Source organism: Anolis sagrei, chromosome 8, assembly GCF_037176765.1.
Source record: "Anolis sagrei isolate rAnoSag1 chromosome 8, rAnoSag1.mat, whole genome shotgun sequence".
Lineage (NCBI taxonomy): Eukaryota > Metazoa > Chordata > Lepidosauria > Squamata > Dactyloidae > Anolis > Anolis sagrei.
This window is the reverse complement of record NC_090028.1, coordinates 36522406-36578231: the sequence shown is the minus strand read 5'-3', so window position 1 is coordinate 36578231 and position 55826 is coordinate 36522406. Positions and strand designations below refer to the sequence as shown.

General features: G+C 40.1%; 1 protein-coding gene across 3 annotated transcripts; it reads right to left on the bottom strand.

The window, feature by feature from the left end:
• Positions 1 to 6013: 6013 nt before the first annotated feature.
• SIAH1 (siah E3 ubiquitin protein ligase 1) lies at positions 6014 to 27444 on the bottom strand. Of its 3 annotated transcripts, none has more exons than XM_060788098.2 (2): positions 27192 to 27444; positions 6014 to 8098 (listed from the first exon to the last, which is right to left on the bottom strand). In XM_060788098.2, the coding sequence occupies exon 2, from the start codon at positions 8094 to 8096 to the stop codon at positions 7248 to 7250; it is 849 nt and encodes a 282-aa protein (XP_060644081.1). In that variant the 5' UTR covers positions 8097 to 8098; positions 27192 to 27444; the 3' UTR covers positions 6014 to 7247. The 3 variants fall into 3 exon arrangements, with proteins under 3 accessions (XP_060644081.1, XP_060644079.1, XP_060644080.1); XM_060788096.2 differs by lacking the exon at positions 27192 to 27444 and adding an exon at positions 14082 to 14665; XM_060788097.2 differs by lacking the exon at positions 27192 to 27444 and adding an exon at positions 13914 to 14049.
• Between the last annotated feature and the right edge of the window lie 28382 nt (positions 27445 to 55826).

Genomic DNA, 55826 nt, shown 5'->3' with positions numbered 1-55826 from the left:
GCAAGTCAGATCTGAACAGCATGTTCCCTTACTTACATGAGTCTCCCTAGGAGTGAGAAAAGCGGTATATAAATACTGTAAATAAATAAATAAATAATAATAAATTTTGAAAAATCCAATTATTAACAAGTATGATAATCCTTAAAGTGTACAAAAGCAAATTGGTAAGTCAGCACAGAACTGGCAAAAAAGTCATTAAAATATAATTTCCAACACCAAGCGGCCAGCACTGAGGCTAAGGATACACTGAAAGTATTCAGTACTCCTGGTAGGCTCCAATCCACAAGATTGCTGTAAATCAAAGTCAACTTGCTGGCAAAGAAGAATAAGGCAAGGCACACAGAATGATGCTGATCATGTTGGAGACCCTGGAACTGTTTTTAAAGTTGGGTGAGGGAAACTCAACCTTGGCAACAGCTTGTTATTAACTCTGTCTACTTGCTGGTATGTTTAGAGAACACTGGAAGCATAGTTCATTGCGTAAAGCAATCCCCTTCTTCTTCCAACTGCAATTGGCAACAATCTAAATGTCACAAAATCAATAGCAAAATAATGTTCACTTAGTACAGTTTAATATAATTCCAACGGGGGTTTCAACTACATAGGAGTCTTGGTGTGCCATCTTTAGCTGATCATGGGCAACCTCTAATGGGTGGCAAAGTAAACGTTTTGAAGAGACAACAAAAACAATTTTAGACATGGCTGCATTTTGGGTCACCTAATAATTACAACAGAAAGTTCAACAGAAGGACAAGGCTGATCAGAGAATGTAAACCCAGTTCTATTTTCAAATGGAAATACACAAATACACTCCTCCTCTTTAGGCAATCTAAAAAACTTCATGGTTTCCAACCTCCCAAACCTGTTCCAACTCTTGTTTTCTGTATCACGTGGAAATGACAGGCCAAGTGGCCGGAGAATGACAATTACATTTTTCTTAACACAACGTAATTTGGTAGAGTGAAAGTCTGAAAATATGGGTTCAGAAGGAAATGGATGGAATACATTGTTTCCCACATTGACACATGCTGATCCATTCCGATTCCTTTTCCAATAGGAACTAAATGCAATGCTAAGTTAAATGAAGTTACCTGGGCCTCAGAATGAAAGCTGCCACTCCAAACTACCATCTAACACTTGTCAACAGCGAATGCCTGTATGCACGTTTCACATTCACACTTTTATTTCTGAACTAAAACCTGAAAATATAAGCAATGAAGGAGATCCAAAGTGGTATTACTTGCACATCTAAAGCACCAACAGAAGTGTAGGAACAAAGGAACGTGATGCTGAACAGTGATTTCATTTGATTGAACTCTTGCTCACACACTTCTGGAATTTGTTTACTTCTTTTTATTCTCCCACTTGTGGTAACCCTTCACATTGTCATTAGAATCATAGAGTTGGAAGAGACCTCATGGGCCATCCAGTCCAACCCCCTGCCAAGAAGCAGGAATACTGCATTCAAAGCACCCCTGACAGATGTCCATCCAGCCTCTTCTTAAAAGCTTCCAAAGAAGGAGCCTCCACCACACTCCGGGGCAGAGAGTTCCACTGCTGAATGGCTCTCACAGTCAGGAAGTTCTTCCTCATGTTCAGATGGAATCTCCTTTCTTGTAGTTTGAAGCCATTGTTCCATTGCATCCTAGTCTCCAGGGCAGCAGAAAACAAGCTTGCTCCCTCCTCTCACATATTTATACATGGCTATCATGTCTCCTCTCCACCTTCTCTTCTTCAGGCTAAACATGCCCAGCTCCTTACGCCGCTCCTCATAGGGCTTGTTCTCCAGATCCTTGATCATTTTAGTCGCCCTCCTCTGGACACATTCCAGCTTAGCGTCAACATCTCCCTTAAATTGTGGTGCCCAGAATTGGACACAATATGATTCCATGTGTGGTCTAACCAAGGCAGAATAGAGCATGGGTAGCATTACTTCCCTGGATCTAGACACTATACTCCTTTTGATGCAGGTCAAAATCCCATTGGCTTTTTTTGCCACCACATCACATTGTTGGATCATGTTTAATTTTTTATCCACGAGGACTCCAAGATCTTTTTCACACATACTGCTCTTGAGCTACGCATCCTCCATTCTGTATTTTTGCAGAGCCTGTCATGGGTTTGCCAGAGGACCACAAGTCAGAAAACTACCTGGAAGGACACAAAAACAGCAAATTCTGCCAATGACAGTTGGTCTCACTTGCACAGAAGATGACTGCACTAACTATTCTCCAATGCGGTCCATTTTCTTCATAAAGCATGGCACATGGAAGGCACCCTGACTCCGACAGCATTTCATTAAGACATTTTTCATTTAATCTACTGATATTGCTCCACTCCTTTCAATGCACTTTTTAAAAAACCAGCAAGTTATTAGAAGACAAGCTCTACAATTACATGTGGCTGAGTAGAGAATTAAAAGCAGCACTATTTCTCGAAATCAACATCATCGGTGATCCCTCGTGGCTATGATTCTTTAAATAAGCTGAGTGCCACAGCATTAAATCCAGACTATTAGCACCAGAATATTAACAATCATTTGTTTAAACCAAGTATGACCTGTCTCCAAGAGAACTAATATAGACAACTGTAAGTTAATGTGAACTATTATGATCACCACTTTATTACCAGCAAAGCGTTAACAATTGTAAGCCAGAGTGATAACTCAAGAGACAAGAGCACATTGCTCTGTATAACACCTGTGTATTTTTTATGTATCAGAACTGGAGGAGCGGGATTTCTACCTGACTCAGAAAGCTTCTGGCCATCAGAATACAACTCCAGTGAGCTAGCAGTGAAATCCATCTTGGTATGGAAAGCAACTGGATGGGAAATGACCTGAGGAACCCATGTACACTTCTTTCTACACACCTTAGGATTCCTTGAATATTGTATCACATTGAGTACTATAACAGAAAGCATGACAAAACAGTGTCTCCACATCCTATACTGATCTGGGGAGAGACAGAACTTGGAAATTGTAATTCTCAACTAAAAGTTTTTAGACGACACCTCTGCTGCTTCAGATATGCAACCATGATGGTGCATTTTACTATTATAGCCAGCCCAGCCAAAAGGTGCCAGAAATGGGCCACCACTGCAGGAATTCACACAGGTGTTAAGGGCCCAGCTTCACTGATACCCCCAAAGATCCTGCTCCCATGGTAACCACTCTGGTAAGTTCAATAAAGCCACCAAGATTTCCCTAGCTACAGATCCTTGTAACCCACTGAGCCTCCAATGGCTCAATGGGTTAAACCCTTATGCCGGTAGGACTGCTGACCAAAAGGTTGGTGGTTCAAATCCAGGGAGCGGGGTGATGTCAGATCCAGCTTCCCATGAGAGGATATGAAAGAAGTCTCCCACAGGATGGTAAAACATCTGGGTGTCCCCTGGGCAATGTCCTTGCAGATGGCCAATTCTCTCACACCAGAAGTGACTTGCAGTTTCTCAAGTCGCTCCTAACACACACATAAAAAATCATTGTGAATCGTTCAAAAGGAGCCCCCAGTGGCGCAGTGGTAAACCCCTGTGTCGACACAGGACTGAAGACTGTCAGGTCGCAGGTTCGAATCTGGGGAGAGGCGGATGAGCTCCCTCTATCAGCTCCAGCTCCTCATACAGCGACATGAGAGAAGCCTCCCACAAGGATGATAAAAACATCAAATCATCCGGGCATCCCCTGAGCAATGTCCTTGCAGACAGCCAATTCTCTCACACCAGAAGCGACTTGCAGTTTCTCAAGTCGCTCCTGCCACAACAAAAAAAAAATCAAAAGGAATTTCAAGTATGTGCAGCAGTATATAAGTTGTTGCTGTAAATCATGCTCTTTCTAAAATGGGGGGAGGGGCAACATTCAAAATTAACCTCCAGAGTTAATTAGTCAAAAGTCATTTAAGCAAACCTTCATTTAGACACATACGTTGATCAAGTTACATCTTATTAAGCAAAAGGCTTAACTGCAATCTTGCTTACCTCAGTTGCAGCTGCTGATTTCATGCCTCCTTTGAAGTCAAAACTGGTTAGCAGCATAACAAGTACTCCGTTTGGGCAAATGCAATCTTGAGTTCAGCTGATTAACAACAATGTATTTAAACAGCACAGCATCCCTCCCTTTTCTTACAAAAACAGGTGTGATCTAACCTACAGCAAAGACACGAAGTTGCGCTCCTCATCAAATGCATCTTAATTTTCCTTTGCCCTTCTGTACCTGCATCATGACAAGTACATTTTGCCATTTGTGCTTAAATCAGTGGTTCTCAACCTGTGGGTCCCCAGGTATTTGGGCCTACAACTCCCAGAAATCCCAGCCATTTACTAGCTGTTAGTATTTCTGAGAGTTGAAGGCCAAAACATCTGGGGACTCACAGGTTGAGAACCACTGACTTAGATAAAGCTCCTATTTGTCTCAATTTGTTGGCAAGTAATAACAGGAACCAACTCTTAGTGAGCAAACTCTTCAGGCAGCGCAGAGCACTGTGTCCTCCATCTCTGAAGCCAAGAAAGAACAGTGGATCAAGCTGATCACAGAGGTCGACATGGGCAGGAGCAGCCAGAAGGTGTGGAGGCTGCTAGGACGGTTGAGCAATGACCCCTCACAAACTAATACCCATGCTAACATAAAGGCAGATCAGATAGCACACCAACTCCGGAAGAATGGGAAACCCAACTTTGCCACCAAAGTAGGAAAGAAACCAATAGCCAGACAACCAGAGACTGAGAACATCAACCTTCATGAACCCTTTACATCTACTGAAATGGACATGGCTCTCAATAAATGTAAAAATGGCAAAGCAGCTGGCCTGGATGATCTACGGATGGAACAAATCAAGAACTTTGGCCCAAAACCAAGGTACTGGCTGCTGGAGCTGATGAACAACTGCACTGCATCCTGTCAGATCCCCAAAATCTGGAGGAAAGCAAGAGTCATCGCCATCTTGAAGCCAGGCAAAAGACCGTAATGATCCAAAATGCTATAGACCAATCTCCCTGTTGTGCTACCTCTACAAAGTTCTGGAGAGACTTATTTTGCATAGAATTATGGAAAAAATAGACCCATGTCTGATTCCACAGCAAGCTGGCTTCAGGAAAGGCAAAAGCTGCACATCGCAAGTGCTGAACCTGACTCAGCACATAGAAGATGACTTTGAAAGACAGCAAGGCAGCAGAACAGGAACCAAGTGCGTCACCCAATACTGCTGAACTGCAACTCTGAAATGCTCCTCACCACTGGCTATTCTCACAAAAACTTCTGGGAGCCACAATCCAACAACATCTGAAAGGCCATGATTCCTAGTTTCTTCCTAGATGTGCCATTCCTGCTCTTGAGAAGGCAAATTAAGTTTCCATCCTGCACTGACCCTCTTTGAGACATCAAATCTCAAAACAAAACACCTTGGCTGCTAAAAGAATTTTCACAGCTCACACGGCTCTTTCAAATTATTCCCCTTGCCTTAGGAAAGCTTTTGTATCTGTGTGACCTGTGTACAAATGCAGAAACAGTGAGTAGCTTGATGTATTGTTGAAGGCTTTCATGGCCAGAATCACTGGGTTGTTGTAGGTTTTTTTGGGCTATATGGTCATGTTCTAGAGGCATTCTCTCCTGACGTTTCGCCTGCATCCATGGCAAGCATCCTTGCTACCTCTGAGGATGCTTGCCATAGATGCAGGCGAAACGTCAGGAGAGAATGCCTCTAGAACCTGGCCACATAGCCCGAAAAAACCTACAACAAGTCAGTGAGTAGTTTTTCATTCAAACACAGCAAAGCGATGACTTAAAATATTGCATGCACACATGCGTATATATATTCTGAAAAGCTGTTATACCAGCTGTTGAGTGCCATCCATCCCCACCATTCCTGACAGGAAAACATTCAAAGAGCAGGCTGCAAGAGCAAGGTGAGATCCTCTCAGGTACGACAACATCAGCACCATGGATAAAAGACTAAGCAGTTCTGAGCAATATTCCATTCTAGACAGTTTCCATTCCATAAAGGGAAAAGAAAATCAAGCGTTTTCAGTTTGCCAGGAATTCTTTTAATGACAGAATTTTTAAAAAAGACCAAAAACAGCTTATTTCAACTGTCTCCTTTAAACAAATGGTCTATATTTTATAGTTACAAATACTGTATATAGACAATGCCTTCTTGTACTGCACAACCAATAGATACAAGAATGACTTCAAAATGTCCAAAGGTCTCTAAAATTCTTTGAAAACCTATCTGAACTTCCACTTGTTTTAAATTAGAACATTCTTAAAACAAATCTCCAATTTTTGAACTCAAAATGCAATGGCGTCTACAATTTATAGGAAGCCTTTTAAAAAAGGAATTTGTCCAAAAAGGGCCTCAGTTCAGAGACTGGCGTGTCCACAAAAAAGCAACTGAATGAACAAGAGCATCATCGAATGGACTATTGGAAAGAGACAAAGGGTTGCAATCCTACGCAGTTACACAGCATTAAGTTTCCACCAATGGGACTTAGCTGCATTCTAGCCAAAGACAGGGTTGCAACCCCCAAAAACATTACACATTAAACATAAAATAACTATACAATTTACCATAAGAAACTGTGTGAATCTGAAGATGACACCTGCAATTTATGTCAAAAGGTCCAAAGAGGGGAAGGGGACCTGAATTACAGAAAAGAAAAAGTCATTTATTTAATGAAAAACTTGGAAGTTAATAAAAATTAGCAAATATACAGAAAATTTACACATGAACAGCAGCAATACTATGTAGTAACTTACAGAGGAGAAGGAGGAGGGGAGAGAGAAGAAACGGCCCAATACCAGACCGCCCTTTTGCATGGCTTGTCAGTCAAAAGAAAGGAGCACAAATGAAACACAAAACAGTATCTGTTTCAAAAGTACAATTAATCTACAAACAAGTTTAGAATTATTTTACAGCGTTTTTCGTAAAATCAATTGTCAATACAAAAGGATGCCCGTTGGGGGTATATAATATAATATTATATATATATTTATATATATATATACACAAATATATATATATATTCAGTGGTTTCCTGCTGACTCACTTTAAATATATTAGTGTTATTACATGCAACTGTGGCCTCTACTTCAACTGCCTTCCCATTAATTTGCCTTCATATATGCTAGTCTCTCCCAACCAGATGGTTCACATCTGGCAGGCAAAGATGTTTACCTTGGTTTCCTTGAAACTGAATGCAACTGTGTTTTGACTTTTCTCTCTTAGACACTGGCCTGAAAAGATCAGATTGCAGCTTCAACACATTGAAATTGTCACATTAATCCCTAAATTGCCATTCTCTGCAAAAAGCTGTGCAATGCTGGTGTCAAAGACTAGACAGTCACTGTTCATAATGGCAGTTGCAATCCCCTCATGAATCGATCGAGGCGTTGCTTCCCAAGTCAATCGTCGCCTATGACCATTGAGCTCAAGGCGGTAAGCAAAATTTTCAGCTTGCTTCCGGGTTCCTATCAGCTGTACAATCGCAAAGAACTGCTGGTGACCATCATATTTCTCCTGTTTCTCCAGTACTAACATGAAGTGAAAGCCAAAGCACGACTGCATCATAACCCAGTCCACAGCCCCTGGAAGATTAATGTCTGTAGCAAGGAAAACTATATCTTCTCCTTGCAATGTTGTTATCGACTTATGCTGATGCATGAGATGGGGCATGACAGCATCCAGAGAGCCTTGCCATTTGCAAGAAGCACCAGGGCATGGACACGAATAAGGCCTAAATTCACACAGCTCTTCATGGTCTGCTTTCTCGGTGTGGGGTAAAGTTATCTCACAGCCAGAGGAGGCGTATTTGCAGGGAAACAGTACAGAGTTGGCAACTTTTTCCATAGCCAAGTTACGGATGGAACCGAGGGGGCCTCGGCAGGTTGGGCAGCATGTGAGCTTGGGGCGACAGTTGCTACAGACAAGGTGGCCACTTTGGCACTGCAGAATCGGTGGGAGCACATAGTCAAAACACACCGGACACTCAAAGAGACTGGCCAAATCATTGTTGGAAGCAGTGGTGCCAGTCAACGCAGGGACCCTCTGAGACGGCGTACACTTGGAGGTACCCGTGGGAAGTGCTGTAGCAGTCTGGCGACTCATTTCTGCAAGAGAAAGAAAAGATAATGCAATTCAATGGAGACAAATGCAAAATCCCCAGTTAGGCCACAAAAACCAAATACACAGATGATCCTTGACCCTGGGATGATTATTATTTCATCTTAAGTTGAACCCGAGCCAGCAGTGTGGGCCTCGGCCTCTTGTAAGCCGCACCGAGTCCTCGGGAGATGTTAGCGGGATACAAATAAAGGATTATTATTATTATTATTATTATTATTATTATTATACACAAAATCATAAAGTCTGAAGGGACTCCAAGGGTCATGCAGGAACAAACAAAGCACCCCCGACAGATGACCATCCAGCCTCTGCCTAAAAACGTCCAGAGAGGGAGACTCCACCAAACTCCGAGACAACATATTCCACTGGTGAACAGTTCATACCATTAGAAAGTTCTTCCTAATGTTTAGGTATAATCTCTTTTTCTGCCATTTGAATCTTTTGCTCTATATCCTAATCCTAAATATGCCTTCCCAGAATAATGATCCCATAGCACTATGTCCTCCAAAGCACTTTACATTTTTTTAAAGGTCTGCTTGTATGTTTTCCATAAATGCACCATCACTTTTTCGCCCATGTTCCAGCATTACTTTCAATTTTAATTTTACATTTGGCCTTCCCACAGTTTTAATCGTGTGGTCTTATTGTTAATGTTGCATTATTTATTGTCCATGTTTTATTTTAATTGCTTGTATTGTTGTTTTATTGCTTGTATTCTTGTATTTGGGCTCGGCCTCATGTAAGCCACACCGAGTCCCTTGGGAAGATGGTAGCGGGGTACAAATAAAGTGTTATTATTATTATTATTATTATTATTATTATTATCTCTGAAGCAGCAGAAAACAAGCTTGCAAATCTTATTTCAGCCTGCCAGCACAAAGGTTTAACACACTGTGCTATAAGATAATCTTTATGAGCACTATCAATGTGTTGATTCAACTAACTAGTTGTGGTTTCTTGTTATTTTGATACTGCTATTTGATTAACTACAGCATCATGTAGTGGAAAGGTAGAACACACATTCAACAAGTAATGTATTTTAAATGACATAGTACATGTATGTGTAAAGCTAATACTTAAGTAGTGACAATAACCATGTCTTGTAGGAGTTCCCTATGTTTACTGTTTTTAGGCTGCTGCCAATCTACATCTGCTGCCAATATCCTCCACTAAGTGAGCCAATGAAAATAAAATTGAAACTGATGGGAAACAAATCCTGACTCATGATTTGCGCTGAATCATAAAGATTGCACACATATATGTGTCTTTAGGTCCTACTGAAGTGAATGGGATTGAACTGTATTTCACTGTGCACGACAGAAGTCGAAGTTTAAACAGAATATTAAATATTATTATGGAGTAACCAGGAAAGCCACTAATAACCAACACAGAAATTGCTAAGATTCATTTTAATAAGTCTATGAGAAAAGTTTCTAAGAATGAAAAAACTCAAGAGCATTTCTTTGCATTCATCAAATCTATGCAAGTTGCTTCTCACACCAGAAGCAACTTGCAGTTTTTCATGAAAATAAATAAATAAATTTTATGATTGCCACTGCACCCTAGACCACACACACAAACATTAAACTGCAGCCATAATTCACCTGTTAGAATAAAAACCAAAAACGTACCACTTGCAAAATCAACTTGTTTAAAGTTGGCTTGTTTGACTGAATATTTTTACCCCACACAGAGAAACCCTTAGGCATTCAACAGGGTCCACTGCTAATGATCTCACAGAGAGAGGAATGTTGCTTTCCAACATCAAGGAATCAGCCTAATTAGCAAAATGCTTTAAAAATTATGCATCTACACGCACACACAGAGCTTCTTTAATTAATTTTGTGTTGCTAAAGAAATTGGCTGCTTGATCAATTTCAAAAAGGTGTATGCAGTATACTCTGGGCAGCAATTAGCTATTTTACGAAGTCATTTGCCTTACCAAAAATCACAATCACCCTTGTGACTTATCAAGTTAAACAATACTGTCATGAGAAAAATTATAACAAGTCATTTGTGACTTATCAAGGCAAGCAATATTGTCATGAGGAAGAACTACAACATCAGAGGTTGTTGGTGGTTCTAAACAAGAAAGTAAATACAGTGGGCCTTCAGTATATGATGGGGGTTGGTTCTAAGAACTCCATGGATGCAAAAATCTGTGGATACTCAAGATCCATTATATACACTGCTAACAAAGTCCCTTTTATAAAAATGGTGCACAACTTAAAAGACTGCCTGAGAGAGCCGACAAAAAGGCTATAGCAGGATATGGCTTTATAGTAGTGCAGCTTACTTTTCAGAATGTTTATACTCCCAAACCAGATTTAGCCATGGTTGGTTGCATCTGTGGATGCAGAATCCATGGACACAGAGGGCCGACTGCAACTTTTTAAAAAAAAACAGTAAGAGAAAAACATCAATCTAATGTACTTTTCACCCTTGAAACCATGTGGACTTGGTTGTTGAAATTAGTCAAAATATTTTCATAACATAGTTAATGTGCCATCTGGCTACACTATTTTGTAGTTGCAACACTATTAGGTACCTTAGAAAATACAGCTGGTGTAGACTCAAAGCTTATACTGCAGTCTTATTGTACACTTGCACTGCACAGTTTAAAGTGTTTAATGAATGGGATTAAGTCATTAATATTTTAATATCAAATGCCCAAAATTAAGTGGACTTATGATTCCTTTATGTATCCAAGAATGTAATCATAATCGCTGACTCAGAGTAAAATGTATTTGAGAAAGTGGGACTTAATGTCTGAGTGAATACAGAAAAAGGCCTTCTTATTCCACAGGTTGAATATCCACCGTTTCACTATTCATCTCCAGACAATATTGGAACTGTTTGTGAGCCTCTCTAGGTCCTCCAGTGCTATTTGATAGTATGCTTCTAACCCAAATACAGTTATCTCTCCATATTTGTGAAATCGACTTTTGCTGATCTGATTGTTTACAGATTTGATTAAAATGTTCTTTCTAGAAATCTTTGAGAATCTTCAAGGTAACTATGATCATCTTTTGCCAAAGGTTGATCATAGTTATGCTGGAGGATACCTCCAGAAGAACAAGAGATTCCTAGAGAGTCTGACCGCAGTGGATGTTTACAACAATGTCATGCTGCTAAAACTTGATATTTCTTGAAAAGTGTTCTCAGGTTCAAAAACAGACATTTTTTTACTTGTGTCTTTTCACTTTGTGGGGGCTTATGCCCAGCTAATAGAGAAGACTGCCTATGTAGTCAAAACAGGGTTTCCTGGTATCCATCGTTGTGTGTGTTTGTGTGTGTGTTTTGGAACGTATCCTCCATGAATATGGAGACCATATTATATTTTCAAACAGTACAAATTTAGAAGAACATGAGTGGATGGTGTCATCTTAGAAAAAGAATCTGATCTCTACTTAACAAAAGTAAGAATTCACTGCCTGCTACAATATGAATATGCATCTAAAATATTTTTATTTATTTAGTTAATTTTAATCCTACTTTTCTCCCGGTATGGGGTGTTCAGATTTGTTTTATTTGCATGCTAATGAACACACTACACTGTAATTCAATCAAGAAAGCCATGGGTCTCCTTTGTTTTCTAATGATCAGATATCCAACATGCAACATAAAAAATTCACCTTTCTCACTTTTGCTGGGTATACCTAAACCTAGATAGCTAACTGTTATGATATGAAAGTTCAATTTTTTTAAAAAAAAAAAACCAATAAGAAAACTAACACAACCATTCTTTAAATAAATACACAACAAGCCATTTCAAGAAGAATTGGGACTCAAATGGGGAATTTTGATAGCTAAAGTAAATAGAAAAGGATAATATAAAGAACTGAATCATACTTTCTTCACGATTGATCAATTAAAATAACACCAGAGGGTGGGGTGGGGGAGGGGGAGAAAAACTACTGAATACAAGTGAGACTTGATTGTGGAGCTGGTAAGGTTAAGATAATAGGATATATCAAATTGAGAGAAAATGCAAGTGGAATATCATTATCTATTTTTTCTGTTTAACCTTGTGGGATTGTTTTTGACATTTGTATCATTCTGCTTGTGTTTACAACAATAATAATCATTTCAGTAGTTGTGTTTACATTATTACTTTACTAGTAACAACTGATCAGCCCCATCACCATAATATCTATGTTTTGCCATAGATAATATAATATTAAATGAAACTGATTTTTAAAAATAAATGCCATTATGGAACTAGAAATAAATAAAGTTCACTTCCATTTTTAAATTACTGTGAAAATACCCTAAAAATTGTATATTTTCCTAGTGGGAAATCTGCATACCTCCTTTTCCATTAGGCGTTGATAAGTACTGTAATCATAAGATCTCTGCAAGATAAAGCAGTGAGCAACCGGACAAAAAACCAAGAGTAATTAAATTACAAGGCCACTGCAGTGTGCAGATGCTACTGAAATGGAAGAGTTAAACCTGAGAGCACCATGGGAACACAGATACTAAATGGGACAGTCATATGTTTATGGTAACCACAGTATTTTCTTTTCTTCTATCAACATGCACAGTTTATGTTTTGTTCTTGAGTAACTAACACTCTTCTTTTGTTGTGGAATCAACCTTGGACCCAACCTTTGACAAACCTGATTCCAAGCTTAGATTTTATCTTGTGGTTCACATATATATATGATTTTCACACACACACACACACACACATATATATGATTTTATCTTGTGGTTCACACACACACACACACACACACACATATATATATCAGCAACCTGAGTGAAGCTGCCTTTGCAGAACACATGCAAAATAGTGGGAGTGAGTGGTTATCTGCAAGCTGTTTCTAATGACCTGCTATATTAACTCCCAAAGAAGAAGCAATGTTAAAATGAGCAATTTACTACTTGGCAACAGCTGAAGTCAACCACCACAGTCATTTTCACTGGCAGAAATCTCAACACAAGTCTCTAGGAATGAAAAGGATCAACATCAGGAGGATATATGCAAAAAGGCCTGTGACTCTGGATGGAAAACTCATCCTCATACAACAAGGAGAACCAGGACAGCCTGTTGAGCCACTACTCTTAAGTATGCCTTATGTGCCTTCCCAAAACACAAGCTACAAAATGTGTGCTAAGTGTGGGATCCTTTCTCATCATCACAGAGCCTGTCAGGTCCTGCCCAATTCTGAAATACAGATAGAGCTTTCAGCAGCCTATAAATGCATCTGCTCTGATTAAAGCAAGACTTCTCTCAATAACGATTACACGAATCCAGTTTAGTCCATTATCATATGAGAGAAGTCCAGCTACTTTGTTCTTTACCACTACATGCTCCAAAATTCCAATGAGCAGAAATATGTTCAGGATGTTTGATGTCAGCATAAGGGAAAACAATACATGGCATCTCTTGTGTCTTGGCATTAAAAGATACTCAGATGAAAGCAAAGAAAGGCAAGTCTCTTATCTCTCCCCCCATTTTTATTTATCATGGTAACTAAAGACAAACATGTTAGGTCAGTTCAATACTTGGCAGCACTTCAGGAAGAAAACTATATTCAGATCCTGATAAGATTTCTTCGGTGTTACAGGTCACGCTAGATTCCAGGGTGGTGCCATTATTGTAGAGTGATAGAATGTAAAACAGGCCATGTGGACAATGTCAACACTGGTCTGTTTTCCCATGAAGTGTATCAGTGATTGTAGTTATTTCTGCCCCTTTTCAAACATGTATTGAATGTAAAGACAAGGAAAGGTATAAGCCACAAACCTAATTTTGCTAAATTCCTTAGATTTTACAAAAAAGGAAATTACCAGCTGGACTAAGAACTGCAGGATCAGCTCTCATACTGAAGAATTACCCAGAGGCATTTCTGATATCGAGCCAAACAATGAAGAGTGCATGCTTGTGATATCCCAGGCAACAGCGAACTTTTAACACTGAAATGCAGCACCTAACTATTCTGGTCAAACAATGGCTACCTTTTCTTTTGCTGGCTTTATTTCCTGGCAGGCATGTATCAAGGACTCCTTTCCACGCATATAAAAAACTGAAGGCGGATTTCCCCGTCATGAGGAGTAAAAGAGCTCATTGCGTTTCTCCATAGAAACTAAAACAATCCACAACAGAGGCCCCTCCTGGAAACTCCAAGGCAGGAATACAGCACCCAGAAGGGGGGCCACAGCCACAAGAGGCTCGCCACTCCTGGGACAAACCAGGGCAATGAAAGTCAGCTCCCCGCGTTGAAGTAAAGTTTTCCAAGTAATCCAAAGCAAGGTGGGAGTAGAAGAGGTGAAGCTGTAGATCTGGCAAAGCTCCAATTAGGTATATCCACTAGATCAGCAAGGCTCCCTGATAAGGATCCTGGAATTTCCAACACCACATCTTGTACGATTTCAAGTGCATCCAACCAGACGATAATGAAGCTCTAGCCCAAGAATGAAGAGTACAGCCAAAGACAAAACAAGTGAAGACGGCAGCACCAGGAGTAAAGCCACCGGCTGTGGACAGAGCCCTGATCTTGCTCTGCTTCAGCTCCTAACAAATGGGAGGGAAAGGAGGAGGAAGAGGCGGCGTCCCTCCTCAGCCCAGGGAGGGAAGGGAAGGAGGCGGGTGATGGGGCGGACCAGTCTCACATGACCGGCCGGACTCTGCTGGCAGCCAGCTAAGGCAAGCATTCCTCAGAGCCAGAGACTGCTGAGCACAGCAAAGGAGACGCTGGGAAAAGAAGGGTTGGGCTTTTTCTCTGCCACGCAAGGCCAGCCCCAGTCACAGCTCACCTCAAAGGCATCACTCTATTCTTGTGCTAAGGAGTCAGGGCAATGTCTGTACAATGTGGCTTTCGATGCTAACTTAGCAACAATTCTCCACGGTGTTTACTGGGGTCCTTTCCAACTTTACCTGGCCAGGTCAGTGACTCAATCTGGAGCTCTTTGCAAGCACAGCATCTGCACAGCCTCTGAATTTTGGACCTTCCCATAAAAGGCCGCTCTCTGAACTAAGGATCATTTTTTAAAAAAGAAACAAAAGTGAGATAACATTAGCAGTGCACTCTCCTCTGTGATCTCGCCAGAAAAGGATTCCCTTAGCAAACTGGGCTGGCAAAATTCAAGAAACTTTAGCGAACCCAAACTCTGTGGAGGACATAGTAATCCGGGGGTGGAAGTTGTTGTCGTCTCTGCAAAAAATGGGGGGAGGGATTACCATATACAAAATACTAGGCACAGCAGAGAGCAACAGTGATGACACATGGAGGAAGCAACTGCTAATTCTAGAAGTTCATGGATACACTTTTCACTGTTTAAAGCATTTAAGGAATGTATATGGATAATGTGTAAAAAAAACACGCGCACACATACACAGTTAAGGCAACAACGACAAAAAAGGAGCAAAATTATGGCTCTTTATTCTTATCTTTGTTTCACGGGCACTTCAAAATGCTTCTAAACAAAGTGATAGTCTCCTGTGCCTTCAAGTTACCTGTCGACATACAGAGACCCTAAAAACTTCATAGGGTTTTCTTAAACAAGGAATACTCAGAGATGGTTTTGTGAGTTCCTTTCACTGGAATATAGTTAGTCCTTGATTTGTTTCCAGTCTATCCCCACATACATCCCATGGATATGAAGATTCACGGATGCTTAAATCCCATTATATGCAATGGCATAGTAAAACTGTGTGTAAAATCAAAATTTGCAATATTTTCAAACCATGGACGGATGAATCTGTGGCTAATGCAAACTACATCGCTCACAGAACTTCATATCCATTGGTGGTCTCCCACTGAAATACTAACCTGGGATGAACATGCTTGGTTTCCAAGATCATACAGGATCTGGTACTTTTATTTATTTATTATTTGTTTGTTTACGACATTTATATGCCGCCCTTCTCACCCTGAAGGGGACTCAGAGCGGCTTACAAGGTATATATTACATACAATATATTATATTATTAGCATAGTACAATATCAGCATTAAACATTGCTATATTGCACCATATCACTATATCGTAATATTATTAGTAATATTACATGTAATATAAATATATAATTATAATATATTATTATATTGCATTACATTATAATATTATAAATATTTTATGTATATATATTATATTATATTATTATATTTTATATTATTAGAATAGCACTGGAGACAAGATGGAATGTCCCCTGGCCCCCTCTCTCTTCTTCTCTTTTATACATTTACTTCCTAAATATGACCCTGGTTCCACATGAGATGGAAAAGAGATATGCTAGGTACGTTGCCACAAACCAACTGTTGGGACAACTACAGGTCAGTGCTATGTTTTGAATCATGGAATCCTAATCTTTTAAAATGTAAATAAATAAATGTAAAATGTAAATAATCAGTAGATGGAAGAGGTAGTATCAATGCATACTACATTGCTGCTCTACATTACAGATGTGATGACAGTTATTATATTAATGTATTTCTAAAGGAAGTACAAAAAAACTGGAGAAAACAAAATTGCTTGCCAGAACTGTAGCAATTGGACTGTGTTTAGCTATGTTTAGCTCTAAGAAAACATAGATAACGACAATATATCACTAACATCCTGAAATTATATACTCTAGACTGTATTTGCTATTCATTTTTCTTCCAAAGCACTACTCTAATAACAAAAAAAGCATTGCACTTTATTTTATATATTTATTAAAATATTTACACCCCATCCTATGTCAAGTGATCGCAAGGAAATTTGTAACAGCAGTAGAACAGGTTAAACGGGCTAAAACAGCAACAGACTGTACATAAACTTAAATCACATCCAACAATATGTTTAAAAACCAAGTTGAAAAAGTTGTAAATAATAATATTTAGGTTGCATTAATGAGGTTCAAAGGCTTTCATGGGAGGAGCATTGGTGCCAGCTGGGCCTCCAGGAGATGAGCATTCCATAGCTGGGATGCAACAGCTGAGAAGCCTTTCTCCCATGTCCTGACATAGTCATCTCATGGTGGGACAGGGAAAACCCCTCCTCTTCTGAAGATCTTAATTCTCAGACAGGTAAACATAGGAAGAGGCATTCCTTCAAGTGTCAGAGTTATTTAGGGCTTGCGGTATCCCCATAAGCACCTTGTATTCAGACCTGAAATGTATTGGCAGCCAGTGCAATTATTTTAAAACTGGCATTAAATGTTGTGTATATGATATTTCTTCAGCAGTCAAGCTGCTGTACTTTGCACTAACTGCAGTTTCCAAACCTTCAATGGCAGCCCCATGCAGAACACAGTGCAGTAGCCTAGAAGGTTCCCAGTGCATGAATTACCTGTGGTTAGGTTATCCAGGAAAGGTCATAGGCACCAGTCAAAGCTGGCATGAAGCACTCTGGGTTACAAAGCCCACTTTAGCCTTCAGTGACACGGATGGAAACTAGGAGCATTCCCAAGCTGGATATCTGTTGCTTTATGGAGAGTCCAACCCCATCCAGAACAAACTGTTACTCAATTCCTGGATGGAATAACTTCCATTTCACAGAGCCTACGTCTACCAGGATTCAGCTTCAGTTTACTGGCCTTCATCCAGCCCATGACAGCATCCAGGCACTAGTCCAACACCTGCAAAGCCCCAGCTGACTCCAATGATACATAGAAGTTTGGTTATTTTTGAACAATCCAAACATAGATAACTTAATAGAAATGATTAATTGTTTCTAAAACTATTCCTCAATCAAATAATTCAAACTCCAGTTTTCAATCCACATTATTAGAAGTATCAGGACATGACAGAGGCTTTATCATCCCAGGACCATAGAAGACCAGACTCTCCCCACTTTTGTATCTCCTCCCTTACCCACCAACCCCCCCAAAAAAGTGTTTTAAAAAACTTCTTTCAGCAAAAGTTACAACCAGACATTTAATTCAATTTCTCAATACCTCTTTTAGCTCATATAGACTATTTTAGTGCCATATGGATTATTTCTCAAACCGCAATGACAACCACTTCCCATTTTGAAGAGAGAAAAAAGTCCAAATGGGCATAAAGCAGGCAATGGGGTGGGAACTGGGTGAAATGGTCAACCGCAAGATTTCATGAGGGACAACTGGCCAGTTCTAGTGAGAAAGGGTGCACAGGAAAAATGAGGGGGGGGGGGAGCAAACTGTTATTTCAAAGGTTGGCTATATGTAACCTGCAAGATGAGAATAGAAACTCACAATGAAGTAAATAACTAACTTAGTTACAAAGTCACTAATGTTATAATACCATTCAACATACTTGCAATGCTTTAATCTGATACGAACACCACCAAATTACAATAATTTTTCCTCAATTTCATATGTGGTACCCATAAACATTAAAATTCTATAAATAATAGTGCCAATATTAAATAAGTAGCTTTTATTTGGACCTCTGTCTCTGTGTAGTTTAAAAGATTTCCACTTGCAGTATACAATGGTCTGAGTACACATTAAAACTTTCAATCCTATTTTCCTCCTATCATAAGCACTTTCCTGTGTTGGGGGTCACCTCTGAAGTTTCCCAAACATTATTGGAGGGTTTGTTTCCAGAAGGAAATAATTCAGAATTTCACTGCAGACACACATCATTTAGCAGTCATCTGGACTAAGACCAAATCTAAGCAACTAAATATATATGAAAGCTTCCAACAATATTCTACATTGTTTGCAGAATAAATCTTCAAAGGATTCATCCATTTGAGACATATATAGCTCTCCTTAGACAGCAGAGAAGGCCTTCCAAAACTCAAGTACATCAGAACATTTAAGAGTTCACACAAGCATTAATTTGGGACTGAAAGACAACTGCCAAAAACAACAGTCTGACAGGGTAAGAAGAACGAAGCACAATGACCACCATAATCCCACTCTTGAGGAACAGGGTAAAATGGTTTATTCCTATGCAATTCATTTGCCACTGCAGTGCTGGTGCATCATCTTCCTCTCCATCTATATGGGCTGAGGAAATGGAAAGGTTTTCAAGCCTTGCTTATACAAAATAGGCCTGATGCAAGTAGTATGGGTTTGCAGCAGTAGTGCTTCCAGGATTTTGCCCACCGAAAGCAATGACAAACTCCAAAAGATTGCTGTCACTCTATAGCACAGCAGCATCCAAAGTTTTCAGGAGGTACGCCACAAACTATGTCCAGAAAAGGTGACCATGCTACTCTAATAGGGAGCCCAATACATAACCAGCGTTATACACCTTGTCTTGAATCTGTCAAGGCAGATATGCACACAATTGTGTAGAAACTAGAAGCAGGTTGAGTTAGCTATGGTAAGAAAATATGCTTTTTTCTGCCTTCAGCAAGAAGATGGCTCAAATCCAACAGCTCCTTGTGTTCTTTTCTGACTCTTAATATTATAAGCAAATAATCTTTGCATACATCTTATCTTGTATTGAATGGCTGGAATGCAATGGCAGAGTGCATGACTAAGTTCCATGTCCAATTCCAGGCACAGGGTTAAGGAAAAAATCTTGCCTAAAATCTTGGAAAATTGATGCTGGCAAGCGTTAACTGCTGTGAGCTAGTCTCAATGCAAGGCAACTTCCCATGTTCCTAATATAAAGTGCAAGTAGATAGTGTATCGATTTGCACTTTATATTTGAAGATTCACTTTCTGATGGGCAAAGCCAATATTTAACAGAATTCCTTAATTTTCAAAGGAAAGGCATTCAAGGATTTTTATTTAAAGCTGTAACTTTTACCAATTTACTGAAAATACTGAAGTGCCCCCATTTTAAAAAGGTCCCTCACCTCTTTACAAACTGTTGGCTCTTATAATCCTAAATTGATTTGCATTTATGATACCATTTTACATGCATTTTCAAGAAAACCTTTGTTCAAAGCATATTTTAATATAATGCACAGAACTTTCTTCAAACTCCATTCAGAAATCTGAAAATAATAAAGGAATGCACTCTTTGTTTTTTAAAAATAAAAACCACAAAAATGCACTTGTTGTTCATTCGTTCAACCCACGCCAGAGCTCCCTGTCAGCTGTCACCGCCCCCAGCTCCTTCAAGGTCAGTCCAGTCACTTCAAGGATGCCATCCATCCATCTTGCCCTTGGTCGGCTCCTCTTCCTTTTACCTTCCACTTTCCCCAGCATAATTGCCTTCTCTAAGCTTTGCTGTCTCCTCATGATACATTTTAAATATTTGAGCTGTATCATGTATGCTTCTTGGTAGCCCTTGCAATTTACCAATGAAACTATCTCTTTTTAGATATGGTGAACATAATCAGAAATGAACTTGTAAGGACGAATGCTTTTGGATTAAAACTTTATTGCTTATGTGCTTAAAAATTAGAAGCACTTTTTCAGACTCAAGTAAATAGATTCAAATTGGAAGTGGTTGTTAGTTTCAAAATGCAGCAATCCCCCAGTGCTGCCTTTATTGTCCCTCATTTAACATAATTTGCCTGCTCTATGAGGACAAGAGGAACACTCTCATTTTTTAAAAAAGTAGCCAAAAACCTGGATGGTCATGTAAGAGCCATTAGGTGTATATATAGGGTGAGGCAGCAAAACTTCCTTATTTAAAATGTGCGCCATTCAGTCGGTTGAAGACGTAGCGGAGCGATAGTGGTCTCAAGGCGGGAATATAAAGTTTTGTCCTGACACAGTTCAGTCACCATCATGCATTGGAACAGTGAGGAGTGTGCTTTTGCCGTTGAGGCCTACTTTTCGAGCAGATTTGGAGTGGCTGGCCCGCTTTCCAGATTTGGCCCCTTGTGATTTTTTTCTATGGGTTTTTTTGAAATCCTGTGTTTATGTGAACTGTCCAAGGACCCTACAAGATTTGAAGACCATCATGCAGGAAGAAATTGCCAACATAACATAATGCTGGCAAGAGTCATGACAAACGCCAGAAATCGGTTTACTCAGTGTATGGACAATGGGGGACGTCACCTACCTAATTTGACCTTCAAAATTACATAAAACAAAACTTTAGGTATGCGTCTACATTATAATATTTTTTTTAAAAAAATCTGATTAATACAATGGGTTTTATTAAGTTTTGAAAAAAGGAAGTTATGCTGCCTCACCCTGTATAAAAGCTCTTCTAGAACCCAACTGTGGTATTCTATGTTTATTTGTTCTATATTAACATCCTAAAAACACATGAAATTACCTGCAAATGCAGAGAGAGCATGAGTTGGAAGTTACCAACTGAAAGCATTTTAGAGTTAACAGAGGTTTGTCTCTGGGGATCTGAAGGAGGAGTGCTTCTGGTGTCTGTCTTCATTAGTCACCAGAAGCATATATTTGCAAAGAAATCAAACATTGCAGGTATATTAAGTATTTCTAGACCTAATATGGCAGTTTCCATATTATGTTTGCACACTACTCTGAATTACAAGACTGTACATCTGTACAGAGACTGAGTATTACTTTGCTCTTAATTAAAGACACATTTAACATAGGACAATTTGATGGTCACTCATTGGTCTGTTAGGGGTGTAGTGTCCAAATTTTGTGTCAATTCATCCAAGTGGTTTTTGAGTTAGGTTATTCCCACAAACTAACATTTCATTTTTATTTATATAGATTGTACTATATCATAAGTTGGAGTATATATAATCTATATTAACAATATTGTGTTTTATATATATATATATATATATATACACACATACACATACACACACACACACACACACACACACACACACCCACATCCACATAATATATATCAGTAGATTATAAGGTGTAGTGTCCAAATTTTGTGTCAATTCATTCAGTGGTTTTTGAGTTATGTTATTCCCATATACTAACATTTACTTTATTTATATAGAATGTACTATATCATGAGTTGGAATATATGTAATATATATTATTAATCCTGTGTTTTATACACACACACACACACATACACAATATATATCAGTATTATTACATTACAATGTGATTATTTCTTTATATTATACTGTTGTCTATATTTAGTTTATTTTGCTTTTTAAGTTCTTTCCGCTGTTTTGGGGGGGGGGGGGTCATTATGTGTGATGCTCACTCATTGGTCTGTTAGGGGTGTAGTGTCCAAATTTTGTGTCAATTCATCCAGTGGTTTTTGAGTTATGTTATTCCCACAAACTAACATTTCATTTTTATTTATATAGATTGCACTACATCATAAATTGGAGTATATATAATATATATTATCAATATTCTGTTATATATATAGATATAGATATATATATATACATACATACACACACACACACACACAATATATATCAGTAGATTATAGGGTGTAGTGTCCAAATTTTGTGTCAATTCATTCAGTGGTTTTTGAGTTATGTCATTCCCATATACTAACATTTATTTTATTTAGATAGAATGTACTATATCATAAGTTGGAATATATGTAATATATATTATTAATCCTGTGTTTTTTATATATATATATATATATATATATATATATTACACACACACACACACACACACATCTCCACATAATATATATCAGTATTATTACATTATAATGTGATTATTTCTATATATTATACTGTTGTCTATATTTAGTTTATTTTGGTTTTTAAGTTCTTTCCGCTGTTTTTTGGGGGGGCGGGGTCATTATGTGTGATGGTCACTCATTGGTCTGTTAGGGGCGTAGTGTCCAAATTTTGTGTCAATTCATCCAGTGGTTTTTGAGTTACGTTAATCCCACAAAATAACATTTCATTTTTATTTATAAAGATAGTACTATATCATAAGTTGGAGTATATATAATATATATTATCAATATTGTGTTATATATACTTACTTACTTTACTTACTTATATTACAATGTCATTATTTCTATATATTATACTGTTGTCTATATTTAGTTTATTTTGGTTTTTAAATTCTTTCTGCTGGTTTTTTTTTGGGGGGGGGGTATGTGTGATGGCCACTCATTATAGGGTGTATGTATATGTGTGTGTGTGTCTGTAGGGTGTAGTGTCCAAATTTTGTGTCAATTCATTCAGTGGTTTTTGAGTTATGTTATTCCTACAAACCAACATTTCATTTTTATTTATATAGATTGCACTATATCATGTTGGAGTATATATAATATATATTAACAATTTTGTTTTATATATATATATATATACACACACACACATCCACATACTATATATCAGTAGATTATAGGGTGTAGTGTCCAAATTTTGTGTCAATTCGTCCAGTGGTTTTTGAGTTAGGTTATTCCCACAAACTAACATTTCATTGTTATTTATATAGATTGTACTATATCATAATTTGGAGTATATATAATATATATTATTAATATTAAGTTATATATATATACACACACACACACATCAGTATTACTACATTACAATGTGATTATTTGTATCTGTTGTCTATATTTAGTTTATTTTGGTTTTTAAGTTTTTTCTGTTGTTTTTTTTGGGGGGGGGGTAATGTGTGACAGTCACTCAATATAGGGTGTATATAGGGTATATAGGGTGTGTGTGTGTGTGTGTGTGTGTGTGTATATGGTAGGGTGTAGTGTCCAAATTTTGTGTCTATTCATCCAGTGGTTTTTGAGTTATGTTATTCCCACAAACGAACATTTCATTTTTATTTATATAGAATGTACTATATCATAAGTTGAAGTATATATAATATATATTATCAATACTGTGTTTTTTATACACACATACACAATATATATCAGTAGATTATAGGGTGTAGTGTCCAAATTTTGTGTCAATTCATCCAGTGGTTTTTGAGTTATGTTATTCCCACAAACGAACATAAGTTGGAGTATACATAGTATCAATATTCTGTTGTGTGTGTATATATATATATATATATATATATCCACACACACACATCCATTTGAGTTCTGTTAATCCCACAAACGAACATTAAATTTTTATTTATACACACACACACATCCACATAATATATATATATCAGTATTACCACATTACAATGTGATTATTTCTATATTTTATACTGTTGTGTCAATTAATCCAGTGGTTTTTGAGTTATTCCCACAAACTAAAATTTCATTGTTATTTATATAGATTGTACTGTATCATAAGTTGGAGTATATACAATATATAGTATCAATATTGTGTTGTGTGTATATACACACACACACATTTGAGTTCTGTTAATCCCACAAACGAACATTTCATTGTTATTTATATAGATTGTACTGGAATATATGTAATATATATTATTAATAATGTGTTATATATATACACACACATCCACATAATATATATATATATATATATATATATATATATATATATATCAGTATTACTACATTACTATGTGATTATTTCTATTTTTTATACTGTTGTGTCAATTCATCCAGTGGTTTTTGAGTTAGGTTATTCCCACAAACTAACATTTCATTGTTATTTATAGGTTGTACTGTATCATAAGTATAGATTGTACTGTATCATAAGTTGGAGTATATACAATATATAGTATCAATATTGTGTTGTGTGTGTATACACACACACACACACTTGAGTTCTGTTAATCCCACAAACGAACATTTCATTGTTATTTATATAGATTGTACTATATCATAAGTTGGAGTATATATAATATATAATATCAATATTGTGTTATATATATACACTCACACATCCACATAATATATATCACGATTACTACATTACAATGTGATTATTTCTATATATTATACTGTTGTCTATATTTAGTTTATTTTGTTTTTTAAGTGATGGTCATTCATTGGTCTGTTAGGGGTGTAGTGTCCAAATTTTGTGTCAATTCGTCTAGTGGTTTTTGAGTTAGGTTATTCCCACAAACTAACATTTCATTTTTATTTATATAGATTGTACTATATCATAAGTTGGAGTATATATAATATATATTATCAATATTGTGTTTTATATATACACACACATCCACATAATATATATCAGTATTGCTGCATTACAATGTGATTATTTCTATATATTATACTGTTGTCTATAGTTTATTTTGGTTTTTAAGTTCTTTCTGCTGCTTTTTTGAGGGGGGGGGTTATGTGTGATGGTCACTCATTATAGGGTGTATATAGGGTGTCTGTATGTGTGTGTGTGTATAGTGTGGTGTGTGTGTGTATATATATATATAGTGGTGTGTGTGTGTGTGTATGTGTATATATATATATATATATATAGAGAGAGAGAGAGAGTGGTGTGTGTGTGTGTATATATATATATATATAGTGTGGTGTGTGGGTGCATATATATATGTGTGTGTGTGGTGTGTGTGTGGTGTGTGTGTGTGTATGTGTATGTATATATACACACACACACACACACACACACACACATAGGGTGTTGTGTCCAAATGGGAGAACTGTGTGCAAAGTTTGCTTCAATTCCATTGCTGGTGGAGATTAGAATGCTCTTTGATTGTAGGTGAACTATAAATCTCGATTACAACTCCCAAATGACGAAATCCATTTTTTGAGTGAAGGACATACATTGGGTTGTTAGATGTCTTGTGTCCAAATTGTCCAGTGGTTTTTGAGTTCTGTTAATCCCACAAACAAATATTACATTTTTATTTATATTATCAATATTGTGCTTTACACACACACACACATCCACATAATATATATCAGTATATTATAGGGTGTCGTGTCCAAATTTTGTGTCAATTCATCCAAGTGGTTTTTGAGTTATGATATTCCCACAAACCAACATTTCATTTTTATTTATATAGATTGTACTATATCATAAGTTGGAGTATATATAATATATATTAACAATATTGTGTTATACATATATATATACACACACACACATCCACATAATATATATCAGTATTACTACATTACAATGTGATTATTTCTATATATTATACTGTTGTCTACATTTAGTTTGTTTTGGTTTTTAAGTTCTTTCCACTGTTTTTTTTTGGGGGGGGGGTCATTATGTGTGATGGCCACTCATTGGTCTGTTAGGGGTGTAGTGTCCAAATTTTGTGTCAATTCATCCAAGTGGTTTTTGAGTTACGTTATTCCCACAAACTAACATTGCATTCTTATTTATATAGATTGTACTATATCATAAGTTGGAGTATATATTATATATATTATCAATATTGTGTTATACACACACACAATCCACATAATATATATATATCAATATTACTACATTACATATGATTGTCTATATTTAGTTTATTTTGGTTTTTAAGTCCTTTTCCGCTTTTTTTGGGGGGGGGTGGGTTATGTGTGATGGTCACTCATTATAGGGTGTTTATAAAGTGTCTGTACGTGTGAGTGTGTGTGTGTATATATATAGAAGTGGTGTGTGTGTATATATATATATATAGTGTGTGGTGTATGTGTGTATATATATAGTGTGGTGTGTGTATATATATATATATATATATATATAGTGTGGTGTGTGTGTGTGTGTATATATATATATATATATATAGATAGATAGTGTGGTGTGTGTATGTGTGTGTGTATATATATATATATATATAGTATGGTGTGTGTGTGTGTGTATATATATATATATATATATATATAGGGTGTAGTGTCCAAATTTTGCGTCAATTCGTCCAGTGGTTTTTGAGTTCTGTTATTCCCACAAACTAACATTTCATTTTTATTTATTTATATAGATAGATTGTAGTATATCATAACTTGTATATATAATATATATTATTAATACTGTGTTATATATATACACACACACACATGCACATAATATATATATATCAGTATTACTACATTACATTGTGTCAATTCATCCAAGTGGTTTTTGAGTTCTGTTATTCCCACAAACTAAAATTTCATTCTTATTTATATAGATAGTACTATATCATAAGTTGAGAGTATATATAATATAAATTATGAATATTATATACACACACACATCCACATAATATCTATCAGTATTCCTACATTACAATGTGATTATTCCTCTATATTATAGTGCTGTCTCTATGGAGGGAGGGGAGTTGGGAATTGCGGGAGTGACACAAAAGGCCTCCCGAGCCTGAAGCGAGGCCGGCTTCTGAGGCGCTGCTGCTAGGCCGCGAGGAAGGCTAGGCCGCGGCCTACTTCCCCGCCGAAGGAAGGGAGGGAGGGAGGAAGGAAGGAAAGCAGTGGTCTCACCTGGGCTGGGCGGCGAGCCACGGCCTGGCTCCCCCCACGCGGCGCCTGCCTCGCGAGGGCCCGTTGGCGGCTCTTCTGAGGGGAAGAAAGGAAGGAAGGAGCAGCACGACGGAGGGAGGGGCCGGGAGACAGAGAGGCGGGCAGGCAGGCAGAGCGGGGAAAGAGAGGCGCTGCTGGGCTCCTGAGAGAAAGGATGGAAGGAAGGCGGGAAGCCGCCAGCCGAGTGAATCGATCGCTCTTTTTCCCCTTCACAGAGACAGAGACACAGAGAGGGAGCTGCGCGCGCACCCTGACTGCGCCTCCTCTCCCGCCTCCTCCGGCAGCAGCCCGCTTTAGTCGATTGACGAACGGATCTCCGCGCATGCGCCCTCGGCCCAACAAAGCCTGGCCTAATCCAGGCGCTGTCCAGGCTTCCTGTGGGAGTGTTTGGCTGAGGGGCCCTTCCACACTCCTCTATCCATCTATCTATCTATCTATCTATCTATCTATCTATCTATCTATCTATCTATCTTCTATCTCTACCTGTCTATCTAGCTCTATCTATATCTATCTACCTACCTTCTGTCTATCTATCTCTATCTATATCTATCTATCTTCTATCTCTATCTGTCTATCTTCTATATCCATCTATCTATCTTCTATATCTATCTATCTATCTCTATCTATATCTATCTATATATCTTCTATCTATCTATCTCTATCTATCTCTATCTATCTCTATCTATCTTCTATCTCTATCTATCTTCTATCTCTATCTATCTTCTATCTATCTATTTATCTCTATCTATCTTCTATCTCTATCTCTATCTATCTATCTATCTAGCTCTATCTATATCTATCTATCTTCTATCTATCTCTATCTATCTTCTATATCTATCTATCTTCTATCTCTATCTATCTTCTATCTATCTCTATCTATCTATCTATCTATCTTCTATCTCTATCTTCTATCTATCTCTATATATCTATCTATCTTCTATCTCTATCTATCTCTATCTATCTATCTAGCTCTATCTATATCTATCTATCTTCTATCTTCTATCTATCTTTATCTATCTCTATCTATCTTCTATCTATCTCTATCTATCTCTATCTATCTTCTATATCTATCTATCTTCTATCTCTATCTATCTTCTATCTCTCTCTATCTATCTATCTATCTATCTTCTATCTATCTCTATCTATCTATCTATCTATCTATCTAGCTCTATCTATATCTATCTATCTACTATCTATCTCTATCTATCTCTATCTATCTCTATCTATCTTCTATATCTATCTATCTTCTATCTCTATCTATCTTCTATCTATCTCTATCTATCTATCTTCTATCTCTATCTATCTTCTATCTATCTCTATATATCTATCTATCTTCTATCTCTATCTATCTCTATCTATCTATCTAGCTCTATCTATATCTATCTATCTTCTATCTTCTATCTATCTTTATCTATCTCTATCTATCTTCTATCTATCTCTATCTATCTCTATCTATCTTCTATATCTATCTATCTTCTATCTCTATCTATCTTCTATCTATCTCTATCTATCTATCTTCTATCTATCTCTATCTATCTATCTATCTAGCTCTATCTATATCTATCTATCTATCTTCTATCTATCTATCTTCTATCTCTATCTATCTTCTATCTATCTCTATCTATCTATCTTCTATCTATCTCTATCTATCTATCTAGCTCTATCTATATCTATCTATCTTCTATCTATCTATCTTCTATCTCTATCTATCTTCTAGCTCTATCTATCTATATATCTTCTATCTATCTATCTCTATCTATCTATCTTCTATCTATATCTATCTTCTATATATCTATCTTCTATCTATCTATCTATCTATCTAAATCTATCTATCTATCTATAATGCTCTGTGCATAATGAGTTCCTTAAAAACGAAAGAACCAATGAACGAAATCACACCAAATTTGGCAACTAAACGTCTCACAACACAAGGAGTGACCATCACTCAAAAATTATGATTTTGTCATTTCGGAGTTGTAGTTGCTGGGATTTATAGTTCACCTACAATCAAAGAGCATTCTGAACCCCATCAACGATGGAATGAAACCAAGGAACCGCCACCACACTCCGGGGCAGAGAGTTCCCCTGCTGAACAGCTCTAACAGTCAGGAAGTTCTTCCTCATGTTCAGATGGAGTTCCACTGCTGAACACCTCTCACAGGAAGTTAGAATCATAGAATCCTAGAGAAGAGACCTCGTGGGCCATCCTGTCCAACCCTATTCGGCCAAGAAGCAGGAAAATTACATTCAAAGCACCCCCGACAGATGGCCATCCAGCCTCTGCTTAAAAGCCTCCAAAGAAGGAGCTTCCACCACACTCTGGGGCAGAGAGTTCCACTGCTGAACAGCTCTCACAGGAAGTTAGAATCATAGAGTTGGAAGAGACCTCGTGGGCCATCCAGTCCAACCCCATTTGGCCAAGAAGCAGGAAAATTGCATTCAAAGCACTCCCAACAGATGGCCAACCAGCCTCTGCTTAAAAGCCTCCAAAGAAGGAGCCTCCACCGCACTCCGGGGCAGAGAGTTCCATTGCTGAACAGCTCTCACAGGAAGTTAGAAGCCTAGAGTTGGAAGAGACCTCGTAGGACATCCAGTCCAACCCCATTAGGCCAAGAAGCAGTAAAATTGCATTCAAAGCACCCCCGACAGAAGGCCATCCAGCCTCTGTTTAAAAGCTTCCAAGAAGGAGCATCTACCACACTCTGGGACAGAGAGTTCCACTGCTGAACAGCTCTCACAGTCAGGAAGTTCTTCCTCATGTTCAGATGGAATCTCCTCTCTTGTAGTTTGAAGCCATTGTTCCATTGTGCCCTCCAGGGAAGCAGAAAACAAGCTTGCTCCCTCCTCTCTGTGACTTCCTCTTACATATTTATACATGGCTATCATGTCTCCTCTCAGTCTTCTCTTCTGCAGGCTAAACATGCCCAGCTCTTTAAGCCGCTCCTCATAGGGCTTGTTCTCCAGAGCCTTGATCATTTTAGTCACCCTCCTCTGGACACTTTCAAGCTTGTCAATATCTTTCTTCAATTGCGGTGCCCAGGACTTCACAAGTGGTAAGGAATGGAGTTCCAATGAATGAGTCCCCTTCCCACTGTTACTGAGACTTTGCAGAACTTGGATTGAGGTTCCTTGGTTTGTTTGAGGCAGAGGTTTGTAAGGAAATTTGGGAGGGATCCTTGGTTCAATAATGAAATACCACCCACATAGAAGAAGGCTATTTTAGAACACCTACGTTGATGTGGGTTGGGTAGAGGGATGGAGCTGAACGAAACCAAGTGAGAACCTCTGCTTTGAGCTAGGTCAGGCAGAGACAGGAGAGGGTTGAAAGGAAACTTGTCTAGTCCAGGCATGGGCAAACTTCAGCCCTCCTGATGTCCACAACACTTTATTTTGGTATATGACAATATTGGGTTCACTTTTAAAATAACAACAATAATAAATATAAAACTTTATTTATACCCCGCTACCATCTCCCAAGGGACTCGGTGCGGCTTACATGAGGCCGAGTCCACAATACATCAATACAAGCAATAACAGTTACAATGCAAAGCAAAATACAAATACTAATACAAAACAATTAAAATAAATCTCATACACAAATAGCATAAACATTGAACAATAGCACAAAACACATTTAAAATCCATGGCTGGGCCAAATGTAATTAAAGTTAAAAAGTAATGCTGGGCATGAACAAGATAGAGGAGGTGGGGCGTTGGTGGAAACGTACAAGCAGTCTTAAATCAGTATAAAGTGCTTTTAGAGGACATAATGCTAAGGGTTCATTATTCTGGGAAGGCACACTGGAACAACCACGTTTTCAAGCTCCCCCTAAAGACTGCCAGAGATGGGGCATGCCTAATGTCCTTAGGAAGTGAGTTCCAGAGTCAAGGGGCCACCACCGAGAAGGTGCTCTCTCTCTCGTCCCCACCAATCGCACTTGCGATGCAGGTGGGAGCACGAGTAGGGCCTCTCCAGATGATCGAAGAGATCGTGTGAGTTCGTACACAGAAATGCGGTCACGCAGGTAGGCAGGTCCCATCGTTCCGAGCTTTGTAGGTCAGAACCTGCACCTTAAATTGGGTCCAGAAAATGAATGGCAGCCAGTGGAGCTCCTTAAACAGGAGGGTTGACTGCTCTCTGTAAGGAGCACCAGTTAACAAGCTGGCTGCCACCCGTTGGACCAACTGAAATTTCCAGGTCGTTTTCAAGGGCATCCCCACATAGAGCGCATTACAGTAGTCCAATCTGGAGGTGACTAAGGCATGTGGGGGTTCCGTGTGGGAAGTTTGGACCAATTCTATCATTGGTGGAGTTCAGAATGCTCTTTGATTATAGGTGAACTATAAGTCCTAGCAACTACAACTCCCAAATGTCATAATCTATCTTCCCCAAACTCCACTAGTGTCCACATTTGGGCATATTGAGTATTCATACCAAGTTTGGTCCAGATGCATCAGTGCTCTCTGGATGTAGGTGAACTATAACTCCAAAACCCAAGGTCAATGCCCACCAAACCCTTCTGGTATTTTCTGTTGGTCATGGGAGCTCTGTGTCCCAAGTTTGGTTCAATTCCATCATTGGTGGAGTTCATAATGCCCTTTGATACTATAGGTGAACTATAAATCCCAGCAACTACAACTCCCAAATGACAAAATTAATCCTCCCCTCAACCCCATCAGTATTCAAATTCGGGCGTATCGGGTATTTGTGCCAAATAAGTGAAAATACATCCTGCATATCGGGTATCTACAAGATGATTCATCATAGGAGCAAAACTACAATTGTGAAGTAGCAACGAAAATAATGTTATGGTTGGGGGTCACCACAACATGAGGAACTGTATTAAGGGGTCACGGCATTAGGAAGGTTGAGAAACACTACTCTAGGCAATAAGTCACATCTATGCTTTTAACCCTAGCATAGCATGCCGTCCTGAACCGGACACAGACCAAGTTTAAAACTATAAGCTGTATTTCACACTAGTAATACCATTATACTGACAAATGTTAAAGGAGTCTGAAGCAATATGTTCCCAGATATGAATGGCTATGATGAACATGTTTTGTTTTAAGATGGTGGTCTGATGCCATACTTTGCTCCGGCCTTTGCTGTAAGGGAATAAATCACAGAACTATCCTGTGCCCTCATTTTTGTTGTTGATGTCCCCTAGATAATGTTCTTTTGGTCTCATGAGCGTCCTGCTTGGGAAGCGCTGTCTGCTGTGCAGCAGGGTTCATTCAAAAAAAGAAAGTTAATACAGTGGGATTATGTGTGCCATCCAATTTAGTATGGTAATATTGAGCTTTGCCGGCAGTGTCTCCCTAATTCTTCTTAGGAAAGCTCCTGCTTTCTAGATAATTGTGTCACGTTATCTTGTCCCCTGCGTCATTTTGTGACTGGTGTCCGCCTTAGAAAAGGGGGATATCTGTTCCTGTCCCGAAGCCAAAAAGCACTCTAAATTTCATCCACGCCGCATTAAATATATGCCCTAAAGTAAACACAAAAGTTAATTCAGAAATCCCTTAAGCTCTTCTATTTGAAATAAATCCCAGGTTTTCCCCTTCTCTCTATTCCTCTTGAAAAAATACAAATAACTTGTGGAAGACGATACATTTATAGCTTTGAAGAGGAGAAAATTCATCACTCGTCAGCTGCATAAAGAGATCCCCTTCCAAAGTATTTTGATCTGTGTGTGTGTGTGTTGATACACAAGTGAGGAGATGACATAGCAACAGTTTGCAATGAGGCAGGGAGCTGAAATCCTTTGTAAGCTCTGCCCGTGCTTTCGGTGGATACTGCTGAAAAGTGAATTTCGCTCTAAACGATCTAAAGCTGGCGCATTGTCTGAACATCTGCGCAGAGTAAAATAAACATCCATTTCAATAATGTATGGAATAAATCCTGCTGGAGCTTGCCTGGAAGGGATAAAGAGACGCACATCCTCAGGCAAGAGGTGGGGCACCGTGGTTTTCCTGCTGCCGGCAAGCTCTGAAAAAAAACCCCCACCAATTGCACCAGGAAGGAAAGAATATGCTTTTCTGCATACAGCATGGCGTCTCCAAAGCATTGTGTTTCCTGGGACTCTAATTTCCTGGAGCATGGAGCCCTACCGCTTTCCAGCAACATTGGGAGAAAGTTCTGGGAGAAACAACTCCCAGAATATTCCAACCCTGCATAGTCAGTGCATGAAATGCTAAAGGATCAGAACTTTTCAACTGTTTGGATTGATTAAAATAGTGGTACATGCATCCAACTCGAGATGTTGCGGGACAAAAGTAATGTGTGCATCTGCATCTACCTTGTGCCAGAGAATATTCCTCAGATGCATCTGCATTTGGGTGGCAATTTGGTGTCATAGAATCCTAGAGTTGGAAGAGACCTCGCAGGCCATCCTGTCAAACCCCCTGCCAAGAAGCAGAAAAATCCCATTCAAAACACCACCGACAGATGGCCAAAGGCCTCTAAAGAAGAAGCCTCCATCACGCTCCGGGGCAGAGAGTTCTGAAGTCGAGGAGGAATTTAAAAAGGTCTCGCCCTGAAGGAGAGACCCTGCAGATCCACCAAAGAGGGCTCGCTACTTTGGTGAGCAAAAGAAAGGAGAAGTCGCAATTAAAAGATTTCCCTAAGTTCCCAAAAGAATCTCACCAAAGCTGAAGGAAGTGCCACCAAGTTGATTTTATTGCGATCCAGATGGAAAGGATGCAAAGTCACAATAATTTGTCAAGCAAAGTATACCGTGTACACAAAATAAAGTCTTTTTTATACATGCAACAGAGCTGTCAGATTTGAATTTCCCGCTCCCTGCCCCTCTGCCGGCTCGGCGATTATTGGCTGGCACTCTACAGCTGGGAGGAGGCTTGACCGCCTCCTGAGCACCTTGGCCAATTGGTGAGCTTCTGCCGCCTCGGCTTCCCAACCAATCAGGAGAGAGGGAGGCGGGACGAGAGGAAAACAATGAATTCTTGAGTGGATTATGGAGATATGTAATGTCCAAATGGCCAGCGAGTCCTCAGGGGCCTTCTAGCCGGCCATTCTATTGTCCTTGATTGGTGACAATAAACGTTGAAGTCTGGCAAGCCTGCCAAAATCTGGATTTTCCTGGTGCCGAGATATGGGAACAAAGAGGCAATCTTGGCTGAAATTTCGGTGGAGGAAGGTTTGAATGAGCAAACAGATCAGGACAAAGTGTGGCTTTCCAAAGGCCCTTTGTCCTGTAGAGATATGACAATTTATGCCAAGGGGCCGCCTTCCGCTGGGGGGACCAACTCTGAGCCCCAGGGTCATGGCCCATTGTATTGTTCATGCAAAAGTGTCTTTTGATAAGGTTCTTTTCAACAGAATCCGGACAACATGGCCAGTCCAGCGGAGTTGATGGTGGAGGACCATCGCTTCAATGCTGGTGATCTTTGCTTCGTCCAGCAAACTGACATTTGTCCGCTTGTCTTCCCAAGAGATTTGCAGGATTTTTCGGAGGCAATGCTGATGGAATCGTTCCAGGAGTTGCATGTGACGTCTGTAGACTGTCCACGTCTTGCAGGCATATAGCAGGGTTGGAAGGACAATAGCTTTATAAACAAGCACCTTGGTCTCCCTACGGATGTCCCGGTCCTCAAACACTCCCTGCTCCATTCGGAAAAATGCTGCACTCGCAGAGCTCAGGCGGTGTTGAATTTCAGTATCAATGTTGACTTTGGTGGAGAGGTGGCTGCCAAGGTAGCCAAGACTCATTGGAACATGCAAGCCACCTCACCATGACAAGGTGACAGTCAATCAAGAGGGTTGGCTCATGTTTAACTTGTTGTCCACTAGAGTCCGGCTTTCTTTTGCATACCGCTTTGTCCCTTGCTTTGAGTAATTTAATGTGCTGCCTAACTCTTGTTGACATTGTGAAATAGGAAAAGGCATTGTGTTTGATGCTCCTCAAGGAAAGATGAGTGATGAGTATAATAAATAAGAAAATACATTGTGCGTACCCTGACTGTTGACCTGCCACAGGGGATGGGAGCTTGGTGGATAGTTGCTTGCAGAGTAAATGAATACAACGGACTGCAGACAGAGTACAGCTTTTAGGAAATGTGCAGTGAGGCATCTCCATCAGTAATCCTTTGTGCGAAAACATTACTAGTGTGACCTTATTTTCCTCGGTGAGATGTTGGAAGGGAGGCACACCGAGAGTGGGAACTCGATCGGGTTTAATGCATGCCAGTTGAAACATGATTTCTCCAATGTCCTTTGGTGTTGAGCAAATTCATCATCATCAGTCAGTCGCAGGCCGGTTCTGTCCGTCAAAAGGTCCCTTTTTAATCATCTGATTATTACCGAAGCTCAGCTTTCAGATCTCTTGGAGCAAGAAAGGCCTGCAGAGGGTTGGATGCTAGAATCCTCGCTCCTGCCAAGGCCTTTGAACTTAATGGGCAAACTTAATTGGTTCCTCCAAATTTTCCAACTTGAAGAAGAAGAAATAAAAAAACCACCGCATTCTTAGCTGTAATTGAATTTCCTAGCTGTGTGTGTACTCCTGTATTCTCTCTCGGATCGCTGTGGGACAACAAAGGGAATAAAAGCCAACATTCGAGGGCTCTAAATTAAGTCCTACAGTCACCGCACAATTTGTCTTCTCTATCCATCTCATAGCTGGCTTGTTAATGAGACGCCCCACCGGAGGAATGGAAGAAGAAAAAGGAAGGCAGCAGAGAGAATTTTTGATGAATTAGCGAGAGCCAGCGGAGAAGTGGACCTGGTCGTGTGCCACAGGAAATTAAAATGTCATCAAGCTGTAGCTTTGCCCTGTTAACCTTTTGTACAGGGGATTTCTGCCCGTTAATTCCCATTGAGAGATGCACAGGAAGTTCTGTCCCAGGAGAAGAAAGTACATAAAAAAGTAGCTACATAAATAATTGCTGGGATTTATAGTTCACCTACAATCAAAGAGCATTTTGAACTCCATCAACAATGGAATTGAACCAAACTTGGCACACAAAACTCCCCTGACCACGGAAAATACTGGAGGGGTTTGGTGAGCATTGACCTTGAATTTTGGAGTTGTAGTTTACCTGCATCCAGAGAGCATTGTGGATTCAAACAATGATTGATCTGGACCAAACTTGGCATGAATACTCAATATGCCCAAATGTGAACACTGGTGGAGTTTGGGGAAAATAGACCTTGACATTTGGGAGTTGTAATTGCTGGGATTTATAGATAACCCACAATCAAAGAGCATTCTGAACTCCACCAAAAATGGAATTGAACCAAACTTGGTACACAAAACTCCCATGACCAACAGAAAATATTGGAGGGGTCTGGTGGGCATTGACCTTGAGATTTGGAGTTGTAGTTTACCTACATCCGGAGAGCACTGTGGACTCAAACAAGGATGGATCAGGACCAAACTTGGCATAAATCCTCAATATGCCCAAATGTGAACACTGGTGAAGTTCGGGGAAACTAGACTTTGTCATTTGGGAGTTGTAATTGCTGGGATTTATAGGTCATGTACAATAAAAGAGCATTCTGAACCTCACCAATGATAGAATTGGGCCAGACTTCCCACACAGAACCCCCCTGACCAACAAAAAATGCTGTGTTTTTGGATGGTCTTTGGTGACCCCTCTGACACTCCCCTCATGCCCCCTCCCCCAGTGGTCCTGACCCACAAGTTGAGAAACGCTGGTGTATGCCTCTTTTAGAGCCTCGTGTGGTAATGCCCTAAACTTGAACACTGGAAAATGAGGGAAATGGTCTATGTTCCATCTATTTTACCAATCTGTTATTAGTTCTGTAAGTCTCAAGTGCAGTTACTATAAACCACATGCGCTGTTGTTCTCGGGGTACTTTCAATTATTTGGAAAAGCCCCTCCTTTTAATCTTCCAGAAAAAGACCCCACTGTGGAATTCAGTGTTAAAATTAGGGCAGCAGCTGTGGAAGACTTCGTTGGAAAGAAACTTATCTAGAACATGAAGATTTTTGGAGGGGAGGGGACAGGGAGCAGAAACCCACTCTGTCTTTATAGTCCCAGATTTAAGAGGCAAACAATTGCTAGGTCTGAAATTGGCTCATAAGCGCCTGAAGCACGACAGAGGATAAACAATTGGGGTTGTCTGTGTTTTTAATGATTGCGCCGGGTTCTAAATTTAAACTGCCAGGTAGAACGATCTCGCATGGATTTTAAATGACACCATATCTCACATTTATGAGCAGGCTTTTAATGGATTTTTTGGAGGGGGGGGATACCCTTCTATTTGTGGGCAAGAGCAGGAAAAAAATGAATGTAGCTTCTGGAAACATGAAGCAAGATGTAGGCAAGATGACTGTTCTTGAATAGAGATCAAAAAGAGTATCTGTCAACATCAGATTATTTGAAAGATGAGAAATGTGTCACTTGGGGGCCACAAATAGACCCCAAGGCTATAGTGACAGCCCATTGAATGAGACTCAGTGTGGTGTAGTGCTCTGATGCACCATCTAAAGTAAAGGTTTCCCCTTGACATTAAGAACCTCATCACACTAGAGAATGAATTCACTTTAAATCCGGTTTCTGCCTCCTGCAGAATTCTGGGGTTTGTAGTTTAGAGAGGAGCCTTTAACAGCCTCACTAAACTACAAACCCCATAATTCTGCAGGAGACAGCAACCAGATTTTTCTCTCTAGTGTGATGAAGTAATTAGTCTAGTTGTCTCCAAGCAAGTAACACATGCTGGATTTACACTGACCTATATGCCAAGGTCTGATCCCATATTATCTGCTTATCCCAGACTATCTGGCAGTGTAGACTGATATAAAAGGTAAAAGTTTCCCCTGACATTAAGTCTTGCTGTGTCTGACTCTGGGAGTGGTGGTGGTGTTCATCTCCATTTCTAAGCCAAAGAGTCGGTGTTGTCCATAGACACCTCCAAGGTCATGTGGCCAGCATGACTGCATGGATTGCCATTTCCCGCCCACCGGATCGGTACCTATTGATCTACTCACATTTGCATGTTTTCAAATTCCAAGGTTGGCAGAAGCTGGGACTAACAGCAGAAGCTCACCCAACTCCCCAGATTTGAACCACTCAACCTTTCGGTCAGCAAGTTCAGCAGCTCAGACGTTAGCCCACTGCACCACCGGGGCTCCGATTCCCCATCTACACAACCATATAATCCAATATTTTGAATCCATATTATCTTTTTTGGATTATATGGCAGTGTAGGCTCATATAATCCAGTTCAAAGCATCTTGGATTAGTCCATAGATTGGCTACTTCCTCTGCCATTTCCTGTCCCGTCTGCACTTCCATATGATGCAGTTTCATATATCGGAGCCCTGAGTGGCACAATGGGTTAAACACAGAATTGAAGACCAACAGGTTGGAGGTTCGAATCTGGGGAGAGTGTGGGTGAGCTCTCTCTGTCAACTCCAGCTTCTCATGTGGGGACATAAGAGAAGCCTCCCACAATGAATGGTAAAATTTCAAAACATCCGGGTGTCCCCTGGGCAATGTTCTTACAAACGGCCAATTCTCTCACACCAGAAACGACTTGCAGTTTCTCAAGTCACGCCATGCCATGCCCTGAGTGCAGATTCAACAGCCTTTGCACCAAACGCCTCGACACCAGATTGGGAGGGAGACCCAATACTCCAGAGGACAAGAGCAGAATTCAAAACTATCTTGACAGATTAGAGAGATGGGGCAAAACTAACAAAATGAAGTTCAACAGTGACAAAGGCAAGATACTCCACTTTGGCAGGAAAAACGAAATGCAGAGAAACAGAATGGGGACAATGCCTGGCTCGAGAGCAGTACGTGTGAAAAAGATCTTGGAGTCCTCGTGGACAACAAGTTAAACATGAGCCAACAATGTGATGTGGCGGCAAAAAAAGCCAATGGGATTTTGGCCTGCATCAATAGGAGCATAGTGTCTAGATCTAGGGAAGTAATGCTACCCCTCTATTCCGCTTTGGTTAGACCACACCTGGAATATTGTGTCCAATTCTGGGCACCACAATTCAAGAGAGATATTGACAAGCTGGAATGTGTCCAGAGGAGGGCAACTAAAATGATCAAGGGTCTGGAGAACAAGCCCTATGAGGAGCAGCTTGAGGAGCTGGACATGTTTAGCCTGAAGAAGAGAAGGCTGAGAGGAGATATGATAGCCATGTATAAATATGTGAGAGGAAGCCACAGGGAGGAGGGAGCAAGCTTGTTTTCTGCTTCCCTGGAGACTAGGACGCAATGGAACAATGGCTTCAAATTACAAGAGAGGAGATTCCATCTGAACATGAGGAAGAACTTCCTGACTGTGAGAGCCGTTCAGCAGTGGAACTCTCTGCCCCGGAGTGTGGTGGAGGCTCCTTCTTTGGAAGCTTTTAAACAGAGGCTGGATGGCCATCTGTCGGGGGTGATTGGAATGCAATATTCCTGCTTCTTGGCAGAATGGGGTTAGACTGGATGGCCCATGAGGTCTCTTCCAACTCTTTGATTCTATGATTCTATGATCCTATCGCAGTTAAAAAGTGAAATAGCACGGCAGAATGCAGGAGCAAATGCCTTCAAACCAAGATGTTTATTTTGGCCGGGCTTCAGTCCTTCCAGGTCCCCACATCCTCTTTCAGGAGCTTAGATACCAACAAAGTAAGAACCTTTGCCCATCATAAACCGGGCGAGGAGCCAAGGATAACCTTTCCACTCGGCTTTGATGTATCATTGCATCATTGCGAGTTGACAGATATAAGCGAAAGGGCAGGTTTGGTGTTGCCTTTTGGGGGGGAAAAAAGGGAAAAAGAAAGAAATCCAAATAGTTCATTTCAGTTTTGGCAGATTGCTAGAGCAAACAAAAACCACCAGGAATACTGTCACCAGCCCAAAGGTGACTGAAGCCATTTGAGAAATATGTACCAAACCATTTCTTTTAAGGCAAGACCTGTTTACTCTTTGTTTTTCTTTGTTCCGGAAGCCGCTATAAATTGCTTTTGAGGTCATTGACACCGTTTATTGCCACAGGATCAAGTCCACACTAGTCATAACTAAGGCAGATCCATTCAAATCAAGGAGATTTGTGCCAGCCAGACCTATAAATCTTAGTAAGCCTACTTACCGTAAGGTATGAATCCCTAAAGGAAATGGGGGATTCTGAGACATTAAAAATGCACCTGGTCCTTAAATAGCATAGAAAGGGGGTGCATATTTGACCATAAGGAGGAGAGCAATGTCCAGTCTCAATAAAATAGTCAAGAGTAGAGACATCAGACTGGCAACAAAGATCCATTGCCTAGTCCAAGCCATGGTCTTCCCTGTAGTCACCTACGGATGTTATTTATTTTATTTATTTATTTGCTTTATTTTTATACCGCATTTTTCAGCCTAAATCGGCGACTCAATGCGGTTTACAATGCAATTTATATAACAATAACAATTAGATTAAAACACAACATACATGACAGACAATACAAGACAAAACAACGTGGTCATCAACGCCTCAGTAAAATCAGATTCTGTTCTCATAATCCTTCTACCATTCCTTTGTTCATTTATACCATCTTCATGAGTTCAGTTGCCTTGTTGACCGAACGCTTGTTCATAGAGCCACGTCTTGACCTTCCTCCGGAACTCCAGCAACGAAGGGGCCTGCCTGATGTCTATGGGTAGGGCATTCCATAGCCGAGGGGCCACCACCGAGAAGGCCGTCTCTCGTCCCCGCCAGCCGCGCCTGCAACGCAGGCGGGACTGAGAGCAGGGCCTCCCCAGACGATCTTAACGTCCTCGTCGGTTCATAGGTGGAGATGCGTTCGGAGAGGTAAGCAGGGCCAGAACCGTTTAGGGCTTTATAGGCTAAAGCCAGCACCTTGAATTGTGCCCGGTAGCAGATTGGCAGCCAGTGGAGCTGGCTCAGCAGAGGAGTGGTGTGCTCCCTGAGTGCCGCTCCCGTTAGTAACCTGGCTGCCGAACGCTGGACCATCTGAAGCTTCCGGGCAGTCTTCAAGGGCAACCCCACGTAGAGGGCGTTGCAGTAATCAATCCGGGATGTAACCAGAGCGTGGACTACCGTGGCCAAATCCGACTTCCCAAGGGTAGAGCTGGACCTTAGGGAAGGTTGAGCAAAGGAAGATCAATACTTTTGAGCTGTGGTGTTGGAGGAAAGTGCTGAGAGTGCCTTGGACTGCGAGAAGATCCAACCAGTCCGTCCTCCAGGAAATAAAGCCCGGCTGCTCATTGGAGGGAAAGATACTAGAGACAAAGTTGAAGTACTTTGGCCACATCATGAGGACACAGCAAAGTTTAGAGAAGGGAATTATGCTGGGGAAAGTGGAAGGTAAAAGGAAGAGGGGCCGACCAAGGGCAAGATGGATGGATGGCATCCTTGAAGTGACTGGACTGACCTTGAAGGAGCTGGGGGTGGTGACGGCCGACAGGGAGCTCTGGTGTGGGCTGGTCCATGAGGTCACGAAGAGTCGGAGACGACTGAACGAATGAACAACAACAACAAAATAAAATCTGCATCTTGACTAGCTTTCCATCGAAAGTCACAAATTGTTGGAGCTCAGCCTGTGATTGTGTTCCAGGATCAGGGTGCTTTGGATGTGGGGAGTGATGTCAATGAGTTTCAACATGAGTTTCAAGATGGCAATGGTTTGGTCAGTGGTCTTGATGCAGAGAATGACCAGGTGATCCCTGTTCAAAGTGTAGTTTCCCATGAGAATGTCCCTGAAGGATGTGGGGATGATGGTGCGCTTTCTGAATTGTTACCAGAGAGTTCCCATGATAAGGAACATGAAAGTAGCTCGGCACCTGGCCCAGCTGCAGAAATTATTGAGCAAGTGGATAACCAGTATTTTCTGTTGGTTATGGGACAGCAACTACAACTCCCACGGAATAAAAACAACCCCCCCCCCCCACCAACCCCACCAGTATTCAAATTTGGACGTATTGGGTATTTGTGCCAAATTTGGTCCAGTGAATGAACGTACATCCTGCATATCGGATATTTACATTACGATTCACAACAGCAGCAAAATGACAGTTATGAAGTAGCAACAAAAATAATTTTATGGTTGGGGGGTCACCATAACACAAGGAAGTGTATTAAGGGGTCATGGCATTAGGAAGGTTGAGAACTACTGATCTAGGAGCTTAAGATCGTTTGGGGAGCGCAATTGGCGGGGGCGAGGGACAGAGCCTTCTCAGTGGTGGCCCCCCGGCTATGGAACTTCCTCCCTAGGGATAGTAGTTTGTCCCCTTCCCTCCTGACCTTCTGAAAAAGGTAAAAACTTGGTCCTTTGAGCAAGCTTTTGAGAATGCAGCGGAATAGATAACATGAAACGATGAACATGGAATGGCCAAAGAACGATTGCAACAAGATGACATCGGTGACTACATGTTTTAATGGCTTTTATATATGTTTTTATATTGTTATGTTGACTGTTTTTAATCACACTTTTTTTGGATGTATGGCATCAAATTGTGCCAGGAACCCCCGGTGGCGCAGTGGGTTCAACTCCTGTGCCGGCAGGACTGAAGACCGACAGGTCGCAGGTTCGAATCCGGGGAGAAGCGGATGAGCTCCCTCTATCAGCTCCAGCTCTTCATGCGGGGACATGAGAGAAGCCTCCCACATCAAATCATCCAGGCGTCCCCTGGGCAACGTCCTTGCAGACGGCCCATTCTCTCACACCAGAAGCGACTTGCTCCTGACACGACAAAAAACCAAAAACCAAATTGTGCCAATCTGTAACCCGCCTTGAGTCACTGTATGGTTGAGAAAGGCGGGCTATAAATGTCGTAAATAAATAAATAAATAGTATGGCTGGCGGGGACGAGAGATAGGGCCTTCTCAGTGGTGGCTCCTCGGCTGTGGAACGCCCTTCCTACAGACATTAGACTAGCACCATCTCTAATGGTATTCCGCAGGAAAGTGAAGACCTGGCTGTTTGAGCAGGCGTTCGAATAATTAGTGCAATGATTGGTTAATGAACATTGGAATGGAATAATGGATGACGAATCTGGATCATGTTTCTGATGATGAGACGATAGCGAATAGTGAATGGTTACTGTAGTAATTGTTTATTAATTATGTAATATGTCGGATTGTTGACTGTGTTTTTATACTGTGGCATTGAATTTTTGCTGTTTTTGCTGTTCTAATTGTGTGAACCGCTGTGAGTCGCCTTCGGGCTGAGAACAGCGGTATATAAGTAAAGTAAGTAACTAAGTAAGTAAATAAATAAATAAATATAGGTGGGACCTAAGAGCACTACTCCACACTGGGTCTCTTTCAATGGGCTGTAACTATAACCTTGGGATCTGTTTGTGGCCCTCGAGTGACACATTTCTCATCATAATGTTATACTTGCATAGTGTGAAATAATCCCTTTTTCTCCCCAAAGGGTTAAATCCACTCACTAATCAATGTTCTTAATCCACTCCCATTTGCCTTTCCAAAAGTCCACTTTGCATTGTGAAATTGTATAATTCTTTAATTTTTCCCTAAAGGAATCTGAGCTCTGACGATAACTTTCATTTCCTCCTTACCTCTAATATGCCTTGCGCTTTGCTAGGTGGACACAAGGATATATCTCAAATAAATCCTGGGGAAATTAAGCAGGGAGTAATTTGTATCTCCGAAGAAGGACGCAAGCGGAGCCCTCCCATTGCCAAGCACCTACTCGAGTGGTTTGGCCGGAGGCCAGTCTTGGCTCGCAAGCGCTCCTTGGCTAAATTGCATCCAGATGTTTACATGGCATAAAATGTTAACAAACGTCTCCCAGGGGCAGCCAATAGTTATTGAGCCAGTAAATTAATAAACGAAGCAAAGACCAAAAAAGAAAAAAAATCATTAGGGTGACAATCCAGTCTTTAGTTCAATGTCGTCTTTGGTTTATTTATTTTTAATATAAGCGGGACGTGTTATTCTAATTTAATTAATTACAGCCATTTTAATGTAACGTTCGCCTAGGTTACGACTGAAAGGTTATGCAGTCTGACGCTCAGGAAAGCTATACTGATTCTTGCTGGTTTAAATTATTATGGTTGGACAGCTCATTCCCCATCTTTCTTTCAAATGTCTATTTTTGCTTTTATATATATATATATATATATATATATATATATATATATATATACACACACACACACACACACATACATACACACACACACACACACGTGTGTGTGTGTGTGTAATGTTTGTAGGATTAACATAACTAAAAAACCACTGAATGAATTGCCGCCAAATTTGGTCACAACACACCTACTAACCCAAGGAGTGACCATCACTCAAAAAATTGATATTGTCATTTAGGAGTTGCAGTTGCTGGGATTTATAGTTTACCTATAATCAAAGAGCATTCTGAACTCCACCAATTATGGAATTGAACCAAACTTAGCACACAGGACTCCCATGACCAACAGAAAACACTACAAGGGTTTGGTGGGCATTGACCTTGAGTTTGGGAGTTGTAGTTCACCTATATCCAGAGAGCAATGTCAACACAAACAATGATGGGTCTGGACCAAACTTGGCACAAATATTCCATATGCCCAAATGTGAACACAGGGGGAGTTTGGGGGAAATAGACCTTGGCATTTGGGAGTTGTAGTTGCTGGAATTTATAGTTCACCTACAATCAAAGAGAATGCTGAAGCCCACCAATGACAGAATTGGAGCAAACGTCCCACACAGAACCCCCATGGCCAACATAAAATACTTAAGGTCATCTAGTCCAACTCCCTTCACCAGGGCAAGAAAACATAATCAAAGCCCTCCTGACAAAGAGCCATCCAGCCATAGATATAGATTGATGATTTACACACACACACACACACACACACACAGACAGATATAGTATCCTAGATTTGAAAGGGACTCCTAAAGAAGGATAATTCTATGTTGCATGTTCAAGAGTAGGCAAACCAGACACTCCCCACATCAACACTGACAAAGAAACAGCAAGAAATATTGTTTACCCACAAGCAGAAAGACATTACATATATTAGAAACCAACACTTTCTCATTACTTTATTTTCCAGATCACCAGACTTGGCCACAGCAACTCCTGGCAGGGGGCTGCTAGTGTAGTAAAGGTTTTCCCCTGACATTAAGTCCAGTCGTGTCCAACTCTGGAGTGTGGTGCTCATCTCCATTTCTAAGCCGAAGAGCCGGCCTTGTCCATAGACACCTCCAAGATCATGTGGCCAGCATGGCTGCATATATATGTGTGTGAGTGTGTGTGTGTAATGTTCGTTTGTGAGATTAACATAACTCAGAAACCACTAGACAAACTGACATGAAATTTTGTCACAATACACCTAACAGACCAATGAGTGTTCATCACCCCTAAAACACACACACAAAAAACTAGTAGAACAGACTTAAACCCCCCCCCCCAAAATACACCATACACACACACACACACACACACAGAGAGATATAGTATCCTAGATTTGAAAGGGACTCCTAAAGAAGGACAATTCTATGTTGCATGTTCAAGAGTAGGCAAACCAGACACTCCCCACATCAATACTGACAAAGAAACAGCAAGAAATATTGTTTACCCACAAGCAGAAAGACATTACATATATTACATACAACACCGGCTCTTTGACTTAGAAATGGAGATGAGCACCAACCCCCAGAGTCGGACATGATTGGACTTCATGTCAGGGGAAAAGCTTTACCTTTACCTATTATTATTATTATTATTATTATTATTATTCCTGGGATATTAAAGCTATTGCAAAAATATAACAATTAGAAGACCCATATAATGCCCATTAAAGTAATTATATAATGAAGCAATCAGTTCCCACTTAATATGAGGGATATTTAATTGCTTTTTAATGATGCCCCAATTAAGAGTCATTATAGCTGCAATTAAAGTAGGATTGTGTGGATTTATTTGTCTCCTGCAATATTGTTGTGCTGATTCCATTGCCTTGACAAGACTGTGCTAGTGTTTTTCTTAGGCTTGTCCATCGACAGTTTAGATATAGATGTGAACGTTATTTAATTCTATGGCACTCCATTTATATCACCAGGAAACTATGTGATACTGTAGCTCAGTGGTTCTCAACCTGTGGGTCCCCAGGTGTTTTGGCCTACAACTCCCTGAAATCCCAGCCAGTTTACCAGCTGTTAGAATTTCTGGGAGCTGAAGGCCAAAACATCTGGGCACCCACAGGTTGAGAACCACTGCTGTAGCTGGTGAGATTTCGGGTACATCTTATCTGCATAATTAATGCAGATTGATATCATTTGGAGATCAATCTGCTTCCTTGGAGACTAGGACGCGGAACAATGGCTTCAAACTACAAGAGAGGAGATTCCATCTGAACATGAGGAAGAACTTCCTGACTGTGAGAGCCGTTCAGCAGTGGAACTCTCTGCCCCGGAGTGTGGTGGAGGCTCCTTCTTTGGAAGCTTTTAAACAGGGGCTGGATGGCCATCTGTCAGGGGTGATTAGAATGCAATATTCCTGCTTCTTGGCAAGGGGTTGGACTGGATGGCCCATGAGGTCTCTTCCAGCTCTTTGATTCTATGATTCTATGATTCTATTTGAAGTGCCATGGTTCAATGCTAAGGAATCCTTGGAGGTTTCGTTTTGCAAGGTCTTCAGGGAATGTCCTTTAGATTGTGTTTTATCCTGACAGTTGGTATAGTATTCTTTAAAGTTTTATCCCATTTTTTGTTATCAGCAATTCATGGTCTGTTTGTTGTATGTCAGCTTGTTCAGCCTATTATTGTATCTGATGTTCATGCTGATGTTCAGGATGGGAATGGGAATGATGTTCCTGATAGTGGGCTGGAGTCTATTGGCATTGGGGATGAGGGTTCACTTGGCCCTGAGTTATAATTGCAAACGAGAGGCCCGAACAGTCTCAGGAAGATTCACAAGGCCACATTCCTGGGAGAGGCCCTTTACAGCTTTTCTCAGAACAGCTATCTGAAGATCATTTGTCAGGTGCAGAAGTTAATGAGAAAGAAGACAATGAAAGCTTGGACAGAAAGCAAAGTTTTAGTTAACAGAGACAAAGTCTTCAGTGACTAAGATGATCAGTTGGTTTACAGCAAAAGAGAGATAACAAACCTTTATCCGGTGGGAAGGTCAAGAGAAATGCTTTTCTTTCAGTTTTGGGATCTGAAAAAGCCTTATAATACATAAAATCAAATGTCTTCATGGGAAAGTGTTGCCTCAGTCAGGCCAACGTTGGAATTTCACCATGGTCTTGCTTTCAGGTGCTCTTAGTTTCATGTACCAAGTTTTTGCCAAGCTTAAGATTTGTCTATGAAATATTTCCTGCTATCTTCTTTAATGGGTTCAAGTGCCTAGTTTCATGGGTTTTCGTGTATTTTATTTATTTATTTACAACATTTATATGCCACCCTTCTCACGCCGAAGGGGACTCAGAGAGGCTTACAAGTAAAAAGTAAATACATTATTATTATTATTATTATTATTATTATTATTATTATTATTATTATAGCACAATAGTAATATTATATATTACATTGTACTATAACATATCCGTAGGGATACCAAGGTGCTTGTCTATAAAGCTATTGTCCTCCCAACCCTGCTATATGCCTGCGAAACGTAGACTGTCTACAGATGTTACATACAACTTCTGGAACGATTCCATCAGCACTGCCTCTGGAAAATCCTGCAAATCTCTTGGGAAGACAAGTGGACAAACGTCAATGTGCTAGAAGAAGCAAAGACCACCAGCATTGAAGTGATGGTCCTCCGCCATCAACTCTGCTGGACTGGCCACGTTGTCTGCATGCCCGTCCACCATCTCCCAAAGCAGTTGCTCTATTCTGAACTCAAGAACAGAAAAGGGAATATTGGTGGACAGGAAAAGAGATTCAAAGATGGGCTCAAAGTCAACCTTAAGAACTCTGGCATAGACACTGAGAACTGGGAAGCCCTGGCCCTTGAGCGCTCCCATGAAAGTGCTGCAGATTTGAAGAGGCACGAATGGAGGGTGAAAGAGAGAAACGTGCCAAGAGGAAGGCATGTCAAGCCAACCCCGACCGAGACCACCTTCCACCTGGAAACCAATGCCCTCACTGCGGGAGAAGATGCAGATCAAGAATAGGGCTCCACAGTCACCTATGGACCCACCAGAATACTGATCCTGGAAGACTATCCTACTTGGCCAACGAGGGATCGCCTAAGTAAGTAAGTAACATAATACTGTAATATTATTAGTAATATTACATTTAATAGAAAATATATAATTATAATATCATTTTATTAATATTACTAGTATATTGTATTACATTATAATATTATCAATATTATATGTATGTACAATATATTATGTACTCATGGATCTTGTTTTCCCTTGACTATTTTATATATTGGACCTTTACTGTTTTTTGCTATTTTGATTGCCTTACCTATATATTTTCTTCAATAAACTGCTTGCTGATTTTACCAAGCTGGTGTGGTTTTTAAGGTCAGAGGTGTTCCTGCTCTGGTGTATGACACCATTTCACAATCTCTTCCTGGGTCTTGTTTTTGCAGCAAGAATGGAACTTATCCACCTCCTGCTTCTGATTCAGTGGTCTATTTGATTTCAATATTGGCAGTCAGGCAAAGTCTATATATATATATATGTATATGTATATGTATATGTATATGTATATGTATATATATATATATACACACACACACACATACATACTTGCCTTTTTGGTTGTGGAGGAAGTTGGCCACACTCATACTAAAAGAGCTAGAAATTACCATAAATGTGTTCTGCCAGGGGAAAAAATTACAATTTCTTTATCCTCTTTTGCGCTTTCATGAGAGTCCTGTGCCCCTCACACCAGTAACATGTTTATTTATTTATTTATTTATTTATTTATTTATTTATTTGTTGCGGTTGCTTATACCCCGCCCTTCTCACCCGGGGGGACTCAGGGCGGCTTACACAAACAAGGCACAATTTGATGCCTGTATTACAAAAACATAACATCAAAAAAAACATAACATCAATAACAACAATAATTATAACACTGATAACAATTAACGTAAACAATCAATATTATCGGCAGGAATAGCCATAACCCCGTAAAAACAATTAAAACAATAAAAGCAATACAAACCTCATTGCTGGTCAGCGTTTAACCGACTCATAGTTAGGTTCTACTTTCCACACATTGTTGGTCCTATCATTCTGGTTCCATGTCTAATTGTCAGGGTGCCCAAAGGTCTGGTCCCAGAGCCACGTCTTTACCTTCCTCCTGAAGGCAAGGAGGGAAGTTGAAGCCCTGATTTCCCCCGGGAGTGAGTTCCACAGATGAGGGGCCACCATGTTTATGCAAAATTGGAACAAATTTGAAATCCAAAATACTTCTTGTCCCAAGCATTTCAGATTAAGGATACTTGAATTTTATCAGTGAAGCCTTCTCAGCCACTATCTTGTAAGGAACATAATTGCCTTTTGCATTGAAAAACTGATTTACAGGACAGTGATTTTTGAGGACTGCCTGGAAAATGAAATTTATTTATTTATTATTATTATTATTATTATTATTATTATTATTATTTACAGCGTTTATATTCCGCCCTTCTCACCCCGCAGGGGACTCAGGGCGGATTAGAGTGTACACATATATGGCAAACATTCAATGCCAATTTTGACATACAAACATATACATACACAGAGGCTATTTAACTTTTTCTGGCCGCCAGGGGAGCTGTCGCTTTCATCGTCCATCTGCGACGCTGATGAAGCACTTCCGCATTCCCCGCATGCTTCCCCGCTGGAATGCTTTGCTGGAGTCTTCTTTATGGCCTCATAAATCAGTTAATTTAACCTTCCCACACTTTTTAAAGGTGGTACCTAATTTTCCTACTTGACAAATGCAACTGTCTTTCAGGTTGCAAAGGTCGACAACAGGATACACACAATTGGTTGGAAACCCACTCCAACCCGGGCTGGCTTTGTGAAAGAAGGCACTCTTGATCTCCAGCCTTCTGTGTGCGCTTTTGCAAAACTCAATTCTCATTCATCTGTTGATCTCTCTATTGCTGTTTTCCTATAGCCTCTCCATACAGGCAACATCCAGATCTTAAACATTTGAACAATTATTTCTAATTAACTATGTTATCTGTGCACTCATTGTTATCTTGACATTTCCCATGATTACATGCAGGGTGCAAAGCAGATCTCAGAAATAGACATTCCCATTTACTTTCTTCAGCGCTACACAGAAAATATCTTGGCATCCGTTCATAATACATTAGCTTCTAAGTAATTTGGTAATAGAGCCGCCTATCTATCCCTGGCAAAGGCTATTTTCTTAAACTCCTTGGTTTATTACCACCGATGAGCAGATAATTTGTGTGGGTGGGCAACTTGTAATCTCATAAAAATATGCCTCGCATCTAAACGGTCCAGTCCAAGGCATTCTGTTGCCAGGAAAAAAACAAACCAGAACAACAACAAGAGAAAAGAAAAATGACAACATTCCCATCTCATGTTCATAAGGCAGGGCATTAGTGGTGGAAGAATTCCTGTGTCTGAAAGTATCAGGGTATCTTAGAGGCATGAGTCAATAATAATAATAATAATAATAATAATAATAATAATAATAATAATAATGACAAAGAAAAAACATGGCTGTGGCTCACAAATGGAACTTTGAAAAAGGAGACAGAGGGCCTGATTGTGATGGCACAAGTGGCGCCACCTATGTGTAAAACTGTTAGTTGCAAGATTTAAACAGTTGTATCATGCTTGCCCTGCCTTTTTACCCTGCTTATGTATAGTTGGATTGATTGGTTATTTATAGCTGTCAATCAGTGTTGTTTGCACCAGCTGAATTGCTTTCTCAAGCTCAATTGTTTGGCTCCACCTCTTCCTGGAGGAGGGGAGTGCTTTCCTTTTTCATTCTGCCATCAGAGTTTCTATCAGATGGAAGTGAGTAAAAGACTTGGCTCTAAAAGCCCCTGCTTAAATTACCTCTCAGCACCAATTCTAAGGTTTTTTATCCTTGGGACTCATACTTTATGTTCAGATCGTCCTGGAAAACATTGAGGAGACCCAAGCGCCTTCAAACTGGTTCTTTTGGCACCAGAGGAAGGTCTTGTCCCTTCAACATAGGTCATTGGACTGGGGTTGTGTTTATTCCGATATTCACAGCCATTGAGGAAAGAGGAAACAGCAAAAGCTTCTCAGCTGCAAACTCCTTGGACTTCAGAGATTGCAAAGTGTATTTCCTTAATCCCTGTTGAAACATCAAGCTTATGCCTGAGAAAGATAACTCTTTGTGAACAATAAATACAATTTCGAGTTATCTGTTGTGTTTTGGTCTTTGGGAGCTCCAGTTTCCTATAGGAGGGCAAGAAGCAATCCCCTGGGGAAAGATGCCACGTCCATGCTTCTTTCACTAAGAGTTATAGCCCCCAGGCGTGACGGCACACTGATTCTGGCAGCCCAAGAACAAGCCATTCGAACCAATGCCATCAAAGCCAGGATTGAAAAGTCGACAACAGATCCCAAATGCAGACTCTGCAAGGAAGCAGATGAAACAATAGATCACATCCTCAGCTGCTGCAAGAAGATCATGCAGTCAGACTACAAGCAGAGGCACAACACCGTTGCTCAGATGATTAATTAGAACTTGTGCCACAAATACCATCTGCCTGCGACAAAGAATTGGTGGGATCACAAGCCAGAAAAAGTTACAGAAAATGAACACGTCAAATTCCTCTGGGACTTCCGAATTCAGACTGACAGAGTTTTGGAGCACAAGATTCCTGACCTCGTGTTAAAAAACAAAGTATGGATCGTTGATGTTGCAATCCCAGGTGACAGCAGGATTGCAGAGAAACAACTGGAAAAGCTGACACTATATGAGGATTTAAAAATCGAACTGCAAAGACTCTGGCACAAACCAGTCAAGGTGGTCCCAGTAGTGATTGGCACACTGGGTGCAGTGCCTAAAGACCTTGGCCTGCACTAAAACACAATCGGCGCTGACAAAATTACCATCTACAAGCTGCAGAAGGCCACCCTACTGGGATCTGCATGCATTATTTGCCGATACATCACACAGTCCTAGACACTTGGAAGTGTCTGACATGTGATCCAATACAACAGCCAGCAGAGTGTCTGCTGTGGACTCATCCTGTAGTGTTTGCAATAATAATAATAATAATAATAATAATAATAATAATAATAATAATAATAATAATAATATGTTGTCATCATCTTCATTATCGTTATCATCATCATTCCACTTTTGTCACTTAAATAAGACAAACACATCAACAACTGGCTTACCAACATTACTATAGGCAATATCTATACAGCCATATAACACCATTTGCAACTCATATAAGGTGGTTTAACTGCACATTAGAGCACACTGAGTATTTGTGCCAAGTTTGGTCCAGATCCATCATTGTTTGAGTCCACAGTGCTCTCTGGATATAGGTGAACTACAACTCCAAAACTCAAGGTCAATACCCACCAGACTCTTGCAGTATTTTCTGTTGGTGATGGGAGTTCTGTGTGCCAAGTTTGGTTCAATTCCATCATTGGTGGAGTTCAGAATGCTCCTTGATTGTAGGTGAACTATAAATCCCAGCAACTACAATTCCAATGATACTATAGTATTGAGCTATGGGTGTTAAAGCGGTGCCAAATTGCTTTAATTCTATAGTGTAGATGTCCCATGGGATGTAGTCTCCCTCGTTTCCTACCACCTTCTCTACCTTTCCAAACATTAATTGCCTTTTCGAGTGAGTCATCTCATCTCGTGACACGGTCAAAGTCTCTGAGCGTCTCTCCTCCTCTTTCAAAGTTTTCCAGTTTGTTGTCAGCTATCGCTAAGCCTGGTGGGAGGAAATTTTTCCACTTGACAACACACAGAATGAAGGCGTTTTCCTTTTCATCTCTCCTGAGTTTCAGTTTCGTGGGATGACTCAAGCCCCAGAGTTATGGGAGGAGGAGGAAAGCCTTTCCTTGTGTACACTCTCACTATGGCTAATTCCGTACAATCCCCCACACTTTATTTCTGTGATCACATCAGACAGCTTTAAATAAACCCATTTTCAATAAAAAATAGTAGAGCAATAACAGAACTGCATTATACTGTCAGTGTAGACTGGTGGTTCCCAGCCTTCCTAATGCCGCGACCCCTTCATACAGTTTCTTGTGTTGTGGTGACCCCCAACTATAAAATTATTTTCGTTGCTACTTCATAACTGTAATTTTGCTACTATTATGAATCGTGATGTACATATCTGATCGGCAGGATGTATTTTCATTCATTGGAGGAAATTTGGCACAAATACCCAATACACCCAAATCTGAATACTGGTGGGGTTGGGGATGGGTTGATTTTGTCATTTGGGAGGTGTAGTTAGTGGGATTTATAGTTCACCTATAATCAAAGAGTATTCTGAACTCCACCAATGATGGAATTGAACCAAACTTGACACACAGAACTCCCATGACCAACAGAAAAGAAGAGTCTGATGGGCATTGACCTTGAGTTTTGGAGTTGTAGTTCACCTACATCCAGAGAGCACTGTGGACTCAAACAATCGTGGATCTGGACCAAACTTGGCACAAATACTCAATATGCCCAAATGTGAACACTGGTGGAGTTTGGGGAAAATAGACCTTGACATTTGGGAGTTGTGGTTGCTGGGATTGATTGTTTACCTACAATCAAAGAACATTCTGTATCACACCAATGATAGAATTGGGCCAAACTTCCCACACAGAACCCCCACGACCAACATAAAATAGTGTGTTTCCTGATAGTCTTTGATGACCCTCTGACACCTCCTCGCACCCCCCCTCCCCCCGTGGGTCCTGACACCTAGGTTGAGAAATGCTGGTGTAAACACATATAATGCAGTTAAGCTGCCTTACATGAGTTCCAAATGGTGTTATATGGCAGTGTAGATACAGCCTATAGTAATGTTGGTAAGCCAGTTGTTGAAGTGTTTGTCTTAATTAAGAGACAAAATTGGAATGAAGATGATGATAATGATGACGATGACACCAATGGAGTACGTCCTCATTCTTTTTGCATGCTGCCGGAGAGTTTTTTATGGCGTCGTAAATTAGTTAAATTAGCCTCCCCGCATAAGCGGTACCTAAATTTCCTACTTGACAGATGCAACTGTCTTTCGGGCTGCAAAGGTCGACAGCAAGCTAGGCAAATGTTCGGGAGCTTACTCCGACCCGGGCTGATTTTGAACTTATGACCTCTCGGTCAGTAGTGATTTTAATGCAGCTGACTCCCAACCAGCTATGTACTTTCAAACCAGGAAGAGGAAAAGAAATCATTTTTGTTACATGATGTAATTATTGTCTTTATTTTGGTTCTCTATCACATTGTAATAGTTAGATAGCTGTATCATATTCACAATATATATTATTAAAAATTGCTTCTTTTTTTGTAGTAGCTTTGCTCTTTGCTTTCTTTAAACCGAATAAAATTTTGTATTTTACTTTACTTTACTTTACTTTACTTTACTTTACTTTACTTTACTTTACTTTACTTTACTTTATTTTATTTTATTTTATTTTATTTTATTTTATTTTATTTTATTTTATTTTATTTTAGTAAAGGCAAGGTTTGGATGCCCCGTTATGTAAGGTGATCTTCCTCCCATCGTCCCCAGCTCTATGCAATGGATTGCATAACAAACTGGAGCCCAGGCTTCGGATGCCTTGGTGGAATGTCGGCTGGGCGTTTTGACAGCGACTTCTGGCATATCTCTGCAGTCCAGTCGGAGTAAACAAGGCTTCCGAGCCCTCGCTCTCTTGTTTTTACACAGGCCAGATGTATGCGGTTGGACCATTTTCCCACTTTCCAATTTCACGGCCTTTAACAGAGGAATTAGCAACGATCACCTTCCCCTCTAAAAGAAAACAAAACAACACATTGACTTGGGTTGCATCTGCACTGTAGAGTTAATCCAGTTTGACACCACTTGAACTGCCATGGCACAATGCTATGGAATCCTGGAAGGTGTAGTCTCGCAAGGCACCAGCATTCTTTGGCAAAGAAGACTGACGATCTTATAAAACTACAACTCCCACCATTCCATAGCATTGGGCTATGGCCGTTAAAGCGGTGCCAAACTGCATTAATTCTACAATGAAGAGCTAGCCCTAGAGATCATAGAATCATAGAGTTGGAAGAGACGTCGTGGGCCATCCAGTCCAACCCCCTGCCAAGAAGCAGGAACGTCACATTCAAAGCACCCCTGACAGATGGCCAGCCTCTGTTTAAAAGCCTCCAAATAAAGAGCCTCCACCACACTCTGGGGCAGAGAGTTCCACTGCTGAACAGCTCTCAGTCAGGAAGTTGCCCCGAGTCCCCGTTGGGGAGATGGTGGTGGAGTACAAATAAAGATTTATTATTATTATTATTATTATTATTATTATTATTATTATTATTATTAATGTTAAGGTGCAATCTTCTTTCCTGTACTTTGAAGCCATTGTTTTGCATCCTAGACTCCAGGGCAGCAGAAAACAAGCTTGCTCCCTCCTCCCTATGACTTCCCCTCATCTATTTATCTATGGTTATCATATCTCATCTCAGCCTTCTCTTCTGCAGGCTAAACATGCCCAGCCCAGCTC

Coding starts and splice junctions, on each gene's coding strand:
- SIAH1 (XM_060788096.2), bottom strand. CDS start 14,172: ATGACGGGGAAATCCGCCTTCAGTTTTTTATATGCGTGGAAAGGAGTC. Junction 8,099..14,081: donor TAAAGCCAGCAAAAGAAAAG/GTAGCCATTGTT, acceptor TTTCTCTTGCAG/AAATGAGTCGCCAGACTGCT.